General features: G+C 41.9%; 1 protein-coding gene across 1 annotated transcript; it reads left to right on the forward strand.

Moving 5' to 3' along the window:
- The first annotated feature begins 36,776 nt into the window (after positions 1 to 36,776).
- LOC147902468 (pentatricopeptide repeat-containing protein At2g33680-like) lies at positions 36,777 to 40,840 on the forward strand. The gene is made up of 2 exons (XM_087373240.1): positions 36,777 to 36,895; positions 37,027 to 40,840. The coding sequence occupies exons 1-2, from the start codon at positions 36,777 to 36,779 to the stop codon at positions 40,664 to 40,666; spliced, it is 3,759 nt and encodes a 1,252-aa protein (XP_087229366.1). The 3' UTR covers positions 40,667 to 40,840.
- The last annotated feature ends 31,249 nt before the right edge of the window (positions 40,841 to 72,089 follow it).

Raw genomic sequence — 72,089 nt, forward strand, 5'->3', positions numbered from 1 at the left:
AACCACGTTCCTACCTCTCAATCCTTCACCAATTGGTATGGGAGACATTATGGGATGCTTAGCTTTCTCAACCTTTCAAGCCCATCAAGCACCAAGATTGAGTGGGTTCATGTCCACAAGCTTCTCCCACAAAATTGACTGTTCAACCTCTTCTTGGCACCATTCCATTCAGCAAAACCGCTTCATCTTTTCATAATTCATCACTTGGCCTGGCTTAGCAATCTCCCACGAAGCCCACAAGTGCACTTAGAACCTGATATCATGAGGAAATGAGGAAAATGGAATCCTCTTCTCTTAGTTGTGTATTTTCTCTTTTCTTTGTATTTCTCCACCCATAACTACCTTAGTCTCCACATTAAAACACAACCATCGGATCTTGAGTACTTAGATCACTGCCATGTGTCCCTCTCTCACACCCCTTCATTTCTTCACCTTTTAACCACTCCAAATCGGCAATCGAATGCACTTTTGCTCATTTTTGCAACCTCCATAACTTTCAATCAGTAACTAGGATTGCAAGACCGTAAAAAGCAAAAGTGCTCATCTCAACAAGCTCTACACATCCATAATTTACTCACTCCCACATCACATCACTACATAACAACACACCAATACCACATAACAACATTCACACAACACACACCTCATAACATCACATCACTCAATACACATGGCACAATTGATCACTGTCTCTCAACACACATCACCACTCACAACAACATACCTCATCATTCACCTGCATGTAATACTAGATAGCATAACTAAACTATATTTCCACATAGGTTTGCTAAAAAGAAAAGCACTAAAACTAACCTTTCTTTAAAACTAAGGTAGAACCATCCACACTTACAAACTACTCAAATTCACGTCTACGGTTATGACCTCAGTCTTTAGCACACATCTACTCATGAAAACCATCTCAAAACCACATATTCCACCTCATAGAGAAATCACAAACAATAAAATATCCCTCATTTTCCATGTTTTTTCTATTCTTCCTTTTCATTTGTGTTCTTTTTTCCTTCTTTTTTTTGACACAAGGTCCCAATCCATGAAAACCAAGGCATCGCTAGCAAGAATCTTACATGGTGTTGGTTATCTTCTTGGTCTTTTATTTTCCATTTTTCCACCAAGGTATCAACCCATAGAGGTCAAGGCATTGGCCCCAGGCCTACCAAGAATCTTACATGGCGTTGATTATCTTCTTAGCTCATTCTTATTTTTCATTTTTTTTTCACACCACTTTGCATTTATTTCATAAGTTCTCACTTGTAATCCACCTATGAAATGAGGATATGAAACCTCAAAATAGCATCAATCAAAGCATGGCCAAAGCACCTAGCATACGCCTTTGACATACCTCAAATAGAAACTAAGCAAGGGTAAAACTTCCTAGCCTCTTAAAATGGAAAAGCTTTAGCAATCCTCTATCTAGCCACCCAAAATGGAATGTACTCTAGTTATGCTTGATCACATAAACACTCATACGTTCGTTTATGCACCACATTCATACTCCTTCTCTCACACATGGATACATAAACATTAAAACTCCCATGCATTGTTTGTTACCATCACATTTTCACTCACACTCATACATGCATAATTCATTCAATCAATCATTCTTACAAACATTCACACACAATTCACTCAATCACATTCACACATCTTTCATACTCTCTCTCTCTCTTTCTCTTTCCACACAACTTTCAAGTCACATTCACACCTTTTCCAAATCACATATTCACTTTTATACTCACTCTTTCACTCACTCTCACACATTGTTCTAAACCATGCTCATCCACATTTTTTATGTTCTTTTGAAATGAAAGAAAACCTATCACAAAATAAAAACAAACAAAAAAATCAAACAAACAAAGGCTGGAGTACACCTGATAGATCTCGTGTGCCTTTTACATCATGTTTCTCATTGCAACCCATCAATAGGAACCATATCCAGCTGTCACCTGTACATGGCACTTCTCGCCTCTAAATTCAGTTGAAGGCTCTTGCAGATGCTTGTTGTATCATTCTCCTCCAAAGTAACCTCATCCAATAATATCACTAGCACTTCCTTTGTCTCTTGTTCCTCTTCATCCCAAAAACTATGAGCAAAGAATAGCTCTTGGTCGCTCAAAGGGGAAAGAGCTTCAAAACAAACAAATGGCATGGAGACTAACGGTAGTCCATCTAACAATCCTATAGGCTCCCAATAGGAATGATTTGCCCAATTAGAAAGAGTAGCCCAAAACCCACATGCTCGACATGCAATAGTAGGAAAGGAAGGGGACAGCACAAACACATGTTCTATCCGCCAATGATGGATTTCGACCTCATGACCTATTACTCTCCTCTAACCCACACCCCTAGTAGGATGAAAAACACTATCAGGGTCATGATGTTGAGGCATAGTTCTGACAATATGGTGATCCATGCTACACCCATATCTACAAAAGTAAGTATGGCACTACCACAATAGATAAAAGAGGCAGCTGAAAAAATATTTTGTTCACATGAAACACAAATAGGGGTAGGATGGGACTGAAGACAAAACAACACCACAAATTCCATACCACAACAGACCTCAACTTGGATAGCATAAAAATACCGTGAATGGGCCTGTAGATGAGGGATACTATAAATACCCTCATGAACCTCCTCCATACTATCTGAATCTATGATCGGAAGACTCGTATCATGCCAACTAAAATCCATCTATAATTAAAAGATGACTACATACATTGCGAAGCACAAAAAACCAAATAAAAATGAGTAACATAAGAACCACAATACACCATAGTACACATACCGTAAAGAAATTCACCATACTTCGCTCACCAACCAACACCATGCAATCACTCCACCACATACTGTTTCACCCATAGGCCATTCACTCTAAATGATTCTTTGTCTCCTTATACACAATTTACCAGGGAACCTATAATAATAGCTATCATAAACCAAAACTAGATTGCCTTTCTTGAACTCATGAAGTTTAATATTGCAATCATGCCATGCCTTTCTACGCTTTTGCATTGCCTCCATGTTTGTAGCGAAACCAAGCGGTCCTCACCTAATTTTACTAATAAAAACAATCGATCTTTTAAGGACTCATGATCACCTAGCCGCATGCTCAAAGCCACCCGTAGTGTTGGAACCTTGTGCTCAATGGGAAGTATTACCTCAGTCCCGTACACTAGAGTGAAAGGTGTATTTTAAGTGGTGACTTTATATGTTGTCCGATAGGCCCACAATGCTTCATACAATCACTCATCCCGATCCCGCCAATTTTTGGCCACTGTTTTGGTCATGATACTGCCCATAACATGATTAGTCACTTTTGCTTCTCCATTAGCTGGTGGATAATATGGAGTAGACTTCCAATGTTTGATCTGATACAACTTGGTCAACTCATGAATTGTGTCATTTAGAATATGGGAACCTCTATCACTCACTAATTCTAGTGGACAGCCAAATCGAGTAATGATATTCTCATATAAAAATTTGGCTACATCACTTGCGTGATTAGTTTTTAAGGCCTTGGCCTCAACCCATTTGGTTACATAATCCATACAAGCCAAAATATGCTGATTTGATCGATACTTTGAGGGAGGGTCTATAGGTCCCACAAAATCAATTCCCCATTTTTCAAAATGTTTCAATTCTAAGATCGGAGAAAGTGGTGTCACAAACCATTTAGAGGGTTAGCCAAATCTTTGACATTTATCACACTTACGACAATAATGATGCCAATCCTTAAATAGGGTGGGCCACTAATAACCAGCAAACAACACCTTACGACCAGTAGGATCCCTTGCAAAATGTCCTCCACAAGGCTCATCATGTAGTGCTTTAAGGATAATTGAAACTTCATCTTCCTGCACACATCTATGATAGATACCTTTCCTAGGGAAGAACTTATAAAAAAATCCACCAAAAAGAGTATAGTTTCGAGATTACAACAAAAGCTTTTTCTTATCACATTTATCTGCTGTGGGTGGATATTGTACAGTACTCAAAAAATTAGCAATATCAGCATACCATGGATATTCCACTTGAACTAAGAACAATTGAACAATAGGTAGATCATCATCCACACCAAATTTTGTATTGATGGTTAATAACCATGATAAATGATCGGCTAACACATGAGTTTTTCTTGGTTTCGTCACCACTTGAAAATCAAACTCTTGAAATAACAACATCCATTGGATTACTCGGCCAGATAATTTTGGTTTGTTGAGAAGATATTTTAAAGCCTCATGATCCACATAGAAGATGAATTTATTTCCTAGCAAATAATTCTGAAAATTTTCCACAGAATACACCATAGAAAGGCATTCCTTTTCCATTGTGCTATAATTTCTTTCCGCATCGCTAAAATTTTGACTAGCATAATAGATAGGATGGTCCAATTTGTCATTTCCACTTTGGCAAAGAACAGTACTGACTCTTGCTAGTGATGCATCTACATGAATATGGAATTCTTTGGTCGAATCTAGGGGTATTGAAATAGATGATTCAATCAATTTGTACTTTAAAAGCTCAAACGCTTGTTGGCAAAGCCCTATCCACACGTAAGAAATATCTTTTCACAAAAGTGTGGTTAAAGGCAAAGCAACTTGTGCAAAATTGGCAATGAAATGGCAATAATAATTTACATGGCCCAGAAATCCATGCAATTGCTTCAAATTTTGAGGAGACTCACTGATCTTCTTAATCTTTCCCTTATCCATGGTAATGCCATCCTTGGGAACCACATGCCCTAAAATAATGCCTATCTCCACACCAAAGACACACTTGATTGTATCCTTGGCTAATCGTCTGGATGGATTAACACTTGATTGTATCCACCACTAAAACCATCCATAAATGAATAAAGCGCATGTCTAGCAACCTTATCTAGAACTTGATCAGTGAAGGGTAACAGAAAATGATATTTCTTAGTTTTATTATTAAGTTGTCGATAGTCCACACAAATTCAAATCTATTTGCCCTTTTTTGGAATGACCAAAATGGGTGAAGCCCACTCACTATAGGCCACTGGGTAAATAAAATCCACATCTAACAACTTAGTAAGCTATGCTTTCATCAGTTCTGCATAGATCGGATTCGTCCGTCATTGTTGTTGATACACTGGTCATGCTTGTGGCTGTAAATCAATATAGTGTTGACAAAGTTCAGGTTTGATCCCATTTAAGTCCTTGTATGTCCATGTAAATAAATCCATGTGCTTCTCCAAGACACGATGAAAATTTGTCAAATGATCTCCTACTAATTGTGAACCAATCACTAAAGATTTGCCTTCAGCTAACTCCAATTTTGTCACCTCTGTGCCAACACTACCCACATAGCGTGAATGGAATATTTTTGGCGACACACTCAAAATCCCTTGAGAAGTCCTCATAGGAATGGACTCTAATAATCCATGTGAATTTGAATGCAATTTCCATTGAAAATCTGGAATGAATTCCCTCCCAATTGGTACATAATGTATGATGGCTTGACATTCACTACTTTCCTCTTCTTTTGTTTCCACTAGCTCTATCATGAAACAGTTAAGGTCTAGGAATTTGTCTCTCTTTCTATGTTTTACACTACCCTGTTGGGTAGTTGTATGCTTACTTCCAATCTCCTTCCAATATCTAGAGGAGATATTCTTGACAATAAGAAGTTATCATTCTTTATTTTAGCATTTAGCTCATGATAGTCCACAAGAACCTGCACGCAGCCATCCTTTCTAGGAATGATTGCAACAGGCACAACCCTTTCATAATAAACCCTTGGGTAAATAAACCCTTGGGTAAATAAACCCTAAATCCCTCATGAAAGCAATCATGGTCTACACAGATTTTTCATGAACTGGGTTAAGTCGACGATGGAAAATCTGAGGTAAATTCCAAAATACTTGCATAGGAGTGGCTCCCAAAAAGCTTTGTGTATTTTCTGAAGGACAAATTGATGTAATGGGGTTTACCTAGGGGTACAAGGATTGTGTGTTGGTTAGTGTGACCAGGTTTGGTTGTAGAAGGTTCTAGGTGTGATTGAGAGATTCATGGAGATGGTGGCATGATTATAGGATCTTGGTGGCTTCTAATATGACATCATCTATGATGTTCACTAGATGTATCTTGGTGCCTATATATTGGGCTCTCCACTCTTCAATAAACACTCTCCATTTGCTTCATTCCATTGTCTTCTTGTTGTTGTTCCATCATGTGGTATGAGAGCCACGTCTACCCTCCTTGAGCCCTCTTTGAGTGCCATGTCATCATCTTCTTCCAAAATGAAGGATTTCTTCCCTCTCTTCCCACGTTTTTTCCTTAGGCTTGTTCTCCTCATTCTCTAAGCCATTTTTAACGCCCTTTGAGGTCAATCATCTCCATGTTGGGGAGAATCCCTGGCTAGGAGGAATTAGGGAATAGTCGCCTTTACTGCCCGTGCTGATACATCTTTAACTTAGAATTTTTGTGTGTGTGGTCAATAATGGTTCTCTACCATTGATAGTCCATCCTTAAATGATTTTTAGTCCTTTGTTTGAGGTTTTACCTTATTGGACCCATGGGGATTTCCATACATAGTCATTTCTAATCATCTAGTTGTAAACCAAGAGTCCTAAGAGTGAGGCACAGGTTGGGGCCACGTGTGTTGCCACATGATGGTGGGCAAGCCATGGAGCATCCCATGTACTATTGCTGAGGGATGAGGTCATCAATTTGTAGGGCCGAATGAAGGGTAATGGGGTGTACCTAGGGGTACAAGGGTTGTGTGTTGGTTAGTGTGACCAGGTTTGGTTGTAGAAGGTTTTAGGTGTGATTGAGAGATTCATGGAGATGATGGCATGATTATAGGATCTTGGTGGCTTCTACTATGACATCAACTATGATATTCATTGGATGTATCTTGGTGCCTATATATTGGGCTCTCCACTCTTCAATAAACACTCTCCATTTGCTTCATTCCATTGTCTTCTTGTTATTGTTCCATCATTTCCATGAGTCAACCCATGACCGTCATCAATTGGATCATCTTCTATAGGTACAAGAGGCAAAATAGTTGGGCATTCCACAGCTGCCTCACCATATGTTTCTACTAAATCCACTTTGTAACAATGAAGATCTAGGTCTCTTTTCCTCCTTGTATTTACATCATGACCTTGCAAGGTATCACGGAATATATTTTCCTATTTGAATCTACCCTTATTGGGCTCCTCATCATTTCTCTACAAGTTTTGAATTCATTATGCTTCCTTGATTTAGAAAACTTAATTTCCATGCATCATCGTATGCATTTATCAAACTCTACTTGCTCACATAATATTTCCAAGTAACCCTATTTTATTGTGATTGCTCTTCGAAATGCTTCTAAGGCCTCACACTCATCTCTAAGTGCCTCTAGGGCCTCTTGTTTTTCTTGCTCACCTTGTTGGATAAGAGCACATTCTTTATCTCAAAATACCCTCTAGATATCATGTTTTTCTGCTTCCCACTGAACTCAAAGTTGTTTTATAGTTTAATTTTCTCCCCCGAAGCCGTGTCCAATAGATCAATATCTTCCCTAAAATAAATATCTACTTTCTATGTGAACTCCTTACTTTGATGTAACTCTTGCAAAGCCTGAGCTTTATCAATTTCTAGATGTGTCACCCTCTCTCTTGCATCGCTCAGTTCATCCTCCACTTCCCATTTCTCTTATTCTAATTCCTCACAAAGTTCCTAAAATCCCTTTTCCCTGAGACTTATATCCATGTCACTCATAGCTTCCTCCATGGGAGTATAGGCTACTTCCCCCTAAGGACTTAAATGACATTAGATTGTTGGTTATTTCTCCATTGTTAAAAGAGTTTACTCCCCTTGTAATATTTAGTATTCCTTTCTCTCTCTCTTGGGCAGCATTACAACCTGCTCCTTTATTTCGACCAAATTCTTCCGCCTCTTTTCCACTAATTTCTTCGAATTCCTCCACCATGTGACAATCCAAGCATGCACTCTTCAACTGTGCTCTTGATTGATTGAGCACCCGTATTATCAAGAGGATCCATACTCCCATCTACTAGACGTGGTCTTAATAAGACCATCAACGCTTCTTTGAGCTCCAAAAATGATTTTTTACATTGATTAGTCCATTCATACGTGACCCCTCTCTTAAGAAACTTTGTTAGAGGTGCCACTTACTTGGTCGTACCTTATAAATTGGCGATAGTATGCAATACGTCCCATGAAGGACCAAAGTGCCATGACATGAATCGGTGAATCTAGGTTTTGAACCTCATCAAGCTCCATATCATAGTCATAATCAATCTTTGGTCCCTCTCTTGGAGGAAACTTTCCATTAAGTTGCATAGAACCTTTTGGCATACATGCTAAAGAAAGAGTTTGGAGGAGATTCATATTGTCCATGTGATCCCCTTAGACTAGTCATTTGTGAGTGACTAGGCAACATATGTCTATGGCTTTTACAACAACTACACGAGGGCATAGAGGTGGACACAATGCGTATGTGAGGACCTAATCTCTCCCTATGCCCACTCTCATGAAAATGGCTACCACTTGTAGACTTCCTACTAGAGCAAGTAGGGGTCTGGTTGTTCTTCTAGGTCATACCATCCTTCTCAGCTTGCGCATTTGCCTTCACTATTTCCACCATGGAACAATCAGTGGTCCATTCTGCAGATGACAATTGTGAATAAGGTTGTTCATGTTCGGATCTCTCATCCTCACTTGCAGTTGACATTTCTTCCTTAGAAACATCATCTATATAATCAAAAATGTTGTCCCCATCGGCCTCTTTGAGCCAGTTCTTTGGTACCACTCTAATGTTCACGCGGTCATCCTTAGGGCCAAGAGTAATCATCCCTTTATGCTAACTTTGATCACATCATGCTTGTAATAGACATGGTATTCGTAGTAACATCGGATAGGATGAAGTGTAAGATGTGGGCCGAACCACCAAAAAGCTGGTCTTAAATTACAGTCCTTCAACCATAATGTTCACATCACATAGGACTCCCACTAGTTTGACCTTACATTGATCTGCTAATCGAAGAACTATGTTTGTGGTCTCAATTCCCTTCAAACCGAACCCCTTCATGGTTTGCTCTGTGATTGAATTCTTGCACCCCCATCTAAATGTACTCCTGCTACACATAAGTTTCCTATGGTCACATCAAGAATAGGAGCACCTGGATCTAAGAAAAGATCCACTATTTTTACTTCTCTCGTACTTCTCCCTTGTGATTTCATTCTTTCCCCCCCACTCTAACTTTTGGTAAAGTTGTCGTCTACAGCTAGGTGAGGTGCCTAATAATTGTCTCAAGTTAATGTGGAAAGGGATCCTTTCTAACTTAGCCCATAAATCAAATGTGTCAACCCCTTTAGTTCGTCATGTTTCGTCTTCTTTCTCTCTTTCCTTAAGTACTAGCCTCTTTGGAAAAGGTGCTACCCCAATTGGCATCACGGGATGGCCTGGGCAAAGTTGTTGTATTCTGGTCCATGCCATCAATGGTGATGCACGTGGACTTATCGACATGTGAAATAGCTTCCTCTCTCTAAGAAGTATACAACTTTCGAGCACCCTTTACATGATGTAAATGGATTGATCGCCCTTTAATATATCTTCCTCGCCTGTTGCTCACATTAACTATGTTCAATGGCATTTTTTAATTCATCACATGTCTTACATTTTGACATCCTTTGCTTTGATGGTGTCTTGACATGGCAAAAATCTCCACGCCAAATTTTGTACAAGGTTGACCATGAAATCATGCTCTCATCTCTATCTTGTAAAGTTTTATTGACAGTTTCTAGGATGACCTTCTGTGTCATTCCCAAAGGAAGATGTTGTTGACATTCGACACATTCATCTAACATTGTTTGTTGAAGATGAGACTGTGATAATGCATGGTCTTCGAGAACTTGCTTTAATGTTGCGGCTGCATTTATAGTGCTTCCATGGCATTTAAGCTTGAAGGTATTTCCATGAATTGTATGAACCACTTTTTCTTTCACCTCTGCCCAGATGGTCCAGTATGTGCCATGTGATAGTACAGTTAACCATTGATATCCTCGATTGCAAATGGGTCTCCCATTAACCATGGGTTTCAATCTAGGTTTACAGTGTCTTGTGCTCAAATCTTGATCAGTGCCTTGATGAAGAAAGCATGAAAACTCTTGAAGAAGATAGTTATATCTATTAGGTGCTGTCTTACCCCAAATACCAAGGCGTATGGATGCACAACCATCTTTCCCAACTTTTCTAATGCAAACTCTCGTGCAACAAACTCGCATAAGCATCCTTTCCATATTCTCCTCGGATAACATTACATGTCTCTTTGGTTCTAGAATTGATGCCATGATTCTTCACCTCCTCACACTCACATACTTTCTTTTTGTAAATAGTGTCTTACGTTTTTCTTTGTGGTCCCATCTTATTATTCTCAACACAAGACAAGTCTTCTATATTAATAAGCATGTTTGAGTCACTTGCAACACAGGACAAGTCTTCTATACCAGTGAGCCTGTTCGAGTCACTTGCAGCACTATACTAGTGAGCTTGTTGGAGTCACTTGCAACACAGGACAAGTCTTCTATACCAGTGAACCTGTTCAAGTCACTTGCAACACATGACAAGCCTTCTATACCAATGAGCCTGTTCAAGTCACTTGCAACACAAGACAAGTCTTCTATACTAGTGAGTATATTTGAGTCACTTGCAACACAAGAAACCTTTTCTACATCAACATCTGTTACTATAATGTCCTTAGTACCTGTGAGCATGCCACTATAATACTCTTAATCACTACTATAGCTTCTTATCAATTTGGATCCCATTTGTGTTATAGTCCTTTTCTTCTGATAATATTCTATTGTCTTCCATGACATTGAAGGAAACTATCTTGGGCAAACTTGATTTCAAGAAAGCTAACCCCCATTTACAAGTACTATGAACTTGTAGATGAGATGTAGTATTATGGACGTCTAGATGTGAAGTACTATCCATTGCATTTTGAATGACACCTGCACTAGTCAACTTAATTATCTCCACTATATAGAGAAAACTCTGAGCATAGCCCTTAAAGTTGCCAATTGCTAAAACTTCTTTGGAGTAAGATAACATCTCTACTTTTTCCCCCTCAAAATAAGTTTTCTTGATATCTTGAGAGTATGTCTTTGGAACAATTTCGTCATGGTCCCAGAGCATTTTGTGTTCTTGCATATCAAATATGTCACATTGTAAGATACCTCCCAATGTTTCAAAGTCTCCATGTGGATATTATAAATGTACTTTAGGATTTACAATGTTGGTGATTATCACTACACATCTTCTCTCACCACAACGTTGGAAAGGACACACATTCATAGGATCAAGACTATGAATTCGTCCAAAGCCCACCACTTCATTCTTCTTATATAACACCACATCCATATCCTCTGCTAGGGTGAATACCTATTTTATGTACAAAAGTAGATTAGCAACTCAAAAAAAGACACAATAAATAATCATTAAGCTTATTATTACTTAATAACTTTTATATTAAAACTAGCAGAGAAGGCATTAAACTTGAACCCTACATCCTAAACTTTAAACAATTAATACCAAAACATCTTAACCACCGTAAATCCTAAACTTTAAACATTTAATCCCTAAACCCTAAACTCCTAAACACTAAATCCTAAACCCAAAACTCTAAATCCTAAATCCTAAACCCTAAACCCTAAACCCTAAAATACAACCAAAATTTAATGAATTTTTTTAGTTTGTGCAACAGGTTGGATATATCCCCCAACTTGTTGCTCAAGCAACAAGTTGGGGTCACTCCAACCTATTGCTTGACCCCAACCTATTGCTTAAGCAACAGGTTGGGGAATATATCCAACCTGTTCCACAAGTCAAGAAATTTCTTGACTTGTGGAAAAGGTTGGATATATCTCCCAACCTGTTGCAATTTCTTGACTTGTGGAATAGGTTGGATGTATCCCCCAACCTGTTGCTTGATATTGCTCAAGCAACAGGTTGGATATATTCCCCAACAATTTCCTTGATTTTTGCAACAGGTTAGATATATCCCCCAACCTGTTGCTCAAGCAATAGGTTGGGGGACATATCCAACCTGTTGCACAAATCAAGAAAATTGAAAATTCCTTGATTTTTGCAACAGATTGGGTGCACCATTAACCTGTTCTAGTTGCAATAGGTTGGGGGATACATCAAACCTATTGCACAAATTGGAAAAAATCATTAAATTTTAGTTGTATTTTAGGGTTAAGGTTTAGGGTTTAGTATCTAGGGTTAAGGATTTAGGGCTTAGAATTTAAGATTGTGTTTAGGGTTTTGGGTTTATGATTATGGTTTTAGGGTTTAGGGTTTAGGGCTAGGGGTTTAGGATTTAGGGTTTAAGATCTAGGGTTTAGGGTTTAGGGTTAAGGATTTAGGATTTCGCATTTAGGGTTTAGGGTTTATGATTATTGTTTTAAGGTTTAGGATTTAGGGTTTAGGGTTTAGTATATATGGTCATGAGCTTAGAGTCTAGAATCTAGGGTTTAGGATTTGGAAATTAGGTTTAAGAATTTAAGCTATAAGGGTTAGGGTTTAGGGTTTAGGGATTAGAATTGTTATATAAGTTTAAGAGCTTAGATTGTATAACCTAAGATTTAGGGAACTTTAGGATCTAAGATTTAGGGTGTAAGATTTAAGGTATATAGACTATATAAAATATGCATTCTAAAGTGTTTACTTTGTTGGGATATCTCAAGGTGTATGCCTCAGGCACACCTTATGTTTCTATGTGTGAGTGCTAGAGGCACAGTTAGGTGCCCACAAGCACAGTTAGGTGGTGGAAAAGCCACATAGGATGATTGAGTGAATCTAGGAGCAGATTGAGGAGATGATTGTGGAGCTTTGAGGTCATCAGTGATGTCAGTGACCTTGTATGAGGTGCCTACTTAAGGACCTCTTTCTTCTTCATTCTATATGCAAGTACTCTGATTTTGTGTCCACTCTACTCTTTCCTTTCAGTGTTTCAACATGGTATCAGAGCCATTTCATCCCCCTTGAGCCCATTTTTGCCACATCATCATCTTCTTCTTCTTCTTCTTCTTCTTCACCACCTCTCCCTCTTCTCCAAAAAGTTTGCTTGAGCTTGTTCTCCTTCAATCCTCAACCATTTCCCACACCCTTTCTGCTGTAGATCCCTCTTGTTAGGGCGAACTTCGAGCTGCAAGCAATTGGAGAACAACCCGCGCTGCTGGTCGCCACTGCAGAAAAGTCGTCGTTTTTCTCTTCTGCGTTTTCTCTGCACCTGCTCTGTCTTTTCTTAATTCCTTCCAGGGCAAGCTTCTACATACCTAGAGCTACCTTGTGCTGAAATCTGAGCAGCAATGGCTGCATATTGAAGGAGAAAACAGAGAAAAACCAGTCGACTTTGTTCAAGAAGGTGAAGGCGACCTGACGCGTTTTTTTGCCTCTTCTTCCCAGAGGATCTACTGTGGTATATTAGCTTTCTTTTGCCTCAGAAAGCCCCCTTTCTTTTGCTTTGAAGAGTGTGCTATGAGCCCTCCAATTTCAGCTCTCTAGTTTTGACAGTTTTTTACATGCTTTTGAAAAGATGCTACATAAAATGCTACTCTAGCATTTCTGGTCTTTTGAAGTTTTTAATAACTTCACTACAAGTGTTGCTTCAGTTTTGTTTTGACTTGCTAGACCTGGTTGTGATTGGAAAGTGGTTATTTCATCCACTTCTATGAAGCATATAAAAAGTAGCATCATTGTTTGAAAACTAGTCACTACTATTTGCTACAACAAGTGGCTATACTTTGGAAGTATTGCAGTTCTTTTTGCCTTGTAAGAGAGATAGACACTGCCCAATATCTGGGTTAGACCCTCTCATGGCTACTTTATATAATCTTGAGAAGTTCAATGGAAAGGGGTTCCATACATGGCAAATGAAAGTAAAATTTGCATTAATGCGGGAGAACTTATGGGGACTTGTCAAACCTTCTCCTACCGCTTCTTCTACGGCCTCAAATGCTGGGGAATCTTCAGCTCCGACATGACCGGCAAGGGATCTAGCAAGAGAAGAAAAAGCATATGGTATAATTGCTTTAGCTTTGGGTGATGATTACATACATCATATATCTGACTTGTAGTCTCCATCGGAAGCATGGCAGAAGCTAGATTTGATTTTTGGTGCAAGCTCTCATATTTCTAAACTATCACTTAAAATCTCTTTCTTTGAATTAAAGATGGCAAGTGATACTACTTTAGCTGCCCATGTCAACTATATGTGGAGTCTTATGACTCAGTTAGCTTCTATCAACTCTCCTATCACCCCTGATGATGCTATGGCAGTACTACTTAAGAGTATGCCTGAAAGCTTTGATCATATTGTAAGCACTTTGAAGAATCTTCCCAATCCAAACCTTGAAGGCATTATCTCAGCTCTCCAAGAAGAAGAAAGACACATGGAGTTAAGGAAAGGCAATGACACTGCTTATGTTATGAAATTCCAAAAGGGCAAGTACTCTCCTTGCAATCACTGTGGAAAGACAAATCACCTTTCAAAGGACTGCTTCAAAGTTAATCCATGTAAGCACTGTGGCAAAAACAACCATAGTGAGAAGTTCTGCAGAGACAAAGCAAAGACAGAAAATGCAAATCTACTTACAGTGAATTTGCCTCCACAAGATGAGGCATCCCATGAAGATTATGCATTTTAAATCATCTCTATGTATGCTCCAGATCACTCTTTTTATGTCAAGGTACTCAGCCTTGATAGTCCTCCAAAATGAATGAAAATAAATTATTGTGTGTTGTGTGTTTTGTAAACACCTCTGGTCACCTTATGATGTAGGCCATGTGTATGTTTGTTCCATGGTACCTCCTACAGACATTGTGTGCATGTACATGTAGGAGAGATAACCATTGGAAGGTCTGTTTGTATCCCTTTCTGTTTAACTTACACCCAAGGAAACCCTTGCTAGCATGAGAACCTAGCCATAGATTTATCCTTGACCACCATGAGATGGCATGAGAAACTATGAGACTAGATGTATCCTTGACATAGCCTGAGGCATTTCCTTGAGGGGGGGTTTGTTGGGATATCTCAAGGTGTATGCCTCAGGCACACCTTATGTTTCTATGTGTGAGTGCTAGAGGCACAGTTAGGTGCCCACAAGCACAGTTAGGTGGTGGAAAAGCCACATAGGATGATTGAGTGAATCTAGGAGCAGATTGAGGAGATGATTGTGGAGCTTTGAGGTCATCAATGATGTCAGTGACCTTGTATGAGGTGCCTACTTAAGGACCTCTTTCTTCTTCATTCTATATGCAAGTACTCTGATTTTGTGTCCACTCTACTCTTTCCTTTCAGTGTTTCAACATACTTTAGATATATATAGACTATATATTATATGCTTTCCAAAGTGTTTTGTTTATATCCAATACTAGGTACGATCCTTTGCAAAGGCTTTACTTTAAGTAATTATAAGTCTACCTAGTCAAAGTATCCTACTGATTAGGGACAAGCACATAGGTTAAAAGCAGACTGATTCATATTTTCTTACATTCATGCTACATGGTGTATTAGAAGAAATGAAAAAGTATGTGATAAGAAATATTCATAAGAAACATGTATTCCATATCATGGATTCATACCATGGACATCTAGTGGTTGCTAAAGTAGAAAAATGATATGGATTCAATGATACTATAGTTTTGTGCAAAGTCTTAAACAAAGTTTAAGGCTTTTGCAAAGTATTACATACTGCATATCCACATCTCTATCTTCAAAAATTTTCTTACTTCGTGGTGCAACTTGGATAACGTACCACCATCTTGGATCAAAACGATCCGAATGAAAAACCACCTATATTGAAGATGGGTGCCAAATGTCGTCAATTATATATATGAAATTATGCTTAAGTACATGTATCAATGGATCTTTGAAAACAAAAGCTTTGATTCATTAAATTATTAGTATGTACCTGCTCACAGTGCTCGGGAAGAACAAAAGTATCACTTTCATCGGTCCAATGTTTGGTGGAGTCTATTGCAAAGAAACCGCTACTATCTTTTCTCACTATCACATGGGGACCGTTCTAAATAGTTCTAAACCATTTTACATCAAGAATGAAAATATTAAATCATCTGAAATCAACTTCATAGATTTTGCATATGGTTCCACAATAATCCAACTGTGAGGAGAGAAGATTGGTATCCGAAGCACTTGCTCAGCTATCTTGTGTGAAGTTAGCCATGACTCCACAATCATACCTGACTCTCTTTGAATCGATGCGTTCCATGCAAAAATGTCGTCCATATGACCATAACGCACTGTACTTTTTGTATTGTAAGAGAGCATCATTAAAACAATGAAGATGCATCTATTTTATAGCGTATATTGCCACAAATAACTACTTAATTACGTCAAGAGGTAAGAAACTTACATGCATCATACATCCAGATGATAACTCTTGCTCGCGCTCATTTATTGTCTCTCCATCGTGTTTAGCTTTACGTAGAGCCAACTGTAGCCAATCAAGTGACATGTGAGTGGGGAGAAGAGCCAGATCTCATGGATATGGTTGCGGTCGCCTGTAAATTACTCTGAATCTTGTCCTTGCATTTATTCTTTATGCTTTGGCTGCTTCATATCTCTCAATCCACTTTTGCATCTCCTTGCTATTGAGGATACAAAACTTATTGAATTTCTCCATTTGCTCTTTGCTTATCTTTCTTTCAATCCCTTTTCCTTAGGGAACCTCGCCAATGATGCGATCATCATCCTTGTTATGCCAAGCTTGCAGCATATCGGGGTCCGTGGATGCAAGAAACTCAGTGATATATACTAATGACTCTTGCACAAGCCATCCCTTTGCCATGCTTGCTTCTGATCTTGCTCTTTGTCTCACAAATCCCTTCAAAGTTTTCATAAACCGCTCGAGAAAAAACATCCACCGACTATGAATGGTACTTGCAATAGCCACCTCATCAACTATGTGCACAAGCAAGTGTACTTGAGTTGTCATAATGCTTAAGGGAAAGTGCTTCTCAAGCAAGCATACGGCTTTGATGGATTCCACCCTAGCCTTCTCGATGCTTGATATGGAGATCTCTTTTTGAGATATCCACCTATTTCACATGCCCATGTAAGATATTTTCATAATAAGTCCATAGATTATTTAGCTTAAATTGAAGAAAATGCAATCAATGCGATTTGATAGTAAGCATACCTCACAATACCACTCATCTTGAATATAGCATTTTTAACATCTTCTTGTAAGCACCCTTTTATTGTAATTGGGAGGATGAACTATCAAAGCAACATAGAAGTCATGTCAGCAATATAACATAATCATAATTACGCTAACGCATCACGATTATCGGTATACTAATCCTACAGCTTAGAATACCTATAAGACCTTGTGCCAATCATGGGACTTGACTAAGCTTATTGTCCTTTGAAAATGCTCCTTTCAAGCAATGCATCTACCCTGTTAGTGTTTGAAAAGAGGCAATGTCCGCCTTGACCGTTGCCTCCTCCCTCGTAGAGAGGATCCACATTGCTTTTGGGAGGACAACTTTTCCCAAAGCATGCACTTGGGGCCACAAACGAGACATCTTATTCATAGCATGCAAGTCTTCTTGCACTCCTCTTGAGTCTTTGGAACCAACCGTGCGTGTGCCTAAATAGTAGCTTTCACATTCTTGAAGATATGCATGGGATCCAAGAAATGATTGAGTTGTAACTGACCCCAATAAGGAAGCTCGTGAAAGATCAATAGCCTCTTCATACCAGGAGGGATTTCCTCTCCATTCACCCTCCGAGCCTGAATCTAGTCACTTGCCTTTAAATATGATGGTGGTGGATCAAGCTAACCTCCACACGCAAGATGGTCCAGCAGAAGGTATCGAGCATGACCTTCATAAACATTTTTTCTCATATGTTTGGAGTATCATGCAAGAGATTTCAAACCCGGTCCACAAACAAGATAAGCATGGTACCCACTTGTAACAAGTCCTACACGCATGCATGAATGTCTTAGTATAAGACATGCATGCAAAAAAGAGTCATTAAAGCATAATCCTATATTATACATGTAGAGACACAACCACGTACCTGTGCACTCTCCATATCCTGGGTAGTCATGCATGGTCCACATCGAGGGATGCGTCAATTTTACGAGCAAAAACCTATGAGCAGGTTTATATGAGCGTCTTTTTCAAGAGATTTTAAAAATAGTATTTCTTTAGGAAACATGGTTTTTACACTTTTATTTTCATTAGAACTAGATCCCTTTATCATAAAATTATATAGACTAGTCACTCATTCATTTTTACATAACATAAATCTTCTTATTCATAGACATCCCTTTGTACCGTTGTTATTACCTTAAAAAAGTATTGAAAAATAATTCATTTAAGAAACGTCCCTCATAATCACTCTCAATATTATAATATTATACATAAATAATTACTTATTAAACATATCATATGGTAATATCTTTCAAGACTTTTTATAGTATTAATAACAAGATATTTATGGACATGTTTCTACAGAAATTTAAATTATTGTAAATAAGTATTAACTTGGGCTCATATATCACTCTCATAAAATACATGTAATATTTAATACTATATATGCAAGGTTTTCCAAAATATAACCCCATACATGTGCTCAAATGGGGTTTTCCGATCAATTTGAGTGGCTGAATGACTATATTTGGACATTGGATGTGAAAGTTATGTCACTTTTAAAAGTGCTGTCCAAGGTAGTTTCGCCAACGAAACTACCTTGAAAGACCTTGTTCAAAGGGGTTTCACTGGCGAAACTACCTTGATGGCTTGCTTCAATGAGTTTTCTTTGGAGAACCCCTTTCATGAAGATAGGTTGAGAGAGGTTTTAAGAAGGATCATAAGGGAATTTTCATAGAGAAGTCTACTCTACATGCGGGTTTCTTCAAAAGCCATCCCATTATGTTCTCACCATTCCCAAAGATTCACATAAATATTCGTGTATAAAATAGGCATTCCTATAATACTTTTCATATTTCTAAGTGAAACTATGTTTTCTTCTGATCCATTTTTGTCATATTTTTGCATAGTTGGAAGCTTTCTTTTTCCTTCGCTCGGACGCTCGGAAGATTTCGCTCGGAAAATGCTCATCCCCCACATCAAGATACCCCTGACCAAAATATCATTGGTATGTCTAGGAGCTCTAGAAATATGAAAGACCTGCACTCCTCTCCATAATATCTATAACTCCTCTATCAAAGGTGCCATGTACACGTCCATATATTTTGCCTTGTACTTCCCTGGCACAAGTAGTGCAAGCAATAGGTGTCCCTTTTTTATTGTTAGCCATGGTGGGATATTGTAATTCACCATGACTATGGGCCATGTCGACCAAGATGTCGAGCGTAACCCGAAAGGATTCATGGCATCCATGGCGAGCCCAAGATGTAAGTTGTGTGGCTCCCTCGCAAAGTATGGCCACCGATTGTCTATGTGCTTCCAAGCTACATAATCTGCGGGAATCCTCAATGTGTCATTAGTGGACCAATGAGATGCATGCCATGTCATCAACTCCGCTATGGATTTGCATCAAAACATGTGCTGTATTCTTGCAATGATGGGAAAGTGTCTCAATACCTTTACCGATATCTGCTCACCCTGCAAGTCATCTCTATATCGTTGTTCTCCACATTTCGGACAACTAGCCAAATCTCCATGCTCAGGACAAAAGAGAATACAGTCATTACGGCAAGCATGGATGGTATCATAATCCATACCCACCGTTGTTAGCATCTTCTTCGCTTCATCTCTTGATGCGGGCATGGTATTTGGTGTAGGCAACATCTTCTGGAGCAACCTATCACAATTCAAACATACATAGGCTTCGAATTATGATGATTTGGTATACTAATCCATACATGATGATTCTCAAATCAAGCAATATCCAAATAATGAGTCAAATTAATGCAGGAGCTAACCTCGTGAAGGTCGAGACACTTGTATCTGACCACCCATACTTTACTTGTAGATTCAAGATTGAGAGACAAGCATGTAGTTTAGATATCCTAGCACCCTCGTACAACTGTGTTGATTGCAACCCTTGCATTTTGACCTTAGACTCTGACATCACGTCTACATGGGATGTAGTGCCCCTAAGAACAGAATCCATCATGTTGACCATACCCTCATCATCATCTGGGAGACTATAGTCTTACTCAAAGTGTGAAGGTATATGCATATCCTCATCAGCCTCCTCATTCTATTTTAAGATTTCATGTAAATATAAGATCTTGTCTCAAGGTTTTGTATCATAATTGTATCCACTATTAACCACGAACTCAAATAGCTTTGACTTACCGATAATCCATCAACACGTGCAACACCAACGGTGGGTATTGGTTCAGGCTCCTCCCCATACATCCGCAAGTGGCGCATGATAATACGACATTGATGTCGTACTTCTCGCTTGCAATGAGTGCAATGATAATACAACCTCTCCATAAGCCACTTTGTGCTTCCGGGCATTGGCGCATCATGTGACGAGCTTCCACTTGTGAAGATAGTGGGAGAGAGGGAAGGAGTCTCACTTGCAGCTTTCTCACATGCACAATGGGGGAATACACACAAAGGTGGAGGCTGAAAACAGTTTTCCTCTTCTTAGTTGTGAAAGCCAAAAGAACCCACGTACAAAGAAAATAGAAGAACCCTATATGTGGGTCTCAAACCAAACTCAACTAACTAAGGTGGCATACTAACTGAGCCACAAACTAGAGTAGATAAGAATAGCTATCGTCCAGCTATTATTTGTGGGCGGTGTACCAACCGCATCTCCAGCTAACAAGTCAGTGACATAAATACACAACAGTCACCCTGGCATATCGCGAGTGGAGCTCGATATCTCAACACTCCCCCTCGAGCTCAATCCCAATTCCTACACACCAAGTAGGTCTCTGAACTTGCGCAGCTTCTCTGTGCCCAATGCTTTCGTGAATATGTCAGCTACCTGATCCTCTGTGCTGACATAAACTAGATCAATAAGACCTAGTAAAACCTTCTTCCACACATAGTGATAATGCACCTCAATGTGCTTTGTTCTAGCATGAAAGACTGGGTTCTTTGCCAAGTGTATGTTGCTCATGTTGTCACAAAAAATGACAACTGGCCCATCTGTAGACTGATGCATATTATAGAGTAGCTTATGCAACCAAGCTACCTCACATGCAGCCATTGCTGCACCCCTGTACTCAGCCTCTATGCTCGACAAGGCAACTGTAGGCTGTTTCTTGCTGCTCCAAGTGACTGCAGGACTCCCAAAAGAGAACACATATCCACTAGTAGATCGTCTATCAGAAATACTACTAGCCCAATCAGCATCAGTGTATCCATGCAACTGTATCTGAACCCCAGCCTCATAAAATAGTCCATACTGCAATGTGGACTTCACATACCTGAGTATGCGTCTAGCCGCATCCAAATGCAGTTTCCTTGGAGCCTGCATAAACTGACTTACCAACCCAATAGCATAGCTCAAATCTGGCCTGGTAATAGTCATGTAAATCAAACTTCCTACTATGCGTCTGTACATAGTAGGGTCTTCCAGAAGCTCACCTGCATCTGCGCTCAGCTTCACATTCTGCTCCAAAGGAACTGAAACAGGCTTATAGCCTGTCATCCCATATTTGGACAGCATGTTCAGTCCATAATACTGCCTCTGCAGGAGCTGTATCCCACTTGGTGATCTAATCACCTCAATGCCCAAGAAATAACGCAGCTCTCCCAAATCCTTCATCTCAAACTTCTGCCTCAATAGCATTTTCACATGAAGGATATCTTCATCACTATCACATGTGATGATCAAATCATCAACATAAATGACAAGCAGCATAATCCCTTTCTCTGTTTTTCTCACATAGAGTGAGAAATCTGCCTTGGAAATGTGAAAGCCAATAGTAACAAGATACTATCCTATCTTGTCAGACCATGCCCTAGGTGCTTGCTTTAAGCCATACAAGGCTTTCTTCAACCTGCAAACAAACTTAGGATGAATAGCATGAACATAACCTGCTAGCTACTCCATAAAGACCTCTTCTTGCAAATCACCATGCAAGAAGGCATTCTTTACATCCATCTGATGTAAAGACCATCCCTTTGATGCAACCATAGCAATGGCTGCTCTTACGGTTGCCATCCTTGCAACCGGGCTGAAAGTTTCTTCATAATCAATGCCATATGTCTGTGCATACCCCTTGACAACTAATCTTGCCTTGTATCTATTCACAGAACCATCTGCATTGTGCTTGATCTTATAAACCCACTTACAGCCAATTGCATTCTTGTCTTTAGGCAAAGGCACCAATTCCCATGTAGCATTTGCATCCAAGGCATCCATTTCTTCATCCATGGCTTTCTCCCATTTTTCATTTCCCATGGCTTGCTCAAAAGAAGTGGGTTCTGGTTCCTGTATCACTTTGACCATATAGGCATAGTAAATGGCTATAAATCCATCATATTTCAGCCTATCCACAGGATACCTAACCCTGGTAGACCTGTGCAAAATAGGCTCACTTCCAGGTGCTCTCAAAACATCCCTGGTCTTCCTTACTCCAGGTGTAACAACAGAGGGAATACCCAACTCATCATCAATGCTCTGTTCTGAGCCACTGGATTCACCATCCACACAAGAGTGACCTGCATTCACATCAAACATGGGCTGATCTACCTTCTCTTTTCCTTTTCATGATACCTGCATACCACTCTCTGCATTGCTTTGAGGAGATTCTCATGATCTCAATCTGCCTATCCATGGTGAAGTATGTGAACCACTGCTAGACGACACTGCAGGTCCACTGATATTTTGTGATTGCTGCTATGAATTCTGTGCAGCATTACCATTTTGTGCATCTACATCAATCATCACATTTACTGGTTTATACCAGCTGCTCATCTCATCAAAAACAACATCTCTGCTCACTGTAAACTTACGAGTAGAAGGGTTATAGCATCTATACCCTTTCTGCTGCAAAGAATAACCAATAAAGTTGCACTTCTCAGCTTTTGGTTCCAACTTGGACCTCAACTCATCTGGCACATGGACATAGGCAATGCAACAAAAAATTTTCAAATGAGAAATATCTGGTTTCCTACCAGTATACATCTCCTCTGGCGTCATGCCATGTATTGCTGCAGTGGGAGTCCTGTTCATTATATAAACTGTTGTAGCAACTGCTTCAGCCCAATAATAATCTGGTAGATCTTTTTCATTTAGCATAGCCCGAGATACCTCTCCAATATGCCTGTTTTCCCTTTTTGCAATTCCATTTTGCTGTGGGGTATGACTGCATGAATATTGCTGCTTTATACCATGCTCTTGCAAGACCTTGCAAACTCATTTGAGGTACTCTCCCCCTCCATCTGACTTAGGCATTTAATTTGCAGGCCTGTTTCTTTTTCAACCATAGCTTTGAAAGCTTTGAAGTGCCCAAACACTTCACTTTTATTTTTCATAAAATACACCCAAAGTTTTCTGCTGAAGTCATCAATAAATGTGACAAAATAGTGACAGCCACCAATAGATGCAGCTTTAGTAGTCCACACATCAGAGTGGATTAATTCCAATGGCTTTTTACTCTCTTGAACATGCGTAGGAAAAGGTTTCCTTGCCTGTTTCCCAAATTGACAGGCTTCACAAACCTTGTGCATTTCTGCAACCTTGAATTTAGGCAATCCTGCAACAATATTTTGGGCTTGCATTGATTTAAGTCGCTGTATATTAACATATCCAATGCGTTTGTGCCAGATATCAATATCTGCAACTACACCGGTCCCATGTGCAAACATTGCTGCACTCAATTCAGGCATGTCCGCATCCAACGTAAACATCCTGCCCTTCTTCTTTCCTTTTGCTATCAAGCAACCATTATTTTTCATATCCTCAACAAAGCATCCATGAGGATTAAATATGACTTGCAAGCCCTGGTCAACCATCTGACCAACAGAAACCAGGTTCTTGGTGATGTTCGGGACATGAAATACATCAGATAAGTATTTCTTTTTCCCATCCTGCATAGACAAAGGAATTTTTCCAATCTGCACAATAGGATGTGCAGTATCATCACCAGTCTCCACAAATCCTAGTTTTTCCATTTTCCTTGCATCCTGCATCCATTCAGCATGACCTGTCATGTGGTTTGACGCACCTGAGTCAACATACCACACATCATTGCTTTCTTCTGCACTTGTCACAGAATTTTTCATATGCTGCACCATAAACAAATGCTCATTTTTGTCATCACCCTGTCTACTAGAGGATGCATAATTGCCTTGCTGCAATTTTCCATTCATAATGTCATTCTGCTTTTTGTAGAAGTCTTTAGCCATATGCCCCATTTTACCATAGTAGTAGCATTCAACATTGCTGTTTGCATTTTGGCCTCTCTGCCATCCACCACGACCTCTTTGGCTCCCCCTGCCTCTAGAGTTACCATGTCCTCCTGCATAGGACTGGTTTTCTTGCATTTGCTGCATATTCTGATTTCTACCATGGCCTCCAGATCGGCCTCCTCTACCTCTGCCTCTACCCCTTCCAGCATTTGAGTAGAAGACAGTTTCTTTTGAGGTTCCTCCTGAAGAAGATGCACCACCATTTCTCTGCTCTTCGGAAATTAGAAGAGCAATCAACTCCTCAAAATCAGGAAATTTTTCACGGACGACAATGGATGTCCGGAACTGTGCATAATCCTTTCCTAGACCATTCAAGGTCACAGAAACTAAATCGTCATCATCCACTGGCGACCCAATGGAAGCAAGTGCATCCGCAATTTTCTTCACCTTCATGTAGTAGTCATTGATGCTCATATTTTCTCTCTGCACATTGTGCAGCTCCTGCTTGAGGTGCATTTTCCTGGCTTGCATATTTGTGCTACATTTTTGCCAAAGTATCCCATGCCTCCTTTGGCGTACTTGCATCCTGAATATGCACAATCATGGAGTCCGAAATACTGATAGACAGCCAGTACATAACTTTCCCGGCTCTCTCATGCCATCCTTTGAATGCCTGCATTTCCTGTTGATTGGGAACATTAGGAAGAACAGGTTCTTCTTCATTTCCTGTAATGAACTCCCAATAGCCTTTTCCCATAAGGAAATTCGTCATTCTAAACTTCCATGCCTGGAAGTTGTTCTTGTCAAGCTTTTCACTGACAATCTGTGAAAGAGAATCAGATGCCATTACAAAACACCGAAAATATTCTGTCACTGCAAAAAACACAGCTTTTGCCTCACACGGGCAGATCTGCAAAACTGACGAAAGTGGTTTCACCACACAGTCACTTCCTAGTGACGATTTTGCATCAACAGGCAACAAGCATGAATCTACAACTCCCAATATCTCTGCGCAAAGCCTGCAATTTCTGCGGCAACTTTTCACCGACCTGCAGAACAGTGGTCGCACAGCAAAATCAGGGCCTTTTTCTGAGTGCCTACGGAGAACTTCTGCCTTCAAAACGGGCCCCGAAATGACCTCGAATCAGAAAAATGCAGCATATAATGCCCTCTCACCACACCACGAAGGGCATCTCAATCTGAGACAGTGCACTCTTGCACTTTCGGCTGTGCTACTTGCAGAGATTTGCTTCCAAACTCGAAAAAGGAAAGCAACACTGGTCCTCTTACCAGGACACTGCGAACTTGGTTTGCTTTCTTGAGCTCCTTACCACGAACAAGGCTCTGATACCATGTGAAGATAGTGGGAGAGAGGGAAGGAGTCTCACTTGTGGCTTTCTCACATGCACAATGGGGGAATACACACAAAGGTGGAGGCTAAAAACAGTTTTCCTCTTCTTAGTTGTGAAAGCCAAAAGAACTCAAGTATAAAGAAAATAGAAGAACCCTATATGTGGGTCTCAAACCAAACTCAACGAACTAAGGTGGCATACTAACTGAGCCACAAACTAGAGTAGATAAGGATAGCTGTCATCCAACTATTATTCATGGGCGGTGTACCAACCGCATCTCCAGCTAACAAGTCGGTGACATAAATACACAACAGTCACCCTGGCATATCGCAAGTGGAGCTCGATATCTCAACACCACTCGTCCCTTCCATCTGCACACTTCTAAAACCACAACATAAGTTGCAAGGAAATATATTAACAGTAATAAAATAGCCACCTATGAGCTTCTTTTTTAGCTTTAAACAATAAGTGCCATGAAGCGTTGCTATATAGCAATGTTTTGCTCTGTTCCGTTGCTATATAGCGATGATTTTCTTTGTTCCATCACTATATAGCGACAGTTTTAGATATAAGTATCGCTATATAGCAACTGACCAGTGTCGCTATATAGCAACGCTGTGGGTTAAAACCCAAAACCCCGTGACGCGGTGCTTTCTTTAGCATCTCTATTGTGGAAAAAGTAATCTCTCCTCCCACCTCATATCTGATGACCTCACTTTCCTCCTCTCTATTCTCCACTCCTCACCACTACTCAACCCCTCTCCTAACACTTGTGCTTCCTCTCCACCCTTCTTCCTCTTTGCTTGTGTGAAAAGAAGTTTTTCAGGAAGGTGAGTCTCTTTGAGCAATGTAGGTTCATATTTTGTGAGTTAAAGACAAAAAACGAGATTTTGTGAAAGAAAGAAGACTCACCTCTTCTAGTCTTTTTTGTATTTCTCTTCCTACTCTTTCTCCTTGTCTCCTCAATCCAATCCCTTTGAGAAGTTGCTTCTTTAAACTCCTCCTTCCTCTAACTAGTTATTTGAAAAATGGTATGTTTCCTCTCTTTTGTAGGGCCAGTCCACAAAACACCGAGCGAGACTATTTCAGGTAAGAAAGTGCTTTCTCTTTTCTCCTTTTGTTATTTTTGTTATTTGCATTGGCCTGCAACTAGTGCATTAAGCGCTAGCTGTAGTGATGGGCGTAGGAACCCTCTCTTCTCCTATTCCCTCTTCTTTCCCTCTTTTCTCCTCTTCCTTCTCTTCTTTTTTCCTCTTCTTTTTCCCCTCTTTCAATCTTTTTTCCCCTCTTCTTTTTCCCCCTCTTTCAATCTCTTTTTTCCTCCTTTTCTTCTCTTCTTTTTTTCCTCTTTCAATCTATTTTCCCCTCTTCTTTTTTCCCCTCTTTCAATCTCTTTTTCCCTCCTTTCCTTCTCTTGTTTTTTCCCTCCTTTCCTTCTCTTCTTTTTTCCCTCTGTCAATCTCTTTTCCCCTCTTCCTTCTCTTATGTTTATGCTCTTTTCCCCTCTTTCAATCTCTTTTCCTCTCTCTTTCCCCCCCTCTTTCCCCTCTTTCAATCTCTTTTTCTCTCTTTTTCTTTTATGCTTAAGCTTTCTCTCTTTTTCTTTTATGCTTACATGCTCATGCATAAGCATAAGCATATGCTTTGTTTCCTTTCCTTCTTCTTCCTCTTATGCTTATGCTTATGCATGAGCATATGTCTCCTTCTCCTTCTCCTTCTCCTCTTTTCTTCCTTTCCTCTTTCTTTCCCCTCTCTTTCCCCTCTTTCAATCTCTTTTCATAAGCATATGTATTTGCCTATGCATAAGCATAAGCATATGTCTCCTTCTCTTATGCTCATGCATAAGCATAAGCATAAGTATGAGCATATGTCTCCTTCTCCTTCTCCTCTTTTCCTCCTTTCCTCTCTATTTCCCCCCCTCTTTCCCCTCTTTCAATGTCTTTTCATAAGCATATGTATTTGCCTATGCATAAGCATAAGCATACGTCTCCTTCTCTTATGCTCATGCATAAGCATAAGCATAAGCATGAGCATATGTCTCCTTCTCTTATGCTTATGCTTATGCATGAGCATATGTCTCCTTCTCCTTCTCCTCTTTTCCTCCTTTCCTCTCTCTTTCCCCCCCTCTTTTCTCTCTTTCAATCTCTTTTCATAAGCATATGTATTTGCCTATGCATAAGCATAAGCATATGTCTCCTTCTCTTATGCTCATGCATAAGCATGAGCATATGTCTCCTTCTCCTTCTCCTTTCCTTCTTTCAATCTCTTTTCCCCCTCTTCCTCCTTTCCTTCTCTCATGAGCATGTCTCATTTTCCTCTTTTCCTCTCTCTTTCTCCCCCTCTTTCGATCTCTTTTTATAAGCATATGTATTTGCTTATGCTTAAGCTTTCTCTCTTTTTCTTTTATGCTCATATGCTCATGCATAAGCATAAGCATAAGCATGAGCATGAGCATGAGCATAAGCTTTCTCCCCCTCTTTCGATCTCTTGTCATAAGCATATGCCTATGCATATGCCTACCCTTCTCCTTTTTTCCTCTCTTCTTTCTCTTCTCCTTCTCCTTCTCCTTCTGTCTTCTTTCTCTTCTTTTTTCCTCCTTCTCTCTTCTTTCTCTTATCTCTTCCTCTCTTTTTGTCTTCTTTTCATAAGCATATGTCTATGCCTATGCCTATGCTTATGTTTGTTTTTTGTTTTTTGTTTTCGTGTTTGTGTCTACATTAGACATGGGATCACGTCGCATCTTCGACGAGTACGGACAGCCTTGCAGGAGGAGACATCACGATCTCTATGCTCCAAAGGACTTTGATTCCTCTCAGGTGACACCTCAGGGGCCTACCTGTTGAGATATCAAGCTCTATCCCCGACATATCTCCTGGATGACTATCATTTATGTCACCGTCTATGTTAGTTGTACTCGTGATGTAGTTAGACTACCACGTATGTTTTGGTTTGGGTTCACATATGAACCACGTATTCTAGGTTTAGACATATAGGGTATTTCCCTCTTCTATTGTATGGTTGTTGTGTGCAAAAGTGAAGAAAGGCTTCACCCTCCAACCTTGTGTCCTCTCTCTTTTGTGTGTTGTGAAGAAAGCTGAACTTGAGTCTCCTATCTCTCTCCCTTATTCTTTACATGGTATCAGAGCCTTGTTCGTGGTAAGGAGCTCAAGAAAGAAAGCCAAGTTTGTGGTGTCCTGGTAAGAGGACCAGTGTTGCTTTCCTACTTCGAGTTTGGGAGCAAATCTTTGCAGGTAGCACAGCCAGAAGCGCAGGAGTGCACTGCTTCAGATTGAGAGGCCCTTCGCGGTGCGGCGAGAGCGCAGTATATGCTGCGGGGGAGGGCTAAGCCCTTGGTGACGTTATTTTTTTGATTTGAGGCCGTTTCGGGGCCCGTTTTGAGGGCGGAAGTTCTTCGCAGGCACTCAGAAAAAGGCCCTGTTTTTGCTGTGCGACCACTACGCGCGGCCAGTCGGTGGAAAGGTGCCACAGAAACTGTGTCGTATGCCTGTGTGCAGAGATATTGGGAGTTGCAGATTCATGCCTGTTGCCTGTTGATGCAAAATCGTCACTAGGAAGTGACTGTGTGGTGAAATACCACTTTCGTCAGTGTTGCAGATCTGCCCCTGTGAGGCTTTTCGCAGAAGTTTTGCTATTTGCCCTTGTGAGGCATTTGCTGTGTTTACAGGTTGCTGTTGCAATTCGTGATTTGTAAAATGTCTGAGAATCTGTCTACCATTGTCAGTGAGAAGCTTGACAAGAACAACTTCCAAGCATGGAAGTTCAGGATGACAAACTTCCTTATGGGAAAGGGAGTTTGGGATTACATCAGTGGTGAAACTGCAGAACCAGTTTTGGGTACTGCTCCCACTCCTGCTGAATTGAAGGCTTTTAAGGAATGGCATGAAAAAGCCAGAAAATGCTTGTATTGGCTATCTGTTAGCATTTCAGATTCTATGATTGTGCATATACAGGATCTAGAGACGCCTAAGGAAGCATGGGATACATTGGTGAAGCTGTATAGCACAAATACCAAAGCACGAAAGATGCAGCTAAAGCAGGAGTTGCACAATGTGCAAAGGAAAAATCTGAATATAAATGAGTATTCCTTGAAGGTGAAAGGCCTTGCAGATTCTCTTGCCTCCATTGGAGCACCTGTTGATGATGAGGACTTAGTGTCCGTGACCTTGAATGGTCTTGGGAAAGATTATGCACAATTTCGGACATCCATTGGGGTCCGTGAAACATTTCCTGATTTTCAGGAACTTATTGCTCTCTTGCTGAGTGAAGAGCAAAGGAATGGTGGTTCAGCCACCTCAACTTCTCAAGAGACTGCTTTCTACTCGAATACAGGTAGAGGCAGGGGTAGAGGAAGAGGCCGTTCTGGAGGCCGTGCAGGAAATCAGAACCAACAGCAACAACAGGAAAACCAGTCCTATGGAGGAGGACGTGGTAGTTCTAGAGGCAGGGGGAGCCAAAGAGGCCGTGGTTCATGGCAAAGGAACCAGCAAGTAAATAGCAGCACAGAATGCTATTATTGTGGAAAGCCTGGACACAAGGAGAATACATGCTATAAAAAGCAGAATGACATCAAAAGTGGAAAGTTGCAGCAAAGCAACTATGCATCATCAAGTGGGCATGGTGACGACAGAAATGAGCACCTTTTTGTGATGCAGCATATGGTTAACTCCATGTCAGGAGATGCTGCAGCTTGCAATGATGTTTGGTATGTTGATTCAGGTGCCTCTAACCACATGACCAGTCATGGTGAGTGGTTTCATGATGTCAAAAATTTGGATAAGCCAGGTTATGTTGAAACAGGTGATGATACTGCGCACCCAATTACGCAGGTTGGTAAAGTGCCATTGGCTATGCAGGATGGCAAAACAAAGTACTTGGCAGATGTACTTCATGTTCCAAAAATCACTAAGAACCTGGTTTCAGTTGGCCAGATGGTTGAGCAAGGTCTGCAGGTTAGATTTAATCCTGATGGATGCTTCGTTGAAGACCTGAAAAATAAATGCCGCTTGGTTGCGAAAGGCAACAAAAATGGAAGAATGTTCACCTTGGATGTTGATATGCCTGAGGTGAAAGCTGCGATGTTTGCGCATGGGAGAGGTGTCATTGCAGATATTGAGATATGGCACAAGCGCATTGGGCATGTGAATATACAAAGGCTGAAATCTATGCAAACGAAAAACATTGTTGCAGGTTTGCCTAAATTCAGAGTTGAGGGAATGCAAAAGGTATGTGAAGCATGCCAAATGGGTAAGCAGGCCAGACATGCATTTCCCAAAAATGCTAAGGTGAGCAAAAGACCTTTGGAAGTGATCCATTCAGATGTTTGGACAACCAAAGCTGCTTCTATTGGTGGATGCCATTATTATGTGACGTTTATTGATGACTACACTAGGAAGGTGTGGATTTATTTTATGAAGCACAAAAGTGAAGTGTTCAGCCACTTCAAGGCTTTTAAGGCCATGGTTGAAAAAGAGAAAGGTGTGCATATTAAAGTACTAAGATCTGATGGAGGGGGAGAGTACTTTTCAAAAGAATTTTGTGAATATCTGAAAGAACAGGGAATTCAAAGGAAGTACTCATGCAGGTCTACCCCTCAGCAGAATGGGGTTGCAGAAAGGAAGAACAGGCATATTGCAGAAGTAGGACGGGCGATCCTAAATGAGAAAAACATGCCTGATTATTTTTGGGCTGAAGCAGTAGCAACTGCTGTTTATATTATGAACAGAACCCCCACTGCAGCTGTCCATGGCATGACGCCTGAAGAAATGTATACAGGCCAAAAACCAGATATTTCTCACTTGAAGGTATTTGGTTGCATAGCTTATGTTCATGTTCCTGATGAGAAGAGAACAAAGCTGGATCCAAAGGCAGAAAAATGCATCTTTATTGGATATGCTCAGCATCAGAAAGGGTATCGCTGTTATAACCCTTCCACTCGCAAAATGCAAGTGAGCAGAGATGTGGTTTTTGATGAAATGAGTAGCTGGTATGCACCAACTGTTATGGTAGGAGATGCAGATGCAGGAAATGGGAATGCTGCAATAAATGCAGAGCAGCAATCTCAAGCCTTGAGTGGACCCAGAGAGTCCTCTACTAGTGGATCTAATGCATGGACAGGGAGATTGAGATCTAGTGAATCGTCACATGGCAGCCCTGATAGTGTTGTGCAGGTATCACATAAGGGAAAAGAAAAAGTGGACCATGCTCCAGTGTTTGATGTGTCTGCTGGTAGCTCTCATGTTGATGGAGAGTCAAGCGGCTCTGAAATGAGCCTTGATGAGGAACTTGGGATTCCTTCTGTTGTTACACCTGGTGCAAGGAAAAGCAGGCATGATTTAAAGACTCCTGCAACTGATCCAGTTGTACGGAGGTCCACTCGTATTAAGTATCCAGTTGACAGGCTGAGATATGATGGGTATACAGCACATCACTATGCTTATATGGTCAAGGTTCTGGAGGAGCCAGAGCCCACATGTTTTGAGGATGCAGCAGGGCATAAAAATTGGGAAGCAGCTATGGATGAAGAGATGGCTGCCTTGGATGCAAACCACACTTGGGATTTGATGCCTTTGCCTCATGATAAGAAGGCTATTGGCTGCAAGTGGGTTTACAAAGTAAAGCACAATGCTGATGGGTCTGTTAGCAGGTATAAGGCAAGATTGGTTGCCAAAGGTTTTGCACAGACATATGGAATTGACTATGAGGAAACTTTCAGCCCAGTTGCAAGGATGGCAACCGTGAGAGCAGTAATTGCTATGGCTGCTGCAAAGGGATGGTCTTTGCATCAGATGGATGTGAAAAATGCCTTCTTGCATGGTGACTTGCAGGAAGAGGTTTATATGATGCAGCCAGAAGGTTATGAGGATAATGCACACCCCGATTTTGTATGCAGGTTGCGCAAAGCCTTGTATGGCTTAAAACAGGCGCCGAGGGCATGGTCAGACAAGATAGGGCAATATCTTGTCACTATTGGATTTCAGATTTCCAATTCAGATTTTTCACTTTATGTGAAAAGGACAAACAGAGGGATTGTGCTTATAGTCATCTATGTTGATGACTTGATTATTACAGGTGATAGTGATGCAGACATTAATGAAGTGAAGCTGCTGTTGAAGCAGAAATTTGAGATGAAGGATTTGGGAGAGCTGCGTTACTTCTTGGGCATTGAGGTTATTAGATCCCCGAGTGGGATATGGCTGTTGCAAAGGCAATACGGTTTGGACATGTTGTCCAAATATGGGATGACAGGCTGTAAGCCTATTTCTGTTCCATTGGAGCAGAATGTGAAGCTCAATGCAGAAACAGGTGAGCTTCTTGAAGATATTACTATGTACAGGCGCATAGTAGGTAGCTTGATTTACATGACTATAACCAGACCAGATTTGAGCTATGCTGTGGGGCTGGTGAGTCAGTTTATGCAGGCACCGAGGAAGCCACATTTGGATGCGGCTAGGCGCATACTGCGGTATGTGAAGTCCACATTGCATTATGGACTGTTTTATGAAGCTGGCTGTGCATTACAGGTACATGGATACACAGATGCTGACTGGGCTGGTAGTGTCTCAGACAGGAGATCTACTAGTGGTTTTATGTTTTCCCTTGGGAGTGGTGCCATCAGTTGGAGCAGCAAGAAGCAGCCAACAGTTGCCTTGTCGAGCACAGAGGCTGAGTACAGGGGTGCAGCAATGGCTGCATGTGAGGTAGCTTGGTTACGGAAGCTACTTGCAGATATGGGACAGTCAGTTCATGCAGCAGTTGTCATTCATTGTGACAACATTAGCAGCATCATGCTTGCTAATAACCCAGTTTATCATGCTAGAACGAAGCACATTGAGGTGCATTATCACTTTGTGAGAGAGAAGGTTCTAGCTGGTGAGATTGATCTTGTCTATGTCAGCACTGAGGAGCAGGTGGCTGATATCTTTACGAAGGCATTGGGTACCGAGAAGCTTCGCAGATTTAGGAGCTTGCTTGGTGTACGTGAGATGGATTTGAGCTTGAGGGGGAGTGTTGAGATATCAAGCTCTATCCCCGACATATCTCCTGGATGACTATCATTTATGTCACCGTCTATGTTAGTTGTACTCGTGATGTAGTTAGACTACCACGTATGTTTTGGTTTGGGTTCACATATGAACCACGTATTCTAGGTTTAGACATATAGGGTATTTCCCTCTTCTATTGTATGGTTGTTGTGTGCAAAAGTGAAGAAAGGCTTCACCCTCCAACCTTGTGTCCTCTCTCTTTTGTGTGTTGTGAAGAAAGCTGAACTTGAGTCTCCTATCTCTCTCCCTTATTCTTTACACTACCCTTGCGACTACTCTTGGCCCGACTCCTCTCGAACATAGCATTACGACTACCCCTCAGGGAACTCCTTTGCTAGCAGCCCGTGGCTTTGTCGGGAGTCCCGATGAGTTTGTAGCATAGATGACCGATGAGGAGGCATCAAGATTCTTCTCTCTGCTATCTCATAGGACCTTAACAATTCCCTCTCCTACACCGACGGTTGGACCTACTGGTCTAGCCATCCCCTTGTGCCCCTTCGATCGAGGGGTCATCACCTGCGCATGCCTATCATAAGGAAAGGAATAGTAGGAGGGGTTGCTTATGTTGTACTGACTCGGGATATGTAGACGAGTTAGCACACTCACATCCCTACAGGTCTCCACTTGGTCCCGAGACACAGTATCAGTCAGGTCCCTTGCCCTCTCCTACTCCCACTGCTACTCCTTGCTGCAGAAGCACTTGCACAGCTTCCACTCGCTCTGACTCTGCCACTACGATGAGTCCTCCTTACCCAATCGAGGACCTCTCCTATCAAATCATGGCTGCCAGAGAGATAATAGAAGATAGAAAGGGCAAAGTAGTGATGGCCACCATGAGGTGGTTGATGAGCCACCACTTCAAGAGCGGCATTGCTACTGATTGGCGGTATCAAGATGACCAAAAGAAGCAGGCGGTCATCGATGAATTAAAACAAAAATACCCTAACCCGCCAAATTGGGAGTTCAATGAGAATTACATGCGAGAGCTCATGGGTTTGGTCTTGAAGCATTGTAGATCAACCTTGCATACTTCCATCGCAAAGGGGATGGCTAAACCCAGCTGGGCAGACAAAGCAGATTGGAAGTTCTTCAAGAAGCAGAATAGGGACCATCCTGATACGTTCGATGGTCAGAGGAGGGCTACGAGGAGACGGCTGGATGCCGTAGGTACTTTGCACTTTGGTGCAGGCGGACGGTTGGCGTTCGAGGCAACCGTGGTAAGTCTACTTCTTCTCATTTAATGTTTTGTTCTGTTTGTTTTACTACATAATACATGCACTCTATCTAACTCTCGTAAATTGGATCCACAACAAGTTGCGATGGGTCGTCTTCCTACAGGTATGCGCATTTCGAATAAGAACAAAGCCGTGGTTTAGCAGGAGCTTCATAGTAGCCTCTTCTTCCTACTCGATAACCTCGGCTTCGATGCGAACATCCTCGATCTAGCTAACTATATTGGCATCGATCCGCACATCATCAGAAATTGCAATTCTCCGGGATGAGACGTTCAAAGAGGTAGGGAGTTCTTTAGGCACGTGATGATCAATTTTAGGACGTTGGAATTGCTAACAATGCCGCACCCATCAAGCTAGATGCCTTACCATCGCTCGTCGGTTATACTTATAGTCATACACGCAAATTTTCGCATCGCCCACAATGCTATGCTTCCAGACTAGGCGCGCTCGAAAAACACATCTTTTGTTAACAACATCTTCTCAATATCTATTAACCTCCAGAATCTCCGAAGCTCCCCGAAGCTCCACCCGAACCTCTAGAATTGCTCCCCGAGCCAACGCTTCCTTTATAGTTAGTATAGAAGTATAGATATAGATATAGAAGGATTTATCCCGCCCACAATTAAACTAACCATGGGTTAGCCCAGAATTTGGCTCGCGATCGACCGCAAACTAGCCAACTGTTTATGAAGGCTCCGCCATATGTTGTGCATAAAGAGGCAGTCCCAAAACAAATGATAATGAGTCTCTAATTTTGCACCTTACAAAATGGGCAGAGAAGAAATTCTCTTCCATTTTTCAATCTTGTAATTGAGGGCACGGAGGATCTGAAAATTTTTCATAGAAGTTCAAGCAAGTAGTTTGCGCATGCCCCATTCCATCTATTTAGGTGCCCATTTGTTGGAACTGGGCAGCTTTTGATATGGAGAAGCCGGATGAGCTGAGACCTTGCCACCTTCATCCAGCGCATGCATAGCCCCGTAATCGTTTGTGGTCGACGACGGATTAATCTCCGTCGTTTGATCTCGGCGTTTTCGAACTAGGAATTCTCCCTTCGCCTAGTGCACAGATTTAATATGTCGATTGTGGCCTTAGAGGCGTGCATTAATTCAGATCAACGGTCCCAAAAAGGCGTCGATCGTGAGCTGTCCATTTGGAATTGAAAGATTTAACCCGCTCATTGACCATGGGTAAGCTGTTTCCTCCGACCCTCCATGTGGGCGAATGAAATCAAAGCCGAACATTCCGAGCAAGAAAGTGCACGGAATCTGGTCGTGAATTTGGCTCGCGTGGTTGCGGGTAGCTCGTGGGATTTCGAGCACTGTCCTGCCGATAAAGTCCTCCCCCAGGGCATTCCCTACACGTAAAGGTCTCAGGTTGACGGAGATTTAATCTCCGCCATCCGATTCAGAGAGACTCAGAATTGGAATGAACCTGGCCATTAGTAGGACCGCGTTCCCATAATTAAAGTAACCAGGCGTTAAATCTTTTGCATTAATCCAAACAAGGAAATTGCAAATAGCCTTGCATCAAAACTCCCGCACACAATTAAACTAACTAGAGCCTTGCATCAAAACTAACTTTGTTGGCGAACCGTTCAGCATCAGCAATCAAGCAAAAGAATCTGTTGAGACTTATGATTGAGCAAGCTTTTCATATTCTCAACTCAGCATTGGATTGATATCAGAGAGAATTGAGAGAAAGTGAGTTGATTGATACTCTGGTTGTTCTTTCCGGCGATGGTTTCCAAGTTGGCCACCCCGAGGAACGCTAAGGCACAGTTTTGTGGAGGTGGAAGGGCTCAAAGTCCCACGCATCCTGATGACGAGTGTCATGGAGCTTTAGGTGACTCTACTAGGTACTTTGTTATGCACAACAAAAGATTCTCCGCATTGCTGTTCTTGTGTGTCCTTTCAAATGTATGCTTCCTTTGATCCATATGCTAACTTGCACTGACATCATCTTGCTTATTGCTTGCTCATTTGAAAGGAGGATAGCACGTACTTCCAGAATTTTTGCATCCGTTGGAGATTCGAGCGATTTATCTGAGCAGCGCGTTGAAGACGCTCTCCTGGGTGTAGAACTCATGGACCAGCAAGGCATCCCTATTTCTAGGGATGTCGTCCATAGTCTTCTGCAAAGATGCATACAGGAGAAAGACCTGGAAGCTGCCAGGCGAGTGCACACTCTCATGGTGAGTCGACGATTTGATAGAATCCCTTCCTTGGTCGATCATCTTATACGACTATTTGCCTCCTGCGGTAGTTTGATAGAAGCAAATCAAATATTCTCCAAAGTTTTGAGACCAAGTGTCTACACGTGGAATGCAATTATCTCAGCACATGCCAAGCTTGGAGAATGTGACGCTGCTCTTGAGCTGTTCTACAAAATGCAACAGAGGGGCTTCAAGCCAGACAAAGTCTCTTTTTTGTGGGTCCTGAAAGCATGTGGCAGCATAGGAGCCGTAGGGGACGGCAGACTGATACATGCTGAGATAATCAGAAGTTTCCTTGGATCAGATACGATTGTTGGGAGCGCCTTGATGGATATGTATGCCAAATGTGGCTTGCTTCAAGAAGCACGAAAGATCTTTGATGGATTGCCAAATCGTGACGTGGTGTCATGGGGTGCTATGATCTCAGGCTACACACAGCATGGCGATGGATTTTCTGCTATTGAACTCTTTTTGAAAATGCAACATGAGGGCGTAGCGTCAAATAAAATTATACTTTCGTCCATCCTGAAAGCATGTGGGAATGAAGGAGCCATAGAACAGGGAAGGCTCATACATGACCACGCCATTAGAAGCAGGCTCGATTCAGACCTGTTTGTTGGTAGCTCCCTTGTTGACATGTATGCCAAGTGCAGAAGAGTGGAGGAGGCATGTGAAGTCTTTGAAAATTTGCCTTATCGAGATTCTGTATCATGGCATGCAATTATTGCAGGATGTGCCCAACATGGAGATGATCATGTAGCTCTTGAACTCTATGGGAGAATGCAGCTGGAGGGGTTGAAGCCAGACAAGCCTATGTTTTTGTGTATGTTGAAAGCTTGTGGGAGTATCGGAGCAGTTCAGGATGGTAGACTGATTCATGACCAGATCATCAGGGGTGGACTTCAATCAGATGTGATGGTACACAATGCCGTTATTGACATGTACGGTAAATGTGGCAGTTTAGGAGAGGCACATAAAGTGTTTGACCAGGTTCTGAATCGAGATGTCATCTCATGGGGCTCTTTGATGGCAGGTTATGCTCAGCATGGGTATGGTCTTTGTGTTCTTGAACTTTTTCAAGAAATGCAACTGGAGGGTACACATCCAGACAAAGTAGTGTTTTTATGCATGTCAAAAGCATGTGGTAGTACAGGTAACATTGATCGGGGTAGGACGATTCATGAGCAGATTGACAAGTGTGGACTTCAAGCAGACACGGTCCTTGGGAATGCTTTGATTGACATGTATGCCAAATGTGGGAGCCTAGAGGAGGCACAGAAAGTCTTTGAAAAATTGGAAAGTCCAGATGATGTGTCATGGGGTGCCATGCTTTCCGGTTACGCCCAGCATGGGCATGGTCTCACTGTTCTTGAACTCTTCGAACAAATGCGAGAGGAGGGTACAAACCCTGGCAAAGTCACTTATTTGAGCACCTTAAAAGCTTGTAGCAGCATAGGAGCCTTAGGGACCGGAAGGCTGTTGCATGACAAAATCATTAAAAGTGGACTGGTATCAGATGTAGATATTGGGAGCACTCTGATTGACATGTATGCCAAATGCGCGAGTCTACAGGAGGCACACAGAGTATTTGACGAGTTACCTAGTCGAGATGTGATTGCCTGGGGTGCAATGATAGCAGGATACACTCAACATGAGCACGGTCTTCCTGCATTAGAACTTTTTGAGGAGATGCAACAGGAGGGTATAAATCCCAATAAAACTATTTTTCTGTGCATTTTGAAAGCATGTAGCAGCGTTGGGGACTTTGCTCAAGGCAAGTTGATCCACTGTGAGATAATGACAAATAGACTTGAATCCGATGTATCTGTTGGCAATTCCCTTATTGGCATGTATGTCAAATGCCAGAGCCTACAGGAGGCGCGCAATGTGTTTGATCATCTACCAAATCGAGATGAAATGTCATGGGGGACAATGATTGCAGGTTATATTCAGAACGGGTATGATCTTGCCTCACTTGATCTCTTTACAAAATTGCAGCAGGAAGGCTTCATGCTAGGCAGAGGAATGTTTGTGTGCATACTGAAAGCATGTAGTAGTGTAGGATCCATAGAGCAGGGTAGGTTGGTGCATAAGCAAATAATGAGATGGGGTTTTCAATCAGATTTGGTAGTTGGGAGCACTCTTGTTGATATGTATGTGAAATGTGGGACCATAGAGGAAGCACGTGAAGTCTTTGATGGATTGCCAAAACAAGATCTAGTGTCATGCACTGCTATGATTTCAGGATATGTACAGTTTGAACAGTGTGTTCCTGCTCTTGAGCTTTTTAAGAAGATGCAACAGGAAGGCGTAGAGCCAGACAGCTTTACGTTTCTCTGTGTATTGAAAGTGTGTGGCAACCTAGGAGCGATTGAGCAGGGCAGGTTGATCCATGACGAGATCAGTAAATATGGATTTGAATCAGATGCTGTCATCAGGAGCACCCTTGTTGACATGTACACCAAATGCAGTGCCTTTGATGATGCGCTCAAACTATTCGACGAATTTTCAGATTGTGATGTTCTGGCATGGGGTGCAGTCATCGCAGGCCATGCTCGGCATGGCAATTGCAAACGTGCCTTGCAATGTGTTGAAGACATGCAACAACGGGGCTTGAGACCGACTGATAGAATGTTCAGTAGCATTCTTGTTGCTTGCAGTCATGCAGGCCTGTTTGATGAAGGCCGCTGTTGCTTTAAATCTATCTTAGAAGATCAAAACATTACACCAAGGGTTGAACACTATAATTGCATGATTGACATGCTTGGCCGTGCAGGCCTTTTGAACGAGGCTGAAGATTTTCTTGCTACTATGCCTATTCCACCTGATATCATTAGCTGGAGGTCCTTGCTTGCTGGTTGCAGAACATATGGCAACATTGTGCTAGGAAGACGATGTTTTGACGAGGTGGTTCAGTTGGAGCCCAATGATGCTTCTGGATTTATCCTTATGTCAAACATTTATGCTGAAGCTCACTTGTGTGAAGATGTCGAGAGAATACAAGCATGTAGAAAATCTGTGGGTGCGCTTAAGAAGGCTGGGAGGGCCTGGATTGAGGCTAGCAATATTGTACATGAGTTCATTGTGGGGGGCAAAAGTCACCCAGGTACGGATGTGATATACGCTAAATTGGATGAGATGAGCACACAAATCAAGAAACAAGGGTTTGTGCCCCATTTGGATGTGTGTGTAGAACCCTCACTAGACGAGGACAAGCAAGATGCCTTGTACGAGATATCCAAGGGTACAACTTTACGAGTTACAGAGAGTTCTCGAGTCTTTAATGATTTCCATAGTTTCACGACGTTAGTATCCAAGTTTGGCAGTCAAGAGATGAAGTTATTTGATACACACCAAATACAGGAAATAAAAGATGGCAAGTGTTTGTGTGGGGATCGTTGTGTTGGGTGGTAGGGGGCCCAAGCAACTGTTAAAACAGAGGCTAAAACTTCAACTCAAATGCAGCGGATAGATACTAGATCACTCTCTCCACACAATTCCAATGGCATACTAATTCTAAACCCACAAACCGTAATAGAATAGAGAAAGAATAGAGAGAGAGAGCAGCACAAATATGTCAAACAGTACTCAGATTTATAACAACCACAAAAGTGGAAAACTGCTCCTGGAAAGGGCTACAGAGATCCAGAGAATTGCTGGGCAAAGGACAGTCAGAGAAGAGGCTGTGCAAAGCTGAGGTGAGTACAAATAGGATGGCTCTATTCGTTCCCACGTGGCTTCAGTGGGATAGAAAGAGAGCCATGTCAAACCCTCCTAACCAGACCAACCTGGTCTGTGAAACAGCTGACCAGGCCGGATTTATGTGCCTCGACCTGTCTCCAGATCTGCAGACCTGCCTTCAGCCAACCTGCTACCAGTGCCTGCCAAGCCTATAAATAGGCCTGGCCCTTCTGCAAATCTGCTGTGTACTGTTACAGCATGTACAGACGCACAACGGCTGGTACTGCAACATACAAAAAGCTTTACAGCACGCGTACCCTTCAGGTACATTTTCACCCTAACCAAGTCCACTGCACCTTGTCCTCCTCATATTGGGGCAGTGACATGTCCTAACACTCCTTTTCAATGGCTCACTATGGCCTACCCATGCGCCGTATGAGGTGCTCCAGTCGGTCTCTGGGAAGAGACTTCTTGAACACATCTGAGAGGTGGTCAGAAGTTGGACTATACATCAAGTCCGCGATCTCATTGTTGTCAGCTCCATACTTCTGAAATCCATCTGAGCCAGGACGACTCACAAGCTGCAACATATGCTGTGTCATGGAGACGTGATTTTAGTATTCGTGACTAATTTGGCTTTGGGGGACTAGCCAAGGGGAAGTGCAAACTCCCAACATCCCTAGGAATGGGTTCAATCCCTAGCTGCACCCACTAGGCCCAAGTGCTAGCCAAGGCAAGGAAAAGAGGGGTGTAAATGTTGGGCCCAAGGAAGGCTAAAGTGTGTCATCAGTGAGTGGGTTAGAGCATTAACTGTCATTGGTGCATTGGGTTAGGGAATTTAATGAAGGGGGGTTGCCACATGGCAGAAGCCCCCATGCACCACTCTTCCTCTATCCCCCTACACTCAAATCGAGGTCTTCTTCTATTGTACACCTGATTTGCGAGCCTTCTTCTCCTCTCCCTTCACGCATTTCAAGGTCAAAGCTGCTCTTCCTCCCACAGTCATCAAAGGTCAAGAAGGCAGCCACTTTCTTGAAGGGAAATGCTCTTCCGTGGTGGGCAAATTTGCTATTGCAAGGTAGAGCACCTGCAACATGGGTTGAGTTCAAGGAAGTGCTTTCAGCTGCTTGGCTCTGGAAGAGTACAATAAGAAGTTCTGGGAAGAGTTGCTGCCCGTGATTTCTTATAGGCATGTGGATCTGTCCGAACATATTGAGAAGTATTGTTGTGGGCTGCCAAAAGAAATCCGATACTACTGCACCAAAACTAAAGTCTCTAATATGTCTCAGTTCATAGAAACTGCCACTACAGCATATGCCCTCTTGCAAGGAAAGACTTCAGGGTTCAAGGGCAGCAACGAGGAAGCTCAAAAGTTTAAGGGCAGCTAGCAGGAAGCCCCCAAAAAGTTCAAGGAGTTTGAACAGTCTACTAAGGCTTGGTTTGTTGCAGGACAAAGGCGAGTACCGCCTCGGCCGAAGATGACAGTTGAAGAGAAGCAAGCCCTTTATGATGCCAATAAGTGTTACATATGCAGTGAAGAGGGCCACAAAGCATCTGATTGCCCGAATAGAAAGAGGAAGTTCCCCTCATCGGAGCAGGGTGAGCACAGGGAAGGGTACAAAGTCCAAGCCCATTGTTGTTCTTCTTTGATCTAGGGGCCCGTGCCAATTTCATTTCTCGAGAGCTGGCTGGAAAATTGGGCATCAAAGCAGAAGAGATGGGAACTCTTTGTGATGCAGATATGGCTTATCTTGGGCATAGTGAGTCAATCACTGCGATGATTACGCATTGACATTCAGAGCTATGTGGACACATAGGAGTTCTATATCATGCCTATGAATGGATGTGACGTCCTGTTGGTATACCTTGGCACTATAGGAAGGGAGCTCTTTTGGATGCCAAGAATATAATGTAATGAAAAAGAATATTTCAAAACGAACTTAGTTTTTGCACAAGAAAAACAGCCAGTTGAAGAAAGCTCTAATCTTCCTAAGCTGGACACAAAGAGGATAGATTTTCTTTTTCAGTTTAAGGATTGCTTCTCCATCTCTCTACCACAAGAACTACCTTGAGAAAGACTTGAGGATAGACCTTGGTAAAGCATTGCCATGGACTTTACTTTTGATCTTCCTCATACACTGTCAGGTAATGATGATATTTGGACCATAATTTGCAGATTTAGCAAACAAGCACCACTTTATCCTAGTAAGGAAGGAAATTACAGCAGATAAGATGGCGAGACTATTCATGTCTCATGTTTTTAAACATCACGGGATGCCTCAATCCATTGTCTGTGATCGAGACCCCTGTATGACCAGCCTTTTCTGGAGAGCTCTCTTTGAGAACATGGGCACTATGCTGAATTTTTCATCCTCTTTCCACCCACAATCAAATGGACAGTCAGAAGAGGCAAATTCTATTGTCTTGGATCTTCTGAAATGCTATGTTTCAGACCAGCAAACAAAATGGAAACAGTTTTTGCCATTGGTTGAGTTTGCCTACAACAATACAGTGCGTTCTTCCACAGGGAAAACACCCTTTGGAATAATAGAGGGTGGAAGAAAGGTACCTCCCATATTGCACACGAAAGAAAAGATCTTTGAAGCAGATTGGTATGTGGAAAGTTTGGATGCAACTTATAAGAAGGTGAAAGAAGCCCTCTAGAAAAGCCAAGAAAAGGAGAAGTGAGCAGCCGATCGTCACCGGCGTGAGCTGGTTTTGAAAGGTCATTGGGTGCTGCTGCGTTAAAGCAAGACTTAAGCGTATGAAAGGCAAGGATAAGGTGTACACCAAACTAAAAATGCGGTAGTATGGACCGTTTCAAGTCTTGCAGAAGATAAATGATGTAGCTTACAGGTTGAAGTTACCACAGCAGTGGACAATTCACAATGCCTTTCATGTGGATGAGATCTTGGTTCCAGAACAGATCTTGGCACGTCGTGAAAGGAAAGCTAGAGGTAGAGTCATTATATGGTGAAGTTTCAGAAATATTCTGCGCTAGATGCCAAGTGGTTGGAGGAAGGTGAACTGGCAGATTCACTTAAGGTATTGCAGCTCTACCTGGAAGCATTCCAGCTTGAGCCGACTGTGGTTGAGGCTCAATAGAGCACCGGTTTGGAGCATTGCCTCATGCTCAAGAAGGGGGTAGCACGTCCGCTCCCTCAGGACAGACATGCTAAGGTATCTAGAGGTCGCTTGGTGACACTGCAGGTCTCACCCAAGGTATTGATTGTTGACAATATTTCTGCCACGGGACCTCTATGATGAGTAAACTAGTCACTCCACATAGATGATGCATTGATATATGGATGGAATTGCGCAATCTCCTAGACCATATCATCATTGCTGGTTGCATATTGCAGGTCATGCATATTCTGGTATGGGCTATTTTGCCTATTTCGTTGTTATTTATTTGTTGTAAAATTCAGTAGTAAACTAGATTGTTTGCTATTTCAAGAGGAGGGTATGTCACAGGGACATGAGTTTGGTAACTGTGACTATTGCTTTGGGGGACTAGCCAAGGGGAAGTGCAAACTCCCAAAAGTCCATAGGAATGGGTTCAATCCCTAGGTGCACCCACTAGGCCCAAGTGCTAGGTCAAGGCAAGGAAAAGAGGGGTCTAAATGTTGGGTCCAAGGAAGGCTGAAGTGTGTCATTGGTGTAGTGGATTAGGGACTTTAATGAAGGGGGATAAATGTGCCACGTGGCAGAAGGCCATGCACCTTCTTCCCTCTATTCCCCCCTACACTGAAATCGAGGTCTTCTTCTATTGTACACCTGATTTGCAAGCCTTCTTCTCCTCTCCCTTCACGCATTTCGAGGTCAAAGCTGCTCTTCCTTCCTTGCAGGCATCCCTGGGCGCCTCATTTTCTGGTTGTATGGCCCTGTTGCAGTCAACTCGAGGCCCTTAGCTACTGCTGCTGCACATATTTTGAGGCATATTGACTACTGCTATGACTCTGCTGCACGCATCTCGAGTTTCATCTGCTATTGTACGGCCCTGCTGCACACAAATCGAGACGCTTTGCTACTGTTGCACACCTTTCGAGGGTCTTTGCTGGGTGTTAGGCTCCCCTCTCCTGCTCTAGTGACCACAAGGCACGAAAGTAATTACAACGCTGCCCCTCTGGCATCAATCTAGGCACACCCTCTATGACTGGGTGTCTGTCAAGCCTGAGTGGCCAGGGGAGAAACTTCGAACAACCAAAAGAGCAACAACAAGCTCAAAATTGACAAATGAAGTCAAAACGAAGGTCAGAAACCTGCTGTCCATGGAAGAGGGGCGGGCTCTACCCTCGCACCTACCCTCTGTCCTGCCCCCCAGCAGCGTACAGAAGACCTTCAGTCGCAATGAATTTGAAAAACAGCGGCCAATGAGCTCAAACCAGCTCCAGATGGCTTCAACCAGCTCCTAGGTGCTCTGTTCCAAGTTGGAACACGTCCAGGAGGTAGCAAATCCACAAAGCAAGTGGCCAGCGGGAGACATTGACAGCTTAGAGAGAGAGAGAGAGGCAGATTTCACTGTGGGAAATGTGCAAGGAGCAGGACGGGGGAGTCGAACAGCCAACAGATAGCCTCGGCATGCGTGCAGCAGAGAGAAAACTTCTTGCAATCAGCTTTACCAGCCTTGAGTTACACATGATGTGTGCAAACAGTCGAACAACAGCTATGAAGGCCTTGGGATGTGTGCAAGAGAGAGAGAGATCAGCATGGACCACGAAATGCGTGAGAAAGGGAGAGGAATGGCTCGCAATCAGCCGTACAATGAAGAGGATGCCTCCAAAATGTTGGAAAGGTCACCTCCCCATCTGTAAGCCCCCATATGAGGAGAGCATGGGGGAGGGAGACCTAGGGCATTTGCCCAAAGGGAAAAGCCTAGAGAGGGGGTTGCCACTTGGGCAACACCTCACAGCAAATAAAAGATGGCCAAAAGGGCTGCCACATGCGCAGCACAGCAGCCTGGCAGAGGCGCAGCAAGTGTGCATGTACGGGCTAAAAGGGGCACATAGGTGGCAGGACAGAGGGACAGCAGATGGCGCATTAATGGCAAGGGGAACCAGCAGGAGTGTCGGCCACATTGAGGGGCTGGTTGGAGCCAGCCAGCCAAGCCTTATGTAGCCAGACAAAGGGGGCTGGGACCCTGCCTTGAAAGGAGGGCTTTAAAGGCCCTAGAAAAGTGATGCCCACAGTGGCATTTATGGCAGACCAGGTCGGCAAGATTAGCTCTTCCTGGTCAGTTTTTTGCCAGCCGCTTGGGTTCCTTTAAAAGGAGAGCCTCCAGGCCCTCCTTTATTATCATCTAGAGCAGCCAGTCCACCAGCAGCAGGAGCAGCAGCAGGGCTACCTTTGGGCCTATAGTCAGGACGAGAAAGAAGTACCTTGTGCTGCAGAACTAGCTCATAGGAGGCTGCCCACCTAGGCTGTACCCAGGCAGTAAGGTGGAGAAGATCATTTTGGAGAAAATGTCGACAGATGCTCAAGGTGGAGCACGCGGGCTCAAGTCTAGAGATATCCGGCAAATAGAAGGACCTTGTGGTAAGATCAGAGGACCACACCATTGGTGGGACTCTGGATCTATCTCTTTTGTATTGTGTCCATAGCTTTTGATATATTATTTTGGTGTCTTCTATATCTCGCTAGTTCATTGTCTATTGATGAATCTGCACATCTATTTGATGCACATTAAGTAAATAAGTTTGTGATTCCACACCCCACAAGACACTGTGTGAGCTCCTGGGCTATTCTATCAGTCTTCCGCTGTGCGTACCCTCTATTGGTTGATTTCTAACATGGTATCAGAGCCCAAGTAGGAGGCTCACATGTGTGGGACGACCCTAATTCAGAAGCTCTTGGGAATCGACTTCCACGACCAGAGGACAACGCCCTTGCGAAAAGAAGGGTGACTCAGGTTGAGTCAGGTGCGTAAGGAGTTTTGGTCTACGGAAGGTTGAGTTTGTTCGACTTTGCTGTGTGGGTTAGCAACATAGATGTTGATTTCTTTAGCCTCTTTAGCCCTTGCTCTCCCTTCCTCCTCCCCTAGATTTCTTTCTTTTACCATCCCTAACTTTAGAGAGTTTGGGAAATCGGATGGGACAAACTACCCGATCTGGAAGGTGAAGATCCGGAGTTATTTAGTGGCTCGGAAGCTGTCGAAATTGACAACGGGAGTGGAGGCAAAGCCGGAGGATATGGTGGACAAACAAGGGAAGATACTCATGCTTGTAGATGGAGAGGAGCTCAAAGCTTGTCTTTGAGCTCAAAGCTTGGAAAGACAGAGATGCCTATGCCTAGGCATTGATCATAGGGACTACGGCGGACTTTGTGCTTCCTCACATGCAGATGGCCGAGGCATCAGTAGAGGCGTGGGTCATTCTGAAGGATTTGTATGAGACAGACAACACATCTCGGATCTTACTTCTTCAGCATCGGCTCTACAACTAGGATATGGATGAGGGAGATTCGGTACATGATCACTTGACGAAGGTCAAGGTGGTGAGGGATCAACTGGCATCAGTTGGTTAGAAGGTAAACTCGTGCCATTTGGCCTTGATGGTACTGAGGAGGCTACATCGGAGTTTCAAAAGCTTTGTAACGATTGTGACAGCAGGGCAAAGGACCAAACCTCTTACTTTTGAAGAGTTGGGTCCATTACTGCTACAAGAACCCATGGAGCAAAACAAATGTTTTATATGCAAAGGAGAGGGACACCGCTCTTATGATTGCCCATCCAAGAAAAGAGACAGGTCAGATGATGATAAGAATGGTGATAAACAGGCTGATCGGAAGGGCAAAAGGCCTAAACCTTTCGCAGGACTTCTTTCAGATGTGATTGGGAGTTTGCCACATGCACATGATGAAGAGAAAATGAAAAAGATTGAGATGTGCAGAGCATGGGGAAGTATAAAAAATCAGAATTGTTTGTTTTTCTTTGATTCTGGGGCAAAGGCAAATTTCATAACTCCTGATATGGCAGGAATGCTTGGCATCAAGATTGAGGAAATGAGGCCATCCGACGTGTGTGATATGGCCAACCCTGAACTCAACACATCTGTCACTCCTATCATTGCATATCTAGGGATATTAGGATGCAGAGGACTTCTACATTATGCCTTTGCCAGAGTGTGATGCTTTTCTTGGGATGCCTTGGATGTACAGGGTGGGGGTCGATGTACAGATGAGAAACAAGAAGATTTCTTTAACTCATAGAGGCAAAAATCATGTACTTGATGTAAAGTTGAAAGGGGAGTCCATCCCTATAGTTTCAGCTTCTTGTATTTCCAGTGTAATAAAGCGTCATATTTCAACATACTTGATTTTTGTCAAAGAGGACAGCCAACCAGTTCAGGAAAGCTCTACTCTTTCTGCGTTAGATAGAGAAAGGGCTGCTTTTATTTCAGATTTTCAGGATTGTTTCTCAGATGCACTTCCTCAAGAATTACCTCCCAAGAGGCCCGAGGATCATCAAATTGATATAATTCCAGGAAGCTCACCGCCTAATATACCTCCCTATCGTGTCAGTAAGGCACAACAGGAAGAGATAATGTCACAAGTGAAGGAACTCTTGGAAAAGGAATTAATACAGCCAAGTAATTCTCCTTATTGTTCCCGTGTGTTGCTTGTGCAAAAGAAGGATGGTAGTTGGAGAATGTGTATTGATTATAGGGCTTTGAATAAAGTCACAATTAAGAACCGTTTTCCAATTCCATGCTTTGATGATATATTGGATCGGTTGAAAGATTCCTCAATGTGCAGTTGTATTGACCTTAAAAGTGGATACCATCAGATAAGGATATGGCCTGAAGATGTCTACAAGACTGCCTTCTGCACTTCATTTGGCTTATATGAGTTTCTTGTGATGCCTTTTGGTTTGACTAATGCACCTGCCACTTTCAATAGAATGATGGACATAATTTTTAGAGCTAACAAAAAGTTTGTGGGCACTTTCTTCGATGACATCATTGTGTTCTCTAAAAATGAGCAGGAGTATAGGAAACACCTCACTATTGTGTTTCAAGAGTTGAAAAGACACAAGCTGTTAATAAACACCAAGAAAAGTGAGTTCTTTATGCATGAGATTCATTTTCTCGGTCATATAGTGTCAAAGGATGGAGTTAAGATGGATTCTGTAAAAGTTGAGGCCATAAGGAGTTGGCCAATTCTGAAAAATCTGCATGAAGTCAGAAGCTTCTTTGGGTTGTGTTCATACTATCGGAGGTTTATAAAGTACTTTGCAGAAACTGCTTCTCCCTTGCATGCTTTACAGAAGAAAGTTGTACCGTTTCGGTGAGCACCAAAGGAAAATGCAACTTTTGAAGAGCTGAAGTAAAAGTTGTGTTCTGAATCCATTATTATCTTGCCAGATCTTGCAAAACCCTTTGCTGTAACTTGTGATGCATGTGGGAATAGCATAGGAGGTACTTTGATGCAGGATGGTAGAGTGGTTGCATATGAGAGTAGAGTTCTCAAAGATGTTGAATTGTACTTGCAGACATACGAGAAGGAAATGTAAGCAGGGATACATGCTTTGACCACATGGAAACATTACCTTCTTGGAGCTGACTTTTATGTGCAGATAGCTCATCAGTCACTTAGATATTTTCTCACGTAGAAAAAATTATTTGAAAAGCACATGAGATGGGCTAACTTTCTCTCAATGTTTCATTTTCAAATTGTACATGTGCCGGGTAATAAAAATGTCGTGGCTGATGTTAGTTTCCAGGAAACCACAGCCTGAAGCAGTCTCCAAGAAACCTAGTGTTTCAGTAGTGAGCATTGCTTACAACAATGTGTTAGATGTGATGAAAGATCAGTATGTTAATGATGCTAATTTTTCAACTATTTATGATAAGCTTTCTGATGGTCGAAGGCATGATCACTATATGTTGAAAGAGGATTTCATTTTGATGCATGGACGACTCTGTGTCATTGATCAGATGCGACAATAAGTCATAATGGAAAGTCATGCTCCTCCATATGCAGAACATCGGGGAATTACAACAACAATTACGGCAGTGGAGTAATACTTTTATTGGCCATCTTTGAGGAAAGATATGGAATAATATGTGAGAACATGCATGGTTTGTGAGAAAGTAAAGTTGGACAGGCAGAAGGCACCTGGGTTGTTACACCCTTTACCAATTCTGGATAGACCATGGCAAAGCATAGCCATGGATTTTGTGTTTGATCTTCCACGTATTCCTACTGAACATGATGGATTGTAGACAATAATTTGTAGGTTTAGCAAACAAGCCCACTTTGTGCCAGTAAGAGAAAATTATAGAAGATCAAATGGCCAAATTGTTTCTGTAGCATGTCTTCAAGTATCATGGGATGCCTGAATCCATAATCAGTGATAAAGATCCGAGGATGACCAATCTCTTTTGGAGAGGGCTATTTGAAAATATGGGCACTACGCTGAATTTTTCGTCATCTTTTCACTCTCAGTCTGATGGACAATCGGAGTAGAAAAACTCTATCATCTTGGATATGTTTAAATGCTATGTCTCAGACCACAAAAGCAAATGGGAGCATTATTTGCCTTTGCTGGAATATGCTTACAATAATACGGTGCACACATCCACATGTAAAGCACCTTTTGAAATAGTGGAAGGTGCTAGGAAGATACCTCCCAATTTGCATACAAAAGAGAAAATCTTCGAAGCTGATCGTTTTGTGGAAAGCCTTGAAGAGGCTTACAAGAAGATCAAATATGCCTTGCAAAGAAGTCAAGACAAGCAGAAAAGAGCAGCAGATAAGCACAGCAGGGAATTGGTATTCACAAAAGGTGATTGGGTTTTGCTGCGTTTTTAGAAGGCAAGGCTGAAAAATAAGAAAGGCAAGGAAAGGTTGTACACAAAGCTGAACATGCGTTACTATGATCCTTTCTAGGTTTCTGAAAAGATAAACGAGGTAGCTTACAGGCTAAAGTTGCCTCCGCATTAGAAGATACATAATGCCTTTCATGTGAGCTCGTCAAAGCAATATCGTGGAGATGTTCTCGAGGATTTACCTGATGAGGTACAACCTGAAGTGGAAGAACAGGATGAACTTCTAGTCCCACAGTAGATTCTGGCACACAGAGATAGAAAGCTCAAGGGTAAAGTTATCCGTCGCTACTTGGTAAAATTTCAAAATTACCCATCACTTGATGCGAAATGGATGGAGGAAGGTGAACTGGCAGATTAACTTGGGATATTGCAGCTTTACCTTGATGCTTTCGAGTTAGAGCCCAGGCTCCTACAGGTAGTTCAACAGAGCGAGCGTCTGGATCATTACTTGGTGTTCGAGAGGGGGGTAGCACCTCCACTCCCTTAGTACAGAAGGGCTCACCATAATTTCATGAGGTCGCTTGATGACACTGTATGTTTCATTCGGCCTCCATCCCTTTTTCAGTGGTTTTTTTTGTGAACAAATGGGTAAATGCCAAATGGTGATCATGCAATGGTTAATGGTTGTGATATATGCTTTGTGAGTTGTAAATAAGTGCTGAAGTGATTAAAGGTTTAGTTCCATTGCCCTCTGAGTGATTAGAGGCTGGTTTCAGTACCTGCTTGAGTGCCCAGTGAGAGTTTGCGGTCTAGGTTATCTGGAGATATTCATTTGTTGCAGACCTTGCCAAAGGAAGGACGGGTTGAAACAGACCTTGAGAGCATGGTGCTTGGAAGACTCCAGGTTGTTGACTCTCGAGCAAGACAACTCGAAGATCGTGGTGGTTGGATTGCTCGAGTTAGAAGGAAGGAACATGACTGAAGGTGGTGGTGACATGAGGTGCTACCAGAGATCGACCTGTGTACTAGGATGGTGTACAGAAGTGGAACCCAACTTGGTGAAGCAAGAGCCGCTGGATGAAAAGCTGAAGTGTTCCAGAAAAGAGGACTACGACTCGGGAGTTATTAGAACATCATCATCAATGTGTTGGCATTGGGCCAAGATGTGTCGGTGAGAGGGGGTGTTGGAAAGGTCACCTGCCCACGCGTAAGCCCCATATGAGGAGAGCATGGGGGAGGGAGACCTAGGGCATTTGCCCAAAGGAAAGCTTGGAGAGGGGGTTGCCACTTGGGCAACACCTCACATCAAAGAAAAGGGTTGCCACATGGGCAGCACAGGGGTTGCCATGTGGGCAGCACAATAGCCTGGTAGACGCATAGCAAGTGTGCGTGTACAGGCTGGAACAGGCCCCTAAAAGAGACGCATAGGTGGCTAGATAGAGGGCTAGCATATGGCGCATTAATAGCAAGGGGAACCAATAGGATTGCGGCCACATGGAGGGCTTGGTTGGGCTTGTTGGAGCCAGCCAGCCAAGCCTTATATAGGCAAACAAAGGGGGCTGGGGCCCTGCCTTGAAAGGACGGCTAAAGCCTTTGAAGGTTGGGCCAAAGGCCCTAGAAAAGTGAGCCCCACAGGGGCATTTATGGCAGCTCTTTGGGGGCCTATAATAAGAGGGCCTCGTAATCATCTTCCTTCATTCATTTGTAGACGAATTCTCTCTCTCTCTCTCTCTCTCTCTCTCTCTCTCTCTCTCTCAGCAACTAGGGCCCAGGACAACATGTCGGGCTGGACCCTCCTCGAAGGCATTTTATTATTGGAGAGTAAACCTGCTACAGAGTTCAGCCTAGAGCTGTCTTACGAAATTCACAACATGAATCAATATACAAAGGAGATCAAGGCTCATTCTTTTTGCAAGCTGCCACTTGTCTAGTTTCTAGCCTAAGTCTAATCCCATGTCCATGGGTAAGGTCTTCTGGGGTCTTCTTAGTACTTGGTCATGCGAAAAGCTCCTAATCCCTCGCGAGGCTCTGCAATGCCCAAGTTCGGAACCTTTCTTACTCTTGTAACAATTAAGTAAAGTGCATAACCATGGCACCCATTACTTGGTAGTGCTTCGCATGCGAAAAATAAACTTTGGACTAATCCTAGTCATTGTGGGTGTCCCCACGATGCAAACATAACACATAAACATAGGACAATTTCTCTCGTCGACGAAGGCCAACCTTCTTGATCATAATTAAGAGGCATGACCATCAGTCAAAGCGCCTTAATTATGGCCAAGCCTCTCCAAGTGAAGTTGGCGCACCTTGGTTAACGAGGTTAACCCTCTTGGCGTGAGGCAAGTCTCGTTGACCGAAGTCAACACTCTCTGATCGAAGCCAGCACATTAATTGCTTGGTTAAACGTGGTTAACCACCTTGGTCGACGCTGGATCTTCCTAATCGAGGTTAGGCTTACTTAACCGAGGTTAAGTATCTTTGACCGGAGTCAAGACTTTGACCAAATGAATGTAACTCTTAGAACATAATTAAATAAAAGAACTCATTAATTATGATCTATAAATGGTCAACTTATGGTTTGACTTTGGAAGATTTACAGCTTGGTGACATCCCCTCGGCTTCTATTCAGTTGACCTCAGCTGAAAAGCTTCCTTGTAAACATCCAAAAGCTGTGGATGGTCAGACAACATGTCCTCTTCCATCCACTTAGCATCCAATGCCGAATAATTTTTGAATTTTACAAGATACTTGTAAAATTCATTGCCATGAGGGCCCTTGCGTACAGTATGATACACAATTCGCTCTGGCTGAAGGACTTCCTCTAGCTCATTCACTTCTAGTGGATTCTCTATTACTGGCTCTGTAGGCTCTGGTCCCCTAGAATTTCTTTAGAAGACTCACATGAAAAGAATTATGAATCCTCCAATGCTCTGGCAATGCCAACCTGTATGCAACCTCATTTATTTCTTTTGCAACCCTGAAAGGGCCATAATATCTGGGAGATAACTTTGCATACACTTTCTTCTTGCCTTTAAACTTGCGGAGCCTAGCTTTCTCGAACTTCATGATAAAACATGTGTGCCTCAGGATCTATGGAGCACTCTAAGGTGGATGGAACCTATGTGGAAACATGATGAAGAGAGTGCTCATGACATGTATCTCAAGTCAATTAGGTTCCAAGATAGATTAGCTTGGACTCATAAAGAGAATCTTGAGATAGTGCAAAGTGCTTGATTGATATTCCTTCAAATGAACCTCCCTTTTATAGGTGAGGGTACTTACATCCATTTGCTTGCTCACATGTGGGATATCTCCTCCATGCCATGTGGCAGCTTACCTTTTGCTCATACCTTTGCTCTACAAGTGCTCATGGCACCACAACTCTCAACACCTCCCCTTGGTGCCATAATCCTTTGGCTACTGCAAGGTGGTCAGATGTGAGTTACATTCCATCACCTCCCCTTAGTGCATGCATTGCTACTTAAGGTGGTAAAGTGTGGTTTTTACATGTCAATACCTCCCCTGGGTGCTTTCATAGCTACTCTCAGGTGGTCAGGTTTGATTTACAAAACATAATAGGCAAGGTTGGCAAGGTTTTTGCTTTCTCAATACATTTTGTTCATGTCATTCTGCTCATGGCTTGATGATGACTCCACGTAGTTGACTTGTTGATTCTTCAATCTGCAATCTTCTTCCTTGTGTCCGAGCTTCTTGCATGATGCTTTGTTCTTCCATGTGCCTTGATGCTTTATGTGTGGATGCCATGCTTCCTGCTATGGTCATCTCATACACTTGTGCTTTCGGCATGCTTTTTACATTCATGCGTTGCTTTTTCATTTATTGCAAAGGTCTTACCAATTGAATTCTTTCAATATTGGCAGTGTCTAATTGCATACAATGATTCTGATCTGATAGACGCGTAGAGCTTGAAAAGACGATCACTTTTCCTTTTTGGAGCGTGTCCAAATTCTTCTTGGATTGGAAGTTATGGCTTGTTGAAGATTCTGTGAAGAAGAAGGGCCTTTGATGATGTGTCACAGGGATTCACATGCTGAATTCCATACTGTGCTTAGCAAGGGACTCTGTGCTTAGGTGGCACTGTGACTGTGTATGCTGATGTGGCACTCTGCCATGTGGCAATTTTTTGAGACAAATGAATTAATCCAAGGTTAATCAAACTTAACTATGGTCCAAGTATTGAACCTAACCCTAAGCCTTAACAATGGTTTAACTTAACCACAACCCACACCCAACCTTATCTGCCACGTGTCCTGTCAAGGATTGCCATGTGGCCTAAGTCTATACTTTGTGAGACCTTTGCCTGGCTATGGCGATGTCGACGGACACAAAAGAGATGCAGACTCTTCTCCGACTCCTTCTCCTTCGTCTTGGAGTGATGGCGTTTTGGAGCGGGGCATTGGCAGGCACTATGCAAGGAGCCTGGAGACGGGCTGGAGCAATCGGCATTTTGCATGCAGCCAAAGGTCTATGCTGTCGTCTTTCAGCCTGCCATTGAAGGCAGTCATGCTTCACTGTTGGTCAAGCTGTTTGCTGGAGCGCTGCAGATGGAGTCGCCCGCAACCGCTTTTTCCTATTTGCTGGAGCACACCTTGAGATAGCTTCTCCTTTCACACAGCCTCATGTATTCTCTGTGAATTCTCTCAGTCCAGAATTGCATTGTTTTGGGTCGCTGTGTGTTGGACGTGGGAAGCCGAGATGCAAGAGGTGTAAAGAAGGTTGATGGAGAGGCTCGTTGAGGTCATAGATGGCACGTTGGCTAGGCTAGAGCGCTGTAGAAGCTGCTTGGGAGTTGTTCGGGCTGAGCGTCAGATCTTGTGTGTGCAGGGCGGTCTACTGCAAAGCGTTGCTAACGAACTATGGCACTGCTGAGAGTCGGTCGGCCATTGTAGATCTATTGCAGATGAGTCACAGAGCCGCACGAGCTTGTAGAAGGCTTTTGTTGAAGTAGGTTCTAAGCCCGTTGCAGAGGCTTGTTGTAGAGAGTCGCTTGCTTGTGGTCGCCTTAGAGCCTTGCTCTGCTATTGCGAGGCTTGTAGTATGCAGCCCACTTGCCTTGCTTTAAGCTCTGTTGAGAGGTCGATATAGGACACTAGGCTATATTGTAGAGAATAGAAGGCATAGACTAGTCTCTTTCTCTCATAATGAAGCTATATCTCTCTCTCTCAACTGAAGCTATCTCTCTCACATAAGACATGCAATGAACGGAATTCTCAAATGCAATGGAAGGAATCAATGGACGGAACTTTTCTCTCTCTAGGGACAGAAATTTGTTTTCACAAAGAACACTCAAGAACAACACTCTAACCTAGGAGAAAAATCATGAGCTCCTAAGACATGCCTACAACTAATCTAGGAATGGAAGCAATCCTAGTGAACTACTAATGAGCTAAACTAGGAGAGCTAAACCTATGCTCTGATACCATGATAAAACATGTGTGCCTCAGGATCTATGGAGCACTCTAAGGTGGATGGAACCTATGTGGAAACATGATGAAGAGAGTGCTCATGACATGTATCTCAAGTCAATTAGGTTCCAAGATAGATTAGCTTGGACTCATAAAGAGAATCTTGAGATAGTGCAAAGTGCTTGATTGATATTCCTTCAAATGAACCTCCCTTTTATAGGTGAGGGTACTTACATCCATTTGCTTGCTCACATGTGGGATATCTCCTCCATGCCATGTGGCAGCTTACCTTTTGCTCATACCTTTGCTCTACAAGTGCTCATGGCACCACAACTCTCAACACTTCATAAGTACCCAATCCCCTTCCTTGAGATCTCTCTGTCTCCTATGCTTATCTGCAGTTCTTTTATGCTTTCCTTGAGACCTTTCAATTGCTGTCCGCACTTGGTTGAAAGCTGTCTGGAGGTCTCCACAAATTGATTAGGTGCAAATATTTCATCTTTGGTCCTCAGGATAGGTGGTAGAATCACCGTCCCATAGATGACCTCAAAGGGGGCTTTCCCTGTAGAGCTGTGAACTGTATTAATGTAAGTGAACTCCACCAATGGTAGGTACTTTTCCCAATCTGAACCTTGGTCACCCACGTAGCATTTCAGCATATCCAATGCTGTAGTATTTGCTACCTCACGTTGACCATCTGTCTGGGGATGGAAGGAAGAAGAAAAATTCAAATTTGTCTCCATATTATCAAATAAAGCTCTCCAGAATAGACTGGTCATTATGGGATCTCGATCACTGACAAATGGACTTGGGCATACCATGGTGCTTAAACCTCCGTGCCATGAAAAGCTTAGCCATATGATCTGCCTTTATGATTTTGCGAACCGGAATGAAATGAGCTTGCTTGCTGAATCTATAAATGATAGTCCAAATCCCATCATTCCCTGACTTTGATCTTGGCAAATAAAAAATGAGTCCATTCCAATACTTTCCTACGGTGCCTGTAGCACAGGAAGGGGCATAAGTAGGCCAGGTTCCTTCCGTTTATCATATTTCACTTTTTGACAGGTAAGGCATTCTGAGACAAACTTATTTATATCTTTTCACATCCCTGGCTAAAAGCAATACCTCTCTAGCACTTGAGTTGTTGCTGTAATTCCTCTATGCCCAGCATAGGGAGATGCATGGCACTCCAAAATCTTTTTCCGCATCTCCTGGGTGATGCATAGGTAGTCGACTATCTTTCATTAGATACCCATCTTTCAAAGAATAGTGACTGGTGGACTGCCCCTCTTGAACTTAATGTAAAATCTCACCAAAATATGCATCTTTAGCATATTACTCCCTCATGTCTTCCAGGTCCTGATGATAAGAAATAGTCACATTATTGACCTGGGGTCTTTGGGACAAGGCATCTGCCACTTTGTTCCGAACTCTTGGAGTATGGACAATTTGAAAATGGTACATTGATAGCATGTTTGCCCATTTCATATGCTTCTCGAAGAGCTTTTTCTGAGTCAGAAAGTATCTTAGTTTTTGGTGATCTATTTTAACTGTAAAGTTTGCACCCAAAAGATAATGCTTCCATGTATGGATGGCATGGATTACAGCTAGCAACTCTTTCTCATAGATTCCCAGATATCTCTCTGCATCTTGAAGTCTCGTGCTTTCATAGGCCACTACATGACCATTTGATGCAATGCAACCCCAACACACTCATCACAAGCATCACAATCCACATCAAATGGGTGATGCAAATCTAGAACTATGAAGATTGGCTCTGTGGCGAGCCTCTCTTTGAGTGTGGTGAATGTTGTCTTTTGTGGAATTCCCCATCTAAAAGCTGCATTTTTCTTAGTAAGATCGTGGAGTGAAGTGGCTATATCCGCAAAATACCTGATAAATCTTCTGTAATAAGAACATGGGCCTAGGAAACTACAAACTTCATGCACAGTTTTCAGCTCTGGTCATTCCTGAATGGCTCGAATCTTTGCCGGATCCATGCATACCCCATATTTGGATATTATATGCCTCAAGTAATGAATCTCTTCTAGGAAGAATTCACTTTTCTTGCTGTTTGCATAGAGATGGTGATTTCTCAGCTCTTGAAATACTGTAGCAAGATGTTTCTTGTGCTCTTCTTTGGATTTAGAGAAGACAATTATGTCATCAAAGAAGGTAGTAGTGAACTGTCTGTAGGGTCGGAAGATACGATCCATCATCCTATTGAAAGTAGTTGGGGCATTAGTCAATCCAAAAGGCATCACCAAATACTCGTACAACCCAAAAGTAGTGCGGAATGATGACCACATCGTCTACACATCTCATGGCTCCCTCTGCTTGCAACGCCCCCAGTAGCATGACAGCTAGGCTCTCCAGCCATCAACGAATTCTGACAACCTCAACATCGATTTCCTACAAGCTGCCTCTAACGTTTGCCATGACCTTTTTCCAGCGCTCCAGCCAGTGCGAGATAGCTCAAAGATTCAATGGATCTCCACAAGCAACTATAGCATAGCCACGGGCTGCAAAAGCAACTCCATCTCAGCATCTCAGGCCGCACGGGCAAGGCGGATTCCAAGCTCTTAGAAAGCTAGACTCCAGTCCTACAATGTTGGTGACAACGGACTATGGCACCCGGAACGCACATCAAAGCTGCACCTCCAATCGATCACGCCATCTCTGAAGCGGCTATTCCGATGGATTATTTCTAATTGACGGAATCTTCAAGAGATTTCGTCCAATCTTCTCTCTTTACACAATGGAGACACATGGCACTATGGAAATTTGACATGTGGCTATCTTAGCCATCAAGGCTATCCACATGCTACATCAGCTTAACTGCCACGTCAATAGTCTAGCTACCACGTCACCCTTATCTTGCCATGTCATTGCCACACTCACAACCTTAGACCTTAGGACTCTAGATCCCATTACATCAATTTGTCCTTCATTCCCCCCCATAAATTGATGACCTCAACCCTAGCAGCAGTCCATGGGAAACTTCATGCAACACACATGATCCACAACCTGGTACTCACTCTAGTTGCATCAGCAGTAGACTCATTTGGGCATCCTCATCCCAACATGATCTCACTCTGACTTTGGTTTGTTAGTTTACAATTGGAAGATAGACAATGACTATGCATGGGAATACCCTTAGATCTAAAAAGGTAACCCATAAGACTAACAATTATTTGAGGGGGACATCCCAAGGCAAAGAACCCTTATTGACCACACACACAACACATTCTAAGTGGAGGATGTGGGAAAATACCCCCCTTTGATGGCATATCTTGTCCTTTTCCTTCTTCTCTTCCAAGCTACCATAGTGTGAAATACATTGCTTTTTGAAGGATTCCCGAGAAAGTTCAGGAATCACGGCAGTCTACTTTAGTTTTGAATTAGGGCATGGTTACGCATGCATGTTGGTTTGTCAAAGTAGGTTCTCGGGTCGAGCTACGAGTATGCTCTAGTTCCCATTGACTTGAAAGCTAGGAGCAACCACACGTGAAGAGTGTATTGTGGCACTCGTTAACATATGGTGGGCCATAATGGTTGTAAGATCCGGTTGAACTGCATTTGTGACACTTGCATGGCATGCCATGCCTGGCCATGCATCAGTCAAAAATTTGAAAAACAATTCCGCCAATTCAAAATTTGAAATTTAGACCTCCTCCCACACTCCACCTCCTCGTGCTCTCCACCTGTCATGCTCCTCTCTGCTCCCACACTCCACTTATCATCTCCCTGTCATCCTTCTACCCTTCATCCTTTTCCTCCACCTCCTCCTGCTCTCCACCCATTGTGCTCCTGCTCTCCACCCATTGTGCTCCTGCTTTCCACCTGTCATCGTCATCCTCCTCTGCCCGTGCCCCTATGCTCCACCCGTCCTCTCCTTTCCCAATCTACCTCCCTCTACTCCTATGTGTTGCCATATTTGAGCAGCTGCCCCAAACTCATTGGAGAGGTTCTTGGTGTAGCCAATCTTGTAACTCCTTTGATCTTTGTCCTTCTCTACACTCTTTAATGTATCTTATCCATATTCTACAATACAAGATCCTTGTAGTCCTTCACCTTCTTTGAGTGTCCAAGCCTTAAAAACATTTTGTGAATCATATGGATTGAAGAGGGTCTTACCACTTGTCATGCAAGGGCAGTGTCTACTCTTGTACAAGAGGTGGTCATGATTGTATGGCAAGGTATAGTCAACCAAATGCAAGTACATTTCATACATCATGAAAGATACTGAAACCATAACTAAGGCATCTTTAAAATAAGAATCATAATGGTTGTAGTTGAAACCTTTGTTCCAATCATATCCATTGGAAATCATCATGCAAGTCATGATATATTCTTCCTTCATGAAAGCTCTTGTCATAGTCAACCCACACTAGTCAACTAGTCAACTCTCTGAATCTTTGATCTATACTTTAACTCCTCAAGCATCACCTTAGCATTTAGTGTAGCATCAACCTTCAAAAATAGTCTAGAAATGCTTGTAGAAAATAGAGGAACCTTGGAGGGTTGCTACCTCACTCCACAAAGCATCAAGTAGAGGGCATTTGCTACACAATCAAAGGTACTTGGAAGTAGAAGACTCAGTGCAAGTCTCAGACCAAATGAAGCTTCACACCTCTAGGGGCAACAACACGTCTTTTTCAAAACCCGATTGGTTTTTCCTTAGTTTCTCCTCATCCCCTTGACCATTTGCTCTCAAAATTCACTAACAGGTAGCCCATAGGGTCGCCTAAGTGCACCTCAGACTGTTTTTGAAATGGTGGCTCTAGCAAGCTGTCTCATCAGAAATGGCGCGAGATAGGGCGAGTGTAAGCATGGGCTGTAGAAAGACAATTTCTAGAAACCCTCTAGAGTGGAAGTGCATCTATATGAGGGGAATCTATGGCTGAAAGGGTTTGGACAATGGTCACCTACATTGGGAGAACAAGCACTTGGAAATTTTGCTTAAAAGAGGAGAAAATGGAGAAGAAGAGAGTGTGAGGAAGAAGATGATGACATGGCACTCAAGGAGGTCTTAGGGAGAGTGAACCAAGGCTTTGATACCACACGTTGGAGTTGCAAGAAGGATTGAGCAAGTGAAGCAAAAGAGAGAGAGAGAGAGATTTAATTCATGAGAGACAAGCCCAATATATAGGCACAGGTTACATCCAGTAGTGACATCATATGTGAGCTCAGTAGAGCATCTAGATCCACAAATCTCTCGATCAGTTCCATGATTCTCTCAATCATACACCACACACCTAGATTCACTCATTCACACCTACTGACACCTATCCAGGCACACCATGTGTTCACATACTCACAACCTTAGACCTTAGGACTCTAGATCCCATTACATCAATTTGTTCTTCATGCTTGTCACATCACGCGCACATTTCGATGCAAGTATCACTCACTTTTGAGCCTCGATGACAAATCCACTTCCTATACGCACATCAGTCTCTACATCAATGCATCTGACCCAGCACATAAAAAGAGCAAAAGGAAAAAAAATTATTTGTTCTTTTTTTCGATCAATGGTTGGTTTAGATCTAGATCAGAGTAGACTAGATCGCCATAGAGGAGACGATTTGAATTTCTCCAAGTTGCCAATCTAGTCATGCCCAAAATTCCCTTGACTAGTTCCTACTCGGAGTCAGTCCCTCTACTCACATGCAGTTTCACACTCATTACATTACCTGAAACCCAACCATCTTCGGATCAATGAACAGTCTTCAGTGGCATTGACCAATTGATTAGTGGGCAGTTAGCACATGATTTGATTTCACACACACTTGCTAATATTGTAAATCCTATTTAGCTATTTCATGGCATTGTGCACATCATTTCAAACTTGTAAAGCCTCTTGGCTATTCCTGGCATCATTTACAACAAGGCTTGTAGCAGATCGGATTATATATTATAGTTCCACCTTCACCAACAGTTCAGATTTCACTTGCCATAGTCAGTGTTTTGCAGTTGATTCAAATAGTGATTTCACAGACACTTTGAGTACATTTCTTGCACCATGTCTATGATTAGAAACCTCAATCTGGAGGCATCTGCTAAGCTGGGCGACTCCAATTATGACACATAGAAATATCGAATGGAGACCATTCTTGTACTTCATAACAAATGAGAGTATGTCGATGGATCTATACCTAGACCATTGGACGACCCAGCCAGCAGTAACTTTACTCCACCTGTTGTCACAGCACCAGCAGCTTGATCTATAGCAGGATCTCTAGCTACACAAATAGTTTCCGCACCTATAGTAGCAAATCCTGTCATTGCCCGAGCATAGGCAGAATGGGATAAGAAAGATAAGTATGCACATTATCTGATCAAGAAGAATGTGCAAGATGTCTTGCTAGGACAACTCAACACCGTCCAGACATCAAAAGAAGCATGGGATATGTTCGCAGCTCTCTACTAGTCCAAGAACACTTCCAGGATTTTCATACTGAGAAAACAAATCAACCAAAGTTTCTGTAATAGCAACGAAATCGATCATGCTTATGTACTCAGAATCAAAGATTACAACAATCAACTCGCAGTAGTAGGAGAGATCATGAATCCAGCAGAAATGGTTCAAGTAATCCTGAATGGACTAGGAGAGGGATACAAGAATATAGTCCAGAGTATTGCCATTCAATGACAAATTCCAACACTGGAAGAACTTCAGTCAGTTTTACTTAGTGAAGAACTTAAGACTCAGGACATTCATGCACGCAAAGGTCATTCCAATGATCCAGCATTCACAGCTTCAGATAGAAACAGAGGCAGAGGAAGAGGTAGAGGTAGAGGTAGATCATTCTAGCGAAGTAGTCATCATCAACAAAAAAATCATCATCAAAGTCAGAATCATCATTAGCATCATCCTCAGCAACATCAGAATCAACAAAGAGGAAATCATTCCAATCGAGGAAGACTCCAAGGACGAGGGAATGCATCCACCAACGCATCAAACATTCAATGCAACTACTGTCATAAGTTTGGACACTATGAAAGATATTGCTGCAACAAGAAATACGACAAAGGCGGTCAATCCAGCAACAATCGAGGAAACTTTCGTGAAAGAGGAAATCATTGTGGTGGACATTCTAGTCACAGTCATTATGCAAATAAACATGGGAACATATTCCTTGCAAACAAGGAAATGTAGAAGATTGATATAGTGTATCCAGACATCAATTGCAATTCAAAAGAGGATTTCAGCTATCAAGTCAATCATGCAGATCAAGCTCCTTGGTACATTGACAGCGGTGCATAATCTCATATGACAAAGCATCAAGAATGGTTCACATAGATGGAACCATTAGAAGGCCAGAAGAATATCATCTACACGGCAGATAATACACCGAATCCAGTTCAAGGGACATGCATTATCCCTATGAACAATTTCACTGGTACGAAAGGATTGGTGAAAGATGTCCTTCATGTTCTGAAGCTCAGTAATAACCTCTTCTCAGTAGGTTAAATGATGGAACATAACTACCGAGTCACCTTCGACGGAGATGAATGCACTATCAAAGATAAATCTAGGGGATTTCAACTAGTAGGAAAAGGAGTCAAGGAAGGACGCTTGTTCAGAATGCTAGCTACAGTACCATATTTGCATGCCATGTCAGATCAACTGCAACAGATACTACTATCTGCAAAATGGTACAAGAGATATGATCATGTCAATTTCAAGAGCTTGATAGATCTCAGGAATCAGAATATGGTAAACGGGATTCCTAAGCTATAGTTTCTTGGAAAAGTTTGTGAAGCATGTTACTTCGACAAACAAAAGCGAACCAATTTTGGTAGAAGCACCTCTCAAGCATGGGGTATTCTTGATTTGATACATACAGATGTATGGGGTTATGCCCAAACCTTATGCCTAGACCTGCAGCATCAATGGTTCACTTTACTACTTGACTTTCATCGATGACTACAACAGATATTGTTGGGTCTACTTTCTAAAAGAGAAATCTGAAGTTTTTTCTAGATTTCAAGAATTCAAAGCCATGGTAGAAAACCAGACAGGCAGAAAGATCAAAGTCATGAGATCAGATAGAGGAAGTGAATACACGTCTTCAACATTCATGAACTTTTGCAGAAGTCACGGCATTCGAAGAAAATTCACTTGTGCGGATACTCAGTAGAATGTAAGAGCTCAAAGGAAGAATGGTACAGTGCAATGCTTAGTGAGAAGCATCTTCTAAATTAGTACTGGGCAAAAGCAATAGCCACTGCAAACTACTTGCCTAATTAGCTTTCGATCGAACCGATTTAGGGTATGACACTTTATGAAGCATTCACTGGACACAAGCCACGCATTGGGCATCTCCACATATTTGGTTGCATAGCATATGCCCACATACATGATGATCATCATAGTAAATTGGATGCGAAGCCACGTAAATGCATCATGGTTGGCTATAGTGAAGACATCAAAGCATACAAGTTGTATGATCCCATCAACCGAAAGGTCATTATCTCTAGAGATGTAATCTTTGATGAGTAATCACCTCTCGAGCATGGGGTATTCTTGATTTGATACATACAGATGTATGGGGTTATGCCCAGACCTGCAGCATCAATGGTTCACTTTACTACTTGACTTTCATTGATGACTACAATAGATATTGTTGGGTCTACTTTCTGAAAGAGAATTCTGAAGTTTTTTCTAGATTTCAAGAATTCAAAGCCATGGTAGAAAACCAGACAGGCAGAAAGATCAAAGTCATGAGATCAGATAGAGGAAGTGAATACACGTCTTCAGCATTCATGAACTTTTGCAGAAGTCACGGCATTCGAAGAAAATTCACGTGTGCGGATACTCAGTAGAATGTAAGAGCTAAAAGGAAGAATGGTACTTTAGCAGACTGTGCTAGTGCAATGCTTAGTTAGAAGCATCTTCTAAATTAGTACTAGGCAAAAGCAATAGCCACTGCAAACTACTTGCCTAATTAGCTTTCGATCAAACCGATTCAGGGTATGACACTTTATGAAGCATTCACTGGACACAAGCCACGCATTGGGCATCTCCACATATTTGGTTTCATAGCATATGCCCACATACATAATGATCATCACAGTAAATTGGATGCGAAGCCACGTAAATGCATCATGGTTGGCTATAGTGAAGACATCAAAGCATACAAGTTGTATGATCCCATCAGCCGAAAGGTCATTATCTCTAGAGATGTAATCTTTGATGAGGAATCAGAATGGAAAATCTCAAATGCACAAGAGATAGATGCACCGATTTCATAGTCATCTACAGGAAAAGGTTGATCGAAAGAAGAGAAAGATTGGTTAGAATTGTAGAAACACGTGGGATAGAATAGATGAATCTTGGAAGAGGAGTGAGACCACAAGATGTAACCAAAAATGTTGTTCTATTATTGATTGCGAGAAGTGTGACTCTCTCTTATAAAAATGGGGAGAAGATGGCCTAGATCAAAGGCACCTTCCCTAAATCAGTGGCAATCAGCCCCTACATCAATGGGACTTGCCTAAATCAATGGAACCTCCCATGTGGGGACCTTTGGCTTACATCATCACTTAGGTCACACACTAGACACATCATAGCATTAGATGTGCCTCTACAACACACACACAGACACGTGACTCCCCTAGATGCACACATGCACCTTAGAGCAAGCCCTTGACCATAGTTATCCCAACATACCCCCCCTCAAGGGTTTGCCTCTTGCAATGTCAAGGATACATCTAGTCTCACAGTTTCTCATGCCATCTCATGGTGGTCACACATGGCCATCTCATGGTGGTTAAGGATAAATCTATGTCTAGGATCTCATGCAAGCAAAGGTGCCCAAGGTTTAAGGTTTACAAAACTGGGATAGACCAAACACATATCACATGGCCTACATCATATGGCGACAAAAGGTGATTTACAAAAGATAAAACACATAACATTCTTTTTGGAGTACTATTCCAGGCAGAGAACCTGAAAAATTGACCAAGTGATGATAAACAAAAATTCAAAGACAAGTTGCTCAAAAGGCAAAGTCCTTGTCTTCTACTACAAAGTTGGATGCTTCTTTTGCTGATGGAGTTTTCTCAATCAGATTTGCCTTGGAATTCTTTGTAAATGCTTGATCATCTTCAAGCTTTCTAGTGTCCAAAAGTAATGCTTCTTGCTGAAAATACTCACAAGAAATATGAGTATCATTCTTTATCTTAAAAACTTTGAGGAAGCCTTCTATGTTGATCTTGACATCCATATACATTTTGTCATTTGCCAAAGGGGTTGGCATGAAATTTAAATGTGGAGAGAGTATATCTCCCTTTTTCTTTAATAGCACCAAGAATATCTCATCATCAAGAATGTTGTACTTGAGAAGTACAAAGTATTTCCAAAAGGAAACATACTTTGAAACATAGTCATCAATATTGGCATCCATTTGTTCACCACTATGAGTGATCATAGACTTCATGATTGTAGAGGAGAATTCGATAAAGTTTGTCTCACCATATGTATACCATACTTGCTCATCTGCATGTTGGCATGTCTCCACCATGTTATGCCTCAATGCTTTTAGAACTGAAGTCTCCTATCAATGCATCAACCTCAACACACATTTGTACTTATTTCCAAGCATGAAGCCTCTAAAAAACTGTTTTCTTCTTCTTGAAGTAGTTAGAGTTTCATTCAATAACAACAAGAATTAGTCATATTCCCTTCAACTATCAATTCAAACTAATCAAATACTTACAGATGAATAAAAGTCTTGAACTTTCTCCACTTGCTCAAAGTCAATGCAATGGATTCTTCAACCAAAACTTCCAAAATTCTTCAAACAGTAAGCATGGAAGTTGGAGGCCACAATTTGCACAGCTTGTAGCTCTATTCAAAGGGATTTTTATGCAAAAATAAAGGCCTTATACTAGAGAAGGTCCTCAACCAAGAAAGCGCACAATGTTGTGCCAGGTCGCCATAGCCAAGCTTAGTAAGTTTGACTGGTTTTTCGTCTATTTCTCCTCCAATACTTGACCAAACAGGCTCAAACTTCACCAACAGCTTGCTTGAAGCGTTGCCCAACTCGTGCTTGGAGGGTAGGTTACCATTTGCTTTGTAGGTGTAGAATTTGACGGCGCACACTGTTTGGATCAGCACGCGCGACTTGGACAAAATCTTGGAGAATGCTCTGAGCTAGAGGTGTGCCTCAGGGGTTAGAAGTTCCACTTCAAAGGGTTTTCCAAATGGTAGGCTGTACTCAGAGAACAAGCTCTCACAAATTTGGGGAAGAAGAGGGGAAGAAATGTAGATGATGAAGAAACTTGGAAAAACTAGTAGTTCATGCTAGAGAGAGCATCTAATGCTAGGCTAGGCTAGATCTAGAACCTAAAGCTCTGATACCAAATGTAGAAACATGTGGGATAGAATAGATGCATCTTGGAAGAGGAATGAGAGCACAAGATCTAACCAAAAATGTTGTTCTATTATTGAGGGGGATTATATTTGGTGAGTCTTTTCCTAGCGAGTTTGTGAGTTTTTTTGCTCCTAAGAACATAAAGAAGTAATAGAAATCTTGCCAAACTCGCTAGGAAAAAAACTCGCCTAAAAGAATCCTGCCTAGTGGGTATAAAGAAGTAATATAAATGTTGCCAAATATAATCCCCCTTAGATGGTAAACATAAACAAGGCTTCATCACATGTATGTCATTTAACATATGTCAAAGGCATACCACTATAAATTGAATCTAATAGAGGCCAAAAGAGAGATGCATGTCACATCATTGATTCAATTGACAACTACAAAGTAGAAATTCAAAATTGTTTAGGTTATATGAATGTTATGCCAAAAATAAATATCAAGGGAATCTGATGACTCCGATTTGACTGTAACATGGGAAAAACAAATCCTGCATGTCACTTGAAATATGGGTTCGAAATTTATCTTGAATCTACATTGTTTTATGGGCTGATGTAGACTCTAGGAGAAGTCAGCAACTGAAAGATCTCCATAGCAGTGAGCTGGGGTTAGTGAATTGCCATGCAATCCATGTTTTGTCCCAAGACACGAAGGTAAACAACATACATGTGCTTGCATGGAACAAATATTCCTTGTGATGCATGCTGAATGAAGTCATTGCAAGTACATGATGGTTCACTACAAACATGCATTGTATATGTCTTTCCCATAGGATCAGACTCAAAGCTTTCAACCATGAACTCTTCATCTTCATCCACTTTAAGTATCATTCCCGGGGTCACATTAGCTACAGCATGCAAAGAGCGTTCAATGTGATTTGTAGTTGCCTTTGAAATGCATGTCCTACACTTCATCTTGTGATGGCTAGAGGTAGGAGTCACTCTTTTAGAGAGGTTTGGTATTTGATTCCCTCCAGGTGTATTATCTGCATCAAAGTTGCCCGAAATTTTAAAAACGTCTTGAAGAAACCCGGATCTTTGTAGCTTCCTTACTTCTACACTTCTCAAACATACTCCTACTTGCACTGGCCACTTTTTAGGAGCTATTGGAGCACCAATAATCTTGTTGCTTGGAATCCATGTATATGTCACATCATCCCCACAAAACCAAAAAAATTGCACTTGTTGACCATGGGCATGGTTCATTCTTCCCTTGAAACTAAGTGCTAGATTTTCTTGCAAGCTATTACAGCATTGTGATAGCAAAGAGAATGTTGCAGACATCTTTACCAAAGCTTTTCGAGAAACACCGATAAGCTCTTGGTTTGATGCAGAGGAAGGACATTCCCATTAAAGGGGTCTAATGGAATGTAATGTTCAGTCCTTCTTCGATTCCTCAGAATCATCATCTTGAGAAAAGGCCTACTTCATGATGTTGATCTCGAGGGAAGGTGTTGAGAGACCACACTTAATATCATGTAATTACATGTGCTTAGCACCGGAAAGGGTTAGATGCCCTTACCCTTACCCTAAATGGGTTTGTATATATTCTATATTTTCAACTAAATCTAGTATACACTTAGTCATTTGTGGTGTGCTCTCTAGTTGTGCCCGCTCTCCTCATCTCCACTCTTCTCCTTTCGCCTATTAATATTTTGTCATGTCTAAGTTGGGAGGATTGTAGTCCAAGTTGATGTTGTCAAGTGTGACAATGTCTATTTGTATGAGTCCGTGAGTAGAAAAAATTATCAAGCTAATTCAAAAGCATGAGAATGGTAGAACGCTACAGCAAACCTTCGATTTGCTATAAAAAACAATGGGAAAACATTGCCAATAAGATAAACTATTGTATTTAAAATAAAGCTTCTTTCATTTGAAATCCAATATCTCTTGCTGATAAAACGCTTTCGCAATATGCTTTGAGGTCGTTCCGCATATCGTTAGAAAGCTTTGAGATACAGAATATTTCTTGAATGAGTTCTTTCAGAAGACCAAATTCAGGCCAGAGAAATGAAAGTACTCCTGAGGATGCACAATCGGAAGAACACTCCTATCAAACAACTCCAACTCTTTACATCTACACACATTTGAGAGGAGTTGTAGGTATGAAAGCATGTTTAACATCAATTGTTTATTTCAGAAAACAAATAAGCTCATCATCCACATCCATTATGCAAAAACCAAATAGTTCCATAGAGTTGGTTTGATTTTTGCAGACGATGACCTTATTTGTTTTCTGAATGGAAAATTGATGTTAAGCATGCTTTCATAACTACAACTCCTCTCAGAGAATTGTGTAGGAGTAAAGAGGTGGAGTTGTTTGATAGGATTATTCCTCCGATTGTGCATCCTCAGGAGTACTTTCATTTCTCTAGCGTGAATTTGCCTTTTGAGTAAGAACTCATTCAAGAAATATTCAATGTCTCAAAGCTTCCTAACGATATGCGGAACGACCTCAAAGCGTATTGCAAAAGCATTTTATCAACAAGAGATATTGGATTTCAAAATGGAAGAAGCTTTATTTTGAATACAACAGTTTTTTATCTTATTGACAATGTTTTCCCAGTGTTTTTTACAGCAGATCGAAGGTTTGTTAATCTACCATTGTCATGCTTTTGAATTAGCTAGATAAATGTTTTCTACTCATGGATTCATACCAATAGATATTGTCACACCTGACGATATCAACTTGGACTGCAATCCTCCCAACATAGATGATCCACCCAAAAAACGGCAACGCACTAGGTAACTAAAGGTATAATTTCCGCTTTTCTTTTGTGATTTCTCCATGGTGCATCTTTGTATCTTAAAACTTATAGGTATAGGCGCGTAGAATCACTTAATTTTAAGGGAGTCGCAACTGACTGTGCCAATTTTGATGATCTGTAGGTATAGGATAGCAATCGCTTCAGTTTTAGGGGGACTCGGGGCATCCCATTTTGGTGAGTCGCTATTTTGAATATATATGTCTCAAGCATTGCTGCTAGGAGTTTGGATGCTACATGAATTTGAGATGTTCTCTCGTTCCTTAGGTGAGTAATGCTTTACTGCTCTTTTTTTTGTTATTTCCACTACTATTCTATGAGTTCTTGGTCATGGTCAGATGCGGCACATTTGATTTTAAGGTTACCAGGTACAGTCGTTTTAATTTGTTGTAGGCTCTAGCATTACTTGCATGAAAGCATTTGTTGTGTACAATGTACATTCCATAGTTTTTCTATCCGTGAGTCGAGCTTTCTCTAGCAATCACATTGATTTATATGGATGTCAAGCAATTCACATTGATATATCCTATATGGTTGACATCAGCTTTGAATCTGTGTTTAGATAGGCTACCTCGAGGATCCAGAGGCAGATGACATAGGCTTCATAGACCAACATGACGAGGTCTTCATCATGCACAAGGTGAAAGAGATCATCAAGTCAAAAGGGTTCCAGGTGCATGATGATTTGTTGCAATATGCATTTGATCTTTCGTTTTTTTTCTATGTGAGATTCTTGAAATCAAGAGCAATGTACAAGTTCCTCCAGCAGAGCTCGAGGGCATTCTTTTGTCTCATCATGCCATTGCAAGCGTGGCCTATGTTTTGTAGGTGCTTCAAGTTCGGTTCTTATGCAATTAATATAAGGCTGCAGTGGTGAAAGACTTCCTACATTGTGCGAGATTTGGTTGACGTGGGGTGGAATAATTGCTCGTTGCATGCATGCAGTTGGAAGGATGAAGTTGCAGGCGAAGTGTCGATGGTGTTTGTAGTACAAGCGAAAGGCGCCGATATCGGCAAGGCAGCCATAGATACAGTTTCAAGGTAAATTTATTACGTTCAGATCGCCAAATGCTGCAACTTTTTTCAGAACTGATGCAATTTTTGCGCGCTGCTGCAACAGTTAGTGGTCTGCTACAAGAAGCTGCACGCGACCATCTTCGTGGATAGCATCCCAAAGTCTCAGAGTAGTAAGGAACTTCCACGATATGTGCAAGACATCTTCCCTTCCCCTTCCATAGAGAGAGCAACCCGGATTCACCTACATCCATTTCATTAGGAAAAAAGGGAGCTCATTTTGGGGCCTTTTAGGGTTTTGAAAAAATGTGTCTCAATCAATGAGGAGAAGGCCAACATAATGTAGAAATTTCACAAAAAAAGGTAAAAATATGAAAAAGAAAATAGTACTTTATGTTGTTACAAGCGTGTGGCATTAATGAGAAGATTTGTTTTTTATTCTTTTATAGTTCGCCTGTGGTATCAAGAGATGGGGACCCAAAATTGAAACAAAGCTCCATTTTGAAACCTTCTTTCCTCCTTCAAAAATTGATTATTCAAAAATATATATGTTGCATACCTAAATTGAATATCATTATGTTGTGACTTTGTTGAGTTATTTGTCTCATGCTAATGTTGCTCTTTATATGTTGCCTAGTTGTCTTTTATGTCAATGAGATGGCTACAAATATGTTAGTATTTTATTTATAAGGTGAATGTGATTTTAAAATGCATGACCATGCTTGATTCTACTATCTTTACACTTGGCTCGTGTGCATTACTATTACCATGGTGGTCACGGTCAATGGCCGACTT

This window comes from Dipteris shenzhenensis, chromosome 4 (genome assembly GCF_047967505.1).
Source record: "Dipteris shenzhenensis isolate YYH24624 ecotype China chromosome 4, Dip_SZ_1.0, whole genome shotgun sequence".
NCBI lineage: Eukaryota > Viridiplantae > Streptophyta > Polypodiopsida > Gleicheniales > Dipteridaceae > Dipteris > Dipteris shenzhenensis.

Coding starts and splice junctions, on each gene's coding strand:
- LOC147902468 (XM_087373240.1), top strand. CDS start 36,777: ATGGTTTCCAAGTTGGCCACCCCGAGGAACGCTAAGGCACAGTTTTGT. Junction 36,896..37,026: donor GCTTTAGGTGACTCTACTAG/GTACTTTGTTAT, acceptor CTCATTTGAAAG/GAGGATAGCACGTACTTCCA.